General features: G+C 36.0%; 1 long non-coding RNA gene across 1 annotated transcript; it reads left to right on the forward strand.

The window, feature by feature from the left end:
- The first annotated feature begins 1,709 nt into the window (after positions 1-1,709).
- Positions 1,710-58,569, forward strand: LOC145694444 (uncharacterized). Its single transcript, XR_014133010.1, has 10 exons — positions 1,710-1,917; positions 9,063-10,005; positions 12,958-13,090; positions 15,420-15,556; positions 18,626-18,716; positions 22,222-22,346; positions 30,276-30,526; positions 33,014-33,120; positions 45,324-45,452; positions 50,996-58,569. It is a non-coding gene; the product is annotated as an uncharacterized LOC145694444 (long non-coding RNA).
- Positions 58,570-72,089: the final 13,520 nt, after the last annotated feature.

The raw sequence follows: 72,089 nt of genomic DNA on the forward strand, positions 1-72,089 counted from the left end.
TTCGGTTCCGTTCCAATTGTCAGGATTCATTTTTCGATTCTAAGTTGACACCTCTGTCACTCGTACACGACGCGGAATTCGAAAACACGCAACATGACTTTTTGTCTTCTTTTCATGTCACGAATCACTTCCCAACGTTTGTACACATCTATCTGCTCCGTTCGAATGATCAAGATTCGATTTTCGATTCCAAGTTGGCACCACTGTCAATCATACACAACGCGGAATTCGACAAAATACAAGAGGACTTTTTGTCTTCTTTTGATATCATTAATCACATCCCGAAGTATGTGCACATCTTTGAAGTTCACCCTGTATATGTATAACGTGTACTGGAGAGTTTTGAGAAAGGCCTTCGGGTCTCATCCTAAAGGAAGGGAAAATCCCAACCTACACCTCCTCGCGGGAGAAAGCGGGCAACGTCTTTGCGGCTAACGTAGGTGGGGACCGACTGACTCCCAGAATAAGGAGTCAGCTTCTACCAAGTGCCAACGGCCTTCTCGGAGGGCGGACGAGCGAGTGGTCAGGGCACCTTCTTAGGAGGGGAAACTGTCCTAAAAGGCGAATGAACCTCTAGGTGGTCATGGAGATGTGGAAAGGAAATGGGAATACTACCACATTATATTTTTCCCGGAAGGGACTGAGGAGAATAAATAAATAAATAAATATGAGGTTCTTCCTGAGGGGGAAAAAAAACCGGAGGTAAAATAGTTCGGATCTCCGGGTGGGGACTACTCCGGGAAGAGTCATCAGAGGAGAAAATAACTTTCATTTCAACATGGGAACCTGGAACGTAGAACTCTGCGACGTGAGGGAAAATTTGAAAGTGGAAATGGACAAATGTAAACTGAACATTGAAGTGAGATGACGAGGGAAAGATGAGATAATATCGGGAAATTACAGAATATACTATACGGGTGGCGATAAGGCCGAGAATGGTGTCGCGATAGCAATGAAGAACGAAGTAGCAAGAAGTGTAACCACAGTGGAATGCTGCAGTGAGCACTTGATGTTTGTAAAACTAAATTCAAAACCAGTGGATATTGTGATAATGCAAGTGTATATGCCAACATCCGACCATGATGATAATGAAGTAGAAGTAATGTATGATCAGATTAGTGACATATTGCATCAGGAAGGAAGAGGTAAGGTCAACGCCGTAGTAATGGGAGACTTCAACAGCGTAGTAGAAGGAGGAGGTGCGAATGAGGTAGTGGGACTGTTTGGAGTAGGTACAAGAAACGAACGAGGTCAAATACTTATCGATTTCTGTAGGCAACATGATCTGGTTTCACTACATTATTCATATTTTAAAATGTGATATAGTTGTGCGAAATAGTGAAAATCAAACTTTCGTGGCATGCTGTGGAACATTGCGAATTGAACCCTATAGAGTTGAAATGATCGTATATGCAGAACGAGGTTGCAATAATAATAATAAGGGCCGCTTTGGCTCAGTGGTAGAGTGTTCACCTTTGGTGCATGGAGTCCTTGGTTCGATCCCAGCTCGCGCCAAGTGAACTTTGTGGTGGACAAACACCGTGTGCGTGGGTTTCCTCGGTGTTCTTCCACTTTCATCGCTCCACCATTTCATTAATTTCTCATCATCACAGTCTCCTTTAGCCTAACCTGCATAACCATGTGACGTAAAACTTAAAAGATTTCATTTCATTTCAATAATAATAATAATAATAAATCGTTTCAGGTCGGTATACTTAGCAGAGATGCATTTAAAAATGTTTCCGTCAGTGTATGGAGAAATGCAGTACGTCATGTAAGAAAAATATAACATCACTACTACAGTACGCAAGAATATTTGGATGTTGTCTTGGAATCCTTCATAATCAACACAAGATTCGGATGAAGCTTCAAGCAGTAACAGTGATGGTGAAATCTTGGATTCGGCCGAATAAACAAGTAAGTATTTAAAGCAGTTATTTTAAAATGTATGCTTAATGAAATGTGTGCAATTGTCTTAAAAACAAAAATGTTTATAGAATTAGGCACAGCTTTTGTAAGTAGAATTAGTGACATACTTTTTCTTCCGTTAAATCACCCTGGCCTTCTCTCAAGACGCAGAATGTCCAGCAACACAGGTACTGCAACGTTGCCACAGCGAAGTCGGAGAGAACTTCTTTCCCATACTGGTGATGCGTTAGCCTTCTGCGTAGGCGAATTCTGTAACAACGTGGCACAAAGGGGATCGGTTGGCAGTGAACATTTTTTCCGCGAAAGAGCTCGGAACTTTCCGATTAAATATATAATTTATTATTTGCAATATTACAACATTACACTAAAGTCTGTTTTATAGATATAACATATTTTATCTAGATCGTTTTAATATGCCTGTGTAGCTTCATTAGATTCAGAAATAGCATGGTATCACAATATCGATATTTGCTTGAAGATGTAAGGAGTAAAGGTGACTAAACTTGCTCATTGCAATCAGTAACAATCACATATTGAACTGTGTGAATGGCGTTTTTAAGAGATTCGTCGTTTCTGAAATATATCATGTGAAACTGATTAGTTTATGAAGATGGCTAAAAAAATACACGGTTTTGAGTACATTTTTACTGATAACTTCTTCCTAGTTCCACGTAAAGTTCTTAAATGTATACCAACTTGTAGTAAATACTTCAACGATTAAAACAAGGTATAATGTATAGAATTGTTGACAGCATCTTAGTATAACAAGGCTTTAAACTCAGGGGTCTCTTACGCTGAAATCTAGAGTAAAGCAAGTTTTTTTTTTTTTTTTTCCTCAGAGTATTCATAGTAACCAATATATTTAATACAAGCTGCTTTCTTATTAACCAATACATTTAACTTCTGTTCTTAGTAGCCAATACATTTAGCACAAGGTGCTTTCTTAGCAATCAATACATCAACACAAGCAGCTTTCTTAGTAACCAATACAATTAATACTGCTTGTTACCATTACTTAAGGCCTTCCGTTTTGTTTTACCACATCACCTCCTGCACAATTACTTAATGATCTTCAGGTCAATGTGAGCCATCTTCAAGGCTTGAGAAAAAAGAAAACAGAAAAACACTAGAACTGGCGCCACTAAGAACTAACTTCGTGACCTTTTTACCACGCATGCTTAGATAGAATAGTTGTATTATTTCATTAACAAGTGAGTATCGTTTCACAGTGTGAAAGTAAGACTTTCAAACAATGTACATTCAGTACTCAAACTTGAAGTAGTTTATGTATAAATACTGGTTGCAATAGAATAACAATATCAAAGATAGAATCTTTCCTTCGGATGCTGAATCCATATTAAAACGTCATTACTTGCTACCCCTTACTCTTTCTGTTCTATGGCGATAAAGGTTGAAACTAAAAATCGATTTCTCAGCCACTTTCGGTTTGAATAGAGGGTTAAGGGAGGCGATAGAACCTATTCCTTGGACGCTGAATCGATTGAGAAAAGAAAAAAAATCTTATGGTTTTCGCTCTACGAACATTTGAAACCACAAGTACTAATAAATTCTGTCACTTTCGGTTTCCATATAGTGTAGCGGATTGTGTGATATACATTTGAGACGCTGTATCGATTGCAAGAACAGTTTGTCGGTAATTATTACCATTCCTGTTCTATTTTGAAACCAGAAGTGGTTGATTTAAACCAGGAGCGTCATTTCAGATTTTGCTTGGGGGGGAAACCCCTTGATATAGTAAAATTTCGCGTTTTTCACTCATTTACTACTACTCTATTGACAAAATCTATATAAAACTCAGAGGAGGGGGGGCAATTGCCCCTCCCTAAATGACGCCCCTGATTTAAACCACTTCCAGCTTGAACAGAAGTTTAATGGAAAAGATGAAACCTATTTATTCTTGGCAAGCTGAATGGATTAAAAAAAAAAAAGTTTTTTCTCCTAATAAATCAGCATTGAAAACCGGAAGTCATAATTTGATCCTTTTCCCGTCTTAGTAGCGATGTCGATAATCATGTTACATTGTCTTAAGAGGCGGAACTGTTTGTAAGAAACAGCTCTCGGTGCCTATTACCATTTTCGCTCTATGGCAATAAACGTTGAAACCGGAAATGGCTAATTTGAACTACTACCAGTTTGAATAGAAGATTAACGAAGGAGATGGAACCTATTCTTTGGACCGTGAATCGATTGCGAAAAACCGCTTCTCGGTCTCCTTTACCGTTTTTGTTCTGATACCTGTCGACAGACAGACGGACATAGCCTTCTATAAGACTTCCGACAGTTATGCATAGCATAGTTTGGAAGTCTAATAATATTTCATTGCAATACTCAAAATAAACCAGATACTACTGAACTAGTAGAGATGTAAACTCATTTAAAACTAATTATCCTGTGCACCGCAGGATTTGCTTAGGATGTTAGGAAGAGATTTCAGTCGTGAGAGCCATTCAAAAATTTCTCGTCTTTACATGATAGAAGCAAGGCGGCACAGTGGTCGAGTGGCACGTGGGGTCCCTAGTTCGATCCGCGCCTAAGTTGGTTTGTGGTGGACAACATCGTGTCCGTGGGTTTTCTCGGGGTACTCTCGTTTGCTTCAACATTTTGTCACTTCACCAATTCTTCCATCATTCAGTTGCCTTAATCATCGTCTCCCTTAGCCCAAATGACATAATCATGGGACATTAAAACGCAAAGATTTCATTTCATTTTACATGTTAGAAGAGTTGTTAAGTAATTATCTCTTCATAAAACAGAGTAAACAGGTTCTTTAAGAGGAAATTCGATTGACCTGTGTTAATTGGGCAGCTAAGAATATTTATACAGGGTGCTAGGTAACTCCACCGACAAACTTTGGGAGGTGATTCCTTATACGAAATGAAGGAAAAAAGTTCTAATAAACATGGGCCGAAGTTATGATCCATTGAAAATTCGAAAAATCATTTTTCAAAACTCCCTAACTTAGAAGCTCTAGGACCTATCCCAATCGGTTTAAGGAATTACACAGGAACTAGTGTGTGCTCTATCTAAATATCCATGTTTTACCATTTTCCGTTATCGGTGAAAGGAACTGTGAAAAGAAAGTTGAAGTATAGGGATACTCCTTTAAGTATTAATGATGCGTTCGTTTCACTGGTACCGGTGAATTCTGAAACATGGATATTTAAATAGAGCGTAGGACCAGTTCCTGTGTAATTCCTTAAACCGCTTGGGATAGGCCCTATAGTTTCTAAGCCAGGATGTTTTGAAACGTGATACTTGGAATTCTCGGTAGTTCATAACTGAAAGGAGACGTTTTTCGACCCATGTTTATTAGAACTTTTTTCTTTCATTTCGTATAAGGAATCGTCTCCCAAAGTTTGTCGGTGGAGTTACCTACCACCCTGTATAATACTTCTCACTTAGAACTTGCATTTCAATCAAATATTAAACACATGTTAATTTACCTCTAGTAGGTATTTTTCTCGGCTTAAATTCACGCTCCGACTTCATTGACTTGTGGGATGGTATATATTTTTTCTTTCTTAACAAACCTAACTAGGTTTGAGATTTCAAAATAGCCATTGTTATTCTTTGGTTCAATAGTTTCCTTACATTCAACGTTTCCTGAATACACAATGGGAAATTAAAGTAATATAGAAATTACTCATTTTCATAGCCTTAGAAGTTGAATTTTCGGCCCATTCCGATACTTGTTCATATATTTTCAGTTAATAGTATATGTTACGTAGAATTTCGTTTTCCTAACTTATAGGTCTTATGAAACATTCAATTTTTGGCACACCTTTAGAAACTCCTTCCCCTTATTGTATGTATTTTAATCAAAATTAACTGTTAAAGAGCTGGAGTGAGGAGATTGCAAACTAAGTTCAGAAATTCATTTCAAACGGGCTAACAGTTTTCTCAGTAAGTGGAGACGTTATACGTATTTTCCATTTATACATACACACAGTGTGTCTACTAATTTTTAAGACTGGCATTATCAGAAAATAATGCAGAAGAGAATTACTGTGATTGGCTGGCTATCTTCAATATATGACCCTCCTTGTATACAGACAATTGCACGGCTGTATAGTTCCTAGATTTCTTTCTGGAAGTCATGTACGACAGTGTTGAGTTCCTTCGCCACAGCCTTTTCAATGTCCGAAGTTGTCAGAATGTTTTCCTTACAACGTCATTTTGACCTTTGGAAACAAGAAAGTCTGCAGGGGCCAGGTCAGGTGAGTAGTGCGAATGGTTGAAACATGATTTCTTTTTTATTTTTGCCAAAAATGTCTGTACTTCAATGGCTCTGTGGCACAGTGCATTGTCGTGCATCAAGAGTCAGTCACCCGAATGAACAATTTCGGACAAACCCGTTGCATTCTGTGCATTAAGCGTGCTAAAATGTCTGTAAATCGTAGCATTCATAGTTTATTCTTCTGGAATAAATTCTTTATGCACAAAACCTTGCCAGTTGAAAAACATCACTAGTATTGTCTTCACACATGACGACGCCTGCCGGACCCTCATGAAAACGAAGAAACCACACAACAATGTTCGCTCGAGAAAGAGCATTATTGTAAGCTGTTTGAATCATGTCCACAGTCTTCGTGGCTGTTTTCCCAAGTTTTACAGAAAACTTGATGGCTATCTCTGCTCTACTTTACTATCCATGACCAACAAAGAAAACACAGTTCACTGAAATCACTGTAACTCTCAAAATTCGGAACATAAATTCGTAAATTCGTCACACAATGCACAACACTCGGCACGGTACTAAAAGTTACACACAATAAGCGCTTGATGGCTCTAGCGATTATTTTACAGTGTTGCCAGTCTTGAAATTTAGTAGACACACTATATAGGGATTAAAAAGTTTACAATTTGCAGTTATTGTTGAATATTTTTCATGTATTGCATTTGTTAATTTAGTGTCCGCAAGAAAAAATGTTGACTGTGACTAAAGTGTATTCAACGTAAGAACCACACCTGAGATAAACAAATCAGTTTGTATCAATCCGCGTCAAGCACGTGCTTCATGGCGAGATTTCTGCTTCGGTCAGCTGTTCTATTTCCGCCGCCATGTTTTCAAATTGCAAGGTGACTGTTGGGGGCGGGACTTAAAATGACTGTTGCAATCTCTGCGTTTCTTAAGGATAGCCATTACACTTTTTTAAAAACGGTTTTTCTTTATTATGGTTGTTACGAGCAATTCAAAATATATTAAATTTGTACCGAAAAATATTATATAAATGTTTATTCTCTACTACATTTACTATCTACCTCTCTCTCTCAAGTGTTTAACATTTGTTGTTATAGATACTTATCGGTTTGCATGTTAGCAACACTGTGACGATTGTTTTTTCTCGATAACAGAAAGTAAAGATCACAGAATATAGCATATATTTTGTCAGTAATTTGTAGTAGTATATTTTGCTCCGTGAATTGATATTTTTTCGTCTCGTCTAACAAATGGGTGAAGTTAATTATACGAAACAATGTGAAAAAATAGTTCATCTCTTTAACCAATTACAAATAAGCAATTACGTCAATCACGGAACTATATTTATAACTCCAGCCAATTACATTTCATTGTAGTACGTCATTTGTTTATCCCAGGTGTGTTTCTTACATTGAATACACTTTAGTTTATAGTTATTTAATAGAATTTATTTAAGTTCATCGAAAATTAACAGGTTTGACATTGAATGGATACGTATAGTTTGAAAATAAACTCTTCAATACTAGAATTATTATATAAGCATATAAGAGGATGATTCAATTTAACAATTAGTTGTTTACCAATATATCATCCCGTGGGGAAACTAAATATTCTCCAAGCGTATCGGAACAACAAGCTAGTTCCGTCTGTAAGGTAACAAGGATAAACACGGATGAGAAAATGAAAGTGTGGAAAAAGGAATACATACTGCGGAATAAATATAACGTAATTCCTTTCTTTGCACAATTATCGACAAAATTTCAACGAATTCTTGGAAAGCATAACATCTGCTTCCAGTATTCCTCCGAAAAGTTTAGAAAAACATCTTTCCGGATTTAAGTTATTTTGTTAATCCATTGAATAAGTCAGGTATGTATCGTGCTCAATGCGAATGTGACTCCTCATATATAGATCAAACGAAACGTAATATTAACACCCGAATTAAAGAACATATTAGACAATCAAAGAAGTCACAAAAAGAGGGCATGTCGGGATGGGCGCTTCACTTAGAACAACATACAGACAATATAAAGCAGGTTAATGTGATAGATTCAGCAAAAACAAAGAAACAACGGGATATTTAAAAAAAAATCATTATTTATTCATAAATATAAACCGGCTTTAAATCTGGAGTTTGGCAGCGTTGATAGAATCTGGTTACCTGCCTTCACTGTATATTTGGATCTGGCAATAGTGACGCAACATTGAATTCAGCGCATTCTTTCGCACTGTGCTCCGCTCGTGGTATTTTAGCATCCTTCACGTTATATTTATTCATTCTGTGGTATACATTCCTTTTTCACACCATTTTTCTCTCATCCAATGTTATTCTTGTTACCTTACCATTGAAAGTGGAACTAGCTTGTTCCGATACGTGTGGAGAGTGTGTATTTTTCTCACGGGAGGACTTATTGGTAAGGAACCATTTTTTTTTTTTTTTTTGTTTGTTTGTTAATATTCAGTACTGGAGTTCGATAAAAGAAAAAATTGTGTAATTTATATAAATGTTTTGTAACTTGATGCTGCCCTGTTCCTTCTACTGTTTTACATTTTTAAACTGCACTCTTTTACCTAGCATTGGGTAGAGGCAACCTATCGCAGTAGCCCACAAAAGTTTCTATGTATTCTTCGAAGATTTGCAAGTTGTTGGGACTCTTAGTTCAGAAGTTAGTCAAAATAAAGCTTGACTTTGAAGAGACTAAATATGCAAATTGAAAGATTTGAAAGCGCTTGAAATATATTATACGTAGAAGTTCGTCAGAAATTGTAATGATGAGAATCGTTTGAGCACTGGGTTATGATAAACCCGTGATTATTATTATTTGTCTATCTGAACTCTATTTATTGTTGAAAATTTACACATTCTCAATTGAATTAAATTTTATACTGATGATTTGATACTATTTGTTAGTTGCAGGGAACTAGTCCATTTATGGTCACAAGTTATGGTTGTATTCCTGTCTGCTGATACCAAGGATGTATGGAGAGGATTAATAGACAGCATACCAATTATACAGTGAATACAGCTCGTTATATGAACATTTTAATGAATTCGTCTAAAACTGATGTTGCGGCCCGGTAAAGAGCGTGACCAAAGGCAAGTTACAGTTGAAGGGGCGCTATCACGAACGTTTTGGTGTCCGCAGTGGGATAAAATAGAGTGCGAACTCTCTCGATGCACTATCAGAAACGTGATGCTTGGTTGGCATAAACTGTATATTCCGCTCCCGTCATACATTCAATGTCTCTACAGCCTGGAACCGTTGCAGCGACACCCTTAACACACGGTTTGAATCAGTAATCAGCTATTACAGAAATTCAAGCACAAGTATCACTCTAAAATGTATACACTGTATTCTGGAACATGCGTGAGAGGAGGAGGAAAGCAATCCTCATTAAAAACGACGAGACGACACCATTCCATCTGACAGTCTCTGGAAAACGCTGATGCAGGATTCGGTTTCGAAAACTATCTTGATGATGATGAAATTGTTAATTATCTTCTAACCAAATACGCCGCTGGTGGGAGAAGAAAAATAATGGCTAGCTGTTTGGACGTTAGGTCACTCTGTTATTCCACAACATCTCATAGGAGAAACACCAATCTTATTCACAGAGGCACAAACTGGATATCACGCACCAACTATTAAAGTAGAGTACGTGGATCCATCGCAACGCTAGCCATAAGAAATCCTGGACATCGCTCATAGACTCCATGGATACCAATACGACGAAAATGCTTTTGTAATTATTGGTAAGCTGTCATCAGATCCTGTTCCTTGTGGGGAATTTCCTGTGAGGGCCTCGTCATCTCTGAGCGTCGATTGGACCAGTACGTCACGATCTACAGTACTGTAAGTGTGAAACTTTTATTTATTTCAAATAACTTTGATTCTTAAGTGTAAATTGCACGACATTTTTTTTTAAGTGCTTGCAACATCTATAATAGTTGTTCTTGTAATTAATTTAATTTCTGATTAAAGGTTATTAAATTGTTTCTCATAATGTCTATAGCAGATGATGAAAGTGTGCATGATTACTGTAGTGTAAGTGAAGGCATGAATTTCATAATAGAGCCATTTTCGTGGGATAAGAAAAAACTTAGATAATTTTTAAATAATGTTGATATGCTTTGGAATTAGTAGACCCATAACAACATAGTAAGCTTTTAAAATTAATTGAGGCTAAGATAACAGGAGATGCTAAGGCAAAATTATTGGTACGCTCGTCGACAGAAACCTGGGCATAAGTTAAGGTTATTTTAGAAGAAAATTACGCCACTAGGCGAACGTTAGATTTTCATGCTTGTGAAGTCTTTAGTGCTAGACAGAGAAAATCAAATCAGAACTCTCAGCTACATGAGGATCGCGGATCATGCAGAGTTGAAGGAAATTGCATGTCGTGTTTGTCCTGATGAACAGCTTTGTGAAACTATGTCCCTTAGTGAATATCTGTCAAAGGCTTGAACGGACGTCATCACCCTATATCTTCGAACACAAAGAGTGGAAAATAAAACTAAAAAAGGAAAAGGAAACCGCTTTGAAGCAGGCGTATAGGTTCTGGGAAACTATAATAATTAATGTGTGTGCGTGATACAACGTTTATGTCAAAAAGGGTTAATAAAATCTTTCTTTCATCTCTGGCTCCTTACTTGAGATACTATCCTAATATTTGCTTACCCTGTTTTGGGGGAAGTTAAAGAAATCTTAGGATGGCTGGCTTTTGAATCCTCATTGTAATATCTTATTTCTATTCTATATTATATAGAATTACTCACCTCTTTGTTACACTAGAAAACTATCCACTTCTTGCTTTCTAGAAATCGAAATATAAGCGAGTGTCAAGTACAAAATGTGTCCCATGAAACGTGGATGGGTTTCACGGATTTCCGTTACGTGACAAGGGAATTCCATAGTTTCATTCTAAATATATACTTTAGAACATGAATGCTTAAATGGCATTTGAAGTAGGAATAAAGCTTTAAATATACGTACAAAATTTAATAAAACTCAATTTTACTCAATAAAATTCACTGGACTGCATTAAAAAAATTGTAACCCTGTTCTGAGAATATCAGAGTTCTATAGTTCATTCAAGGAACATTCAGTACCTCATGTAAACAAATACGCGTGGTGATCGTTTCATTTTATTGGTTAAAGAGCCTTGCCGCATCCATGCGGCAGAAGAAAATAGTCCATTGTCAAGTAAGCTGTTTTTCAATGTTTTTGTTGCTTATAAGGCTCATTACCAGAAATACAATTTACTTACAGTGAAATAACAGAAAAAAAACACTCTATCTAAGAACTAAATTGAATTAATGCAATAAAAGAGAATACGCATGCGTAGAAACTGGGTTTGGCCCACCTTATGCGCGAATCACAGTTTACAATATGGCTGCGTGCGGGGAATATGCAAAACGCCGACAGGATACAAACACGTGCTTCTCGAAGGAAGCGGTGACCGATAGCCAATCATCCGATGACTGGCGGAGTAATACCATTCTACAATGTTTACATCAGGATCAGAAGGTTCGTTGAATTAACTTTAGCTTGAACTTGCGTAACGTAACCCAATGTATTACAGACAACAAAATACGTTTTAACGGAAAATAGTTTTGACAATTAATGGCGAATTACTTCAAAGTATAAAAATGGCAAATTACTTGTGCTTAGATTTGAGATTTGCTTTCGTGTTTACCCACGGGACCTTTTTGTTTCTAAAAAGCCAACAGTGACTCATAGAGCTTCGAGACAACAGTCCGTATAACTAATTCTTTTGACAGTCTGTGCTAATTTTTTCCCATAAGCAAATATAAAATTAAAGTATTTGAAACGTGTACAGCACGGGATTTAAGGATAAACATTGACATTTAAAACAATTAATACGCTAATTAGAACAGGGTTCCTACTGGTCAGGGAAAGTCAGAGAAATTTTATAAAATATATTTTTTTTCTAACATTAATTGTATACCAATTTCAGCTTAATAATCACAATATGGGACATTGCTCAGACTTTTATAAGAAGTAAGTGGAATGTACACTCATGTCCAAAATTATTGTCGCATGTCTATAAATATGTTGTTGTAGGAATATAATTTGATAACGAATTCGCCCGGTAATTCTTATAATGTTAGTATGTATATAATCGACAAAGACATGTATGTGGCAAATTTCATGTCAAAAGAGCAGTAAATAAGCACAATAAAACGAAAATAAAATTGTTTTCTCCATTTAGCAACATTTTATTTTACTCATTATAATTTTCTTATCTATAATTCTTTTCCTATAAAATTTACCACAAAAATACATTTTCCGATTGTACACATGGTATCAGTATTAAAAGTACCCTGTAAAATCATTATCAAATTATATTCTTATAAGAAGACAGTTATAGATATGTGACAATTTTGGACATGAGTGTACGTATGACCAATTGATTACTATTTGTCTCTAGAGAATAAAAATGTTTTAATATATGAATATTCACCGTTATTTATTCCTTATATATACATTTCAACGTCATCCGACACCTGCGATGAAAGTCACGGAATTTCCTAGCAAAGGTCAGGGAAAATAGATTTCTCCAGATCAGTAGGAACCCTGTAATAGGCTTGAAAGCAAGTGACAGTATACTTGACTTATACATTGAAATTACAAATTGTAATGATGAAAATTTTTGAGCACTGGGTTATGATAAACCCGTGATTATAATTGTTTTTCAATCTGAACGCTGTTTGAAAATATAAATTTTCATAAATTATATTAAGAAATTTTATAGTGATGAAAGATAATATTTTTCATTTGCAGGAGCTAGTTCCATTTATGGTCACGATTGTACGATTGTATCCATGTAACAATATTGAGATATATATATGGAGAGGATTAGTACCAAAGAGGCCATTTATATTTCAGCAGCAACTTTCATTTCGAGGATTCTCAGGTACGTTATTCGTATTTTAGAACGTGGTATAGTAAGTGGTCATTGTATTTTTTAAAGATCAATTTTCTCTTTCGTTTTTCCTAAGTGACGTAATTCCCCCCTACTCCCCCCCAAAAGAAATCATCTCTTTCTGGTCTTCAAAAATTTGATTAGCTCGTGGCGAACACTTCCAGCCTTACACAGAAAAGAAGAAATTATATTTAGAGGAGCTTGAATCATGGAGGGAGCAAGTGAGTAAAGTTGTAATTAACTCAGAAGCAATGATTTTTCATTCGCAGTATATTCTTAACAATATTGAAAATATATCAAATATTATACTGAAGTATAGAATACAGAAAGAAATCTGTAATTGAGATGTGATTTTACTCAGCTCAAATCCTGTGCTCCGTAAAATTTGGTTGGAGCGTTTAGGATGTTTCAATCGTGCAAGCCAATCAGATTTTTCTCGTGTTTGTATGATAGAAGACCTGCCAAGTAATTACCTCTTTGTGAAATAGAATAAACTAAGATCTTTAGGTAAAAGTGTTCGAATAACCTTTCTTGGATGAACAGTTAAGAATATTTATATAGTACTTCCTAATTAATAAATTTCAATAAAATGTTAGTTTACTTCCTTCTTAATAAATTTCAATAAAATGTTAGTTTACTTCCTTCTTAATAAATTTCAATAAAATGTTAGTTATTCTTTGCCTACGTTACTAAAGAAAATTAATGTCCACTACGAAAAAAAGTATGTCGTCCTGGTCATATTTTAAGTTCCTAGGTACTATTTTTTTCTACTGGTCGCTGAAGACAGTTCATTTTAAATATCTAATTAGATACCGTATTTGCGCGAATATATGCAGCACCTAAACTTTTGACACGAGATTATAGAAGAAAGTAAATTTCGAATATAGGCCGCGGTATTAAATTTACGAGAAAGTTCAATTAGACAGAACTTTGAAATGTATCGAAATGTATCTATCTCCGTCTCCTTTAACTCTCGTATAACTAAGGGTGACTCATGAAGATGACCTTTGTGATAGTGACTCTGAGCAGCATTCTGGATCGTCTAGTGGGGGTGAAGAATCAAACGCTAGTGATGCTGAGATAAGTGATTGTGATGGTTACAAACTGACAGTTTTGCGAAACAGTTTTTTTTTCTTTCTTTCTTCAAGAACAGCTACTGTATATAAATATTTCGTGTATATTATATATAATGTATAACAAAGATACGTATTCCTGTTAATAAAACTATCAAGTGTACAAGTGCTTTTTTGTGCCAGTATAAGGTGTTACCGGTAGCAACGTTTTCGAACAACGTGTTTTTCTGGTATTTTCTTCTTACGTCTCAAACGTTAACTGCAGTAACTTGTAATGGCATTAATTTCAACCCACAAGATACGTGTAAATGTCATTTTGAAATTGACGATTTATGATCTGAGGGGAAAATCTCGATTATAGGCCGCACCGTGATTTTTCAAGCCAAACTTTAGGGAAAAAAGTGCGGCCTATATTCGCGCAAATACGGTTTGTTTTATACTAGTACTGCGTACATTGATTATATTAGAAATGAAGAAAGTCTGTATGTATTGATAATTATTTATCCAATGGTGTATTTGCAGATCATACGCTAACTTTTCCCAATAATAACGTACCCATTGTGACAAGATCAGAGCTACAGCCCTAACGTAGCCCATACATGCTACACTGAACTCTCCGGAATCTGTACATGATAAAAATCCAATAATCGTCCTGACATACCTGTAATTTGTGTTAAATTTTCATTAAAATCAATTCGATCTAGTTCGTGAGATTTTATTGATCCTAATTAATTTGTTTAGATTAGTGCAGAAAGACTATGATTATTGGCACACACACACACACACACACACACACAAAAAGCATTACTAAGATTTGATACAAACTTTGGTGTAATCAATATGATCTGTTACTGGATGCTACTCGATTCCTTGCCTTTAGTATGTTTGAACTGTTCTCCCGCTCATCTAGCAAGGAGCATAGGAAACTAAGTGTAGTAACTCATAAAGGTTTCCATGGATTGTTAGAAAATTTAAAGGTGTTTGAAGTCGTGTATACGATTAGTTCAGAAATTAATAAAGATAAACATTGACATTTAGGACAATCAATATTCTGATTAGGAGACTTGAAAGCAATTGGAAATATACTTGACTTATCAGAAATTGTAATGATGAAATTTTTTTGAGCACTGGGTTATGATAAACCCGTGATTATTCTTATTTTTCTATCTGAACACTGTTTGTTTGAAAATTATGTTTTCTTAGTTGTATTGAGAAATTTTATAGTAATGAAGGTATATATATTTCAGCTGCAGGAACTAATCCCATTTATGATCGCAAGTGATGCTCGTATCCATGTCTGCTGATATCGAGGATGTATGGAGAGGATTAATAGAAAATATTCCAAATATATTTCTACAGAAACTTTAATTTCTAGGATTATGAGGTACGCTATTCATAGTTTAAAACATGATATAATAAATCGTTATTGTAGTTTTTATTAAGAGATTAAGAATGAAAGAAAAGTTAAAAAAACCTGGCAAGAACAAATATATATGTTCTTCCGCTGTTCACAAGTGTATTTGGCTAGTAATGAAGACTGCTAGTGTTTTCAAGAAAAGAGGGTATTATATTAGTTATCAGAGAAACTTGGATCGTGCAGATAGCAAGAAAAAAAATTTGAATATCTCAAAAAACAATGATTTTCGTCAGCAGAAATGTCTTAGTAATTAATACATGTAACACAATCTGCTTTTCACTGCTATTTAAGGCAATCCGTTGGTGGTGGTTTATCCAAGGTTTATATCAGCAAACAAATGCTGTGGAGGCAAGTCCAGGATAATAGCGTGTAACATATATTGTGCAAAGATATATTTTTTTCAAACGAGGTATGTCAATATATATATAATATAGGGTGTCTCAAAAGTCCCTTACACAGGGTAACTGTTTATTATCAGGGTTACGACAAAATATAAGAAGAGAAATTGTCTCCCAATATGAAAGGAGATATAATATGTAAGGAGATATAATCTAAAGTGAAGGAATTTTTTAAATTTGGCGACGAGCTGTTTGGGCTGTACACTCCTTATGCGTCCAATCGTAAATGAAAACGCAACATTGCCATTTACCGGAAGGTGAATAAATTTTGTAAGAGTATGGTTAATGGGGGCTGTCCATCGACACGTAGCTTAAAAGACAGTAACTCCATTCACTTATGGGTCCAAGTAAATGGCATAGAAGCATAAAGAGTGTACAGCCCAAACGGCTCGTCCAATTTGAAAAATTCCTTCTCTTTAGATTCAAAACATCAAATTTGGAGACTGTTTCCCCTTTTACATTTTGTTGTAATTCTTAATAACAGTTACCCTATGTCGGGAGACTTTCGAGACACCCTTTATATATATAAGGGGAGCTTTTTTTTTTTTTTTTTTTTTTTTGTTACGTCGTTTGCTTACGACAGAAATTGCTGGAGGCTTTAAAATTCGCAATACGAGTGCTATAATCAAGTTTTAGTCAAATAAGTATAAAAATTATATATAATGGCGCAATATTCCTGCTAACGTAAACCGATTCAATTTTCCAATATGTACAGCAAGAGGGATTGATGAATTGTGAATAGTATTAATTTAAAATCTCCTACTTAAGCCAATATAGGTTGAAATATAAACACACTTCATTAAACCGGTCGTTTAAACAATTCATTAAATGTGAGAAAACTAGGTGGACATGTTTTCCAAATGTTCCGTAAATTTCAACTGACTTAGCAAACATTATGGATTAATTAATAATTATTACAAACCCAAATGTATTATTTTTTCATCTATTCATCACTCTTCATAGCCTTTTTACACAAATTACTTATTAATGCCAAAACTTCTTGTTGCACAAACTAGAGGAAACACATTTCCCTGTTAACTATAAGTTTCAATTTTACACAGTATTTTTCATGGCCATTCAACTCTACAAACAGGCGTCTAGTATGAGGAGAAAACTCGACCCTCGCTGTCGTAACTTACGAAAATCACCTGATTCTGCACTGCTGCGCTGTATTGCCTAACAGGAACTTTTCAAGCGGAGCAAGAGATTGTGCTGCCAACTATCGGCGGGGGGAACGAAAAGCTCCCACGAGGATTTCTCAAATATTGGCTAAGCTTATAATTAATTAATTACAAATTCTTTTTGTTTTCTTTAATTCAATTTAGTTCCGTCACAGCTTCTCGTTCAACACTGAGGCCATATAAGACGTGGACCTATAGCTCAGCGTCGGGTCGGAATCACATCAGCTCCCACCGGGAATCGAATCCATACCTTCCCTTAGAATACGTATTTCAATAAAAGAAAAATGATAAAAGCCCACCTTCAGTCAAATGCTAACTACGTTCAACACACTTCAAATGGTTCAGCAGTTTCCTCACATTGGACATCTTAAGAATACAGTTAAAATCGGTGATTAAAATACTGTCAAAGTCTACTTTTTTTTTTTTCTTCTTTCTTAAAAGCTGAATTTTCGACTCGTTGTGACACATTCTCATTAGAAGTCTATATGCCGAATTTCATGTCTCTGTCTTAGAGGGTGAGGTGAGATACTTTTTTTTTTTTTTGCTATAAATTAAAAACTCCTTTTCTTGTTCATCAAAAATTAAAAGGATTAACGCATTCCTTACTAAAGATAAATTTTGTATTCTCAGGGTGTCTATCGGTCACGAAAGGCACGAAATCAGATAATGGTCATGAAAGTCACGAAAATGTCAAGAAATTTAGCTTTTGGGTCACGATTTTTTCTTAACTATTCAAATGTAAGTACAGATTGCAAAAATTTTGTTCTATAAAACGTCAAAGTTCACCACCAAAAATGTCTATGATCAGCTTTAGACGCTACCAAATCACAAGCAAAGTACGTTTCTATCGCATGAAAATTTGGCCTAATTCGCACTCAAATTCGCTCTTGAAAATTTTAGGAAATTTTATAATTTGGTAAAGAAAAGGTCACGAAATTTCACTTTGGGATTTTAGTAGACACCCTGATTCTATATTTTGGACTCTATTGACACTTTTGATAAACTTTTCAGTACTGAGGTTTGATAGAAATTTTGTGTAATTAATATTAAATGTTTTGTGACTTGGTTCTACTGGATTCCTTCTACTATTTAACATGTTTGAGCTGGTTTCATTCAGGAATGAATAGAGGCTACTTATCGCAATAATCTACAAAATTTTCTGTATTGTTAGATGATTGGAAGTTATTTGAAGTGTAATGATTGGTAGTTCATAAGGCTAAACATTGACGTTTGAGACACTGAATATGCTAATTAGAACACTTAAAAACGTATTGAAAGTATACTTGGCTTAGGCATTGAAATTTGAATTTGTGATGATGAAAATTTTTCGAGCACCGAGATATGATGATCTATGATTATTTTTTTGTCGTATCTGAACATTGTTTGTTTGAAAATTTACGTTTTATTAATTGTATTGATAAATTTTATTCTGATAAAAGTGCATATTTGGATTGCAGGATACTAAATCTCATTTGTGGATCGTGTATCTGAAATATTGAAGATTTTTCTAGAAGATCAATAGAAAAACTCTGTTTTGCTGATTATTAGGTACGTTATTGAGCTTTTAATAAATGAGGTAGTTGGGCGTCATTGTATTTTTAAGAGATTTAGGCTAGTTTTAGACGGAAGCATTTATCATAGCATTTCTCGTAGCAAAAATCGTATCATCGATATCTTACCGTGTAAAGTAGCAAATGCTATAGCATTTCCTATGCCATGGCATATCCTATGACATTTCTTGTCGATAAAACCTGCTCTACTTCGTAGCATTTTCCCAGCATTTCTGGTCCGATTGCAGCGCCGTGGTGTTAAAAGGATGCGAAAGATTTTGTGCCAAATATCCATGAACTTTGTTTTGTGTGGGGAAATTGAATTGTAGTAAAGAAAAATGAGTTGGAGTAGGAATGCTCTTTGCGCACATACTTTTTTGTGGTTTTCGTTCTTTAATATAATCGGCGAGAACTGTTGTTACAACCACTATAGCTTTAGCTACGTCACGACAAGATGCTTATCAAAATGCTACCATGTAAAAGCACCATATATTTTGATGCCTTAGAATATTATTCGAGATTTTTGGCAGCACATCTGCTACAATAAATGCTTCCGTCTAAAACTAGCCTAAGAATGAAGAAAGTGTTAACGGAACCATTGTGTTTTCCTGTCATTTTTGTAAACTGCGACAACTACAAATAAATTGACTAGAGATTAATCGCTCTTACTCTTACAGAAGGGTGGCACAACTTAAGTTTTGAAGAAATTCGTGCCACGCAGAGAACAAGAAAGAAAGATAAGTAACCTTTAAAGCCGATGAAATAGTGATATAAGACAGAAAATAAAAACCTCTTGCTCCGAGAGATGTAACAAATACCTCGACGTGTGTTTCTCTGAAGTCGTCATCAAACGTAGAACTTAGCATGCTGACACCGTAGGCATGTGATTTTTTATGAATAATTTTCCACATATTACCATAACAGTCGACTTTGTTGGATGATTTTATATAGATGATTATTTGTTGATCTTCCAGGATCAGCTCTTCGATTTTTCTCACTGTGGCAGTGGCTTTCAGGTCTTGTCTTGTCTCATCTGTAAGAGACATGACCTGTCAGAAAATCCTTCTTCACGACACTGTCATAGGCTGGACAACCAGCATCATACAAAAGCATAATTTCATCGTGAATTTACCGGGCGCTATAACCCTTCAAATGCAGAAATTTAGATTTTACATTACGAGCTTCTATCTTCCCTTCTTGCACCTTACTGACAACTAGCGCCACCCGTAAAGAAAGTAAATGACATTCATGAATAAATTTCACTAAATCATACATGGAAGTTCCAATGTTTACTCGGGCAAAGTTAAATCAAAATCATCCAATAACTTTGGGGGACAATTAAAATTTTCTGTTGCTCCTGTTACCCTTTTTATTTTGGCCTTATTGGTCTGGTTTGGAAGCATGTTTTGCGTGAAAGGGCATCTTGGTTTACTTGGGGAAAGCTGTTCATCAATATCCCAGACGGTTCATTCCTGTAAAAGGAAATACAGTTCTCAATGAACTTGTACCAGATAGCAAAAAGAGGGCAGTTTTGTTAGTTTTCAACCTCCGAAAGCGGTTCGACTTGTTTAAAATACAGATACTTGAGAATTCTTCAAAACTTCGGTACAATGCACTTTTGAACAACAGTGCACTCCAAAGATTAGTCTACAGGCTATGTGCTGCAGCATCACTTTTACTGGAAACTCCACGTGCATAGATAATACTAATGAATAACGGAGTAGAGATGTTCAACTTTTTCATCGATATTCTGTTTTAATTTCATTTATATTACTCTACTAACTGAAATGCACGTACTTCGCATGTGAAGAATAAGATTTATGAAAATCTTCGAAACATATATTTGAATCCCCTTTATATCATGATGATCGGATTTTTATAAAAGTAAAAATTACAAAAATACGGCCCCCAGGTGACAACTACATTCAGAAATTACTTTGAAATTGCTGAGCCCTTTCATCACACACAACGAGAAATTAAAATTAGAAATTGACCTCTCCCCCCATTAACAGCAGAAATTTTAAAAACTTAACCTGGTGATTTGTTTATAATGACTAGTTTACCGGCCGAATTTCATTTCGTGAGCTTCAAGTGGATCATGAGATACTCTTTATTATTACCAAAACCTTTAACTCCTGTTACCATCTTAATAAGAATGAAATGATGAAAAAGGCACGCTAACTCATATGCCAACTACGTTCAATTCACTTCAAGTGGGTCATCAGTTTTCTCACATTGCACATCTTATGAATGCAAAATTGAAAATTAAAATACTATGTAAATTCACCTTCTCTGCCTTAAAAGTTGCATTTTCGACTCGTTATGACCATTCTCGGCGGGAGCTCATGTGGTTCGGATTCCACGTTAATCAGTAGGTCCACGTCTCGTATAGCCTCGCTGCTGAATGGACGTTAAACTCAAAATCAACTCAATCAACTCGTTGTGACCAGTGCCGGATTTACGTATAAGCTAAACAAGCTATAGTTTAGGGTCCTACTCTCTTGGGGGCCCCAAAAACCTCAAGGAAGAAAACCGTGTACATTTCCAAAGTATAAGAAAAACAAAAATACAATAAAATCTGCATACAGCAACAGTGCTTCGTGTTGTGTACTCTCCCCCGATCTAAGTAATGGGGGACCTTTTGCTAGTCTGCTTCCTAAAATATCACTAATTTCTTCATTTCTGTATATAGGGTGCCTACGGTCACCTGGACATATAAAGGACCCCATTACCTTCAACAGCTTAGGGCCCCACCAAACCTAAATCCGGCTCTGGTTGTGACGCACGTCCACTTTTTTTTTTTCTCTCTCAAGTAGTAGTTTGTGTCGAATTTCATGTCCCTGACTTAAAGGACTAGTGAGAAACACTATTTTTGGCGTACATTTAAAACTTCTTCCTATTAGAATAAGCAGAATTTAAGTTCATCAAAAATTAAAAGGATTATCATTACAAGGGTACTGACGCATTCCTTACTAAAGCTAAATTTTGCGTTCTATATTTTGGGTGCTCTCTATTTTCGACACTTTTGACAAACTATTCAGTACTAGGGTTTGATAGAAATTTTGTGTAATTAATATTATAGGTTTTGTGACTTCGTGCTACTCTATTCTTTTTAGTATTGAACATGTTTGAGCCACTCCTTTATTCAGGAACAAATAGAGGCAACTTATCGCAGTAACCCTCTGAAGTTTCTGTGTATTGTTAGATGATTGGAAGTTATGTGAAGTCAAATGATTAGTAGTTCATAGGATAAACATTGACATTTAAGACACTGAATATACTAATTAGAAGACTTAAAACGCCTTGAAAGTATACTTGGCTTAGGTAGACTTAGTGAATTAGAATTAGACTTGGTGGTGATGAAACTTTTTTTGAGCACTGGGTTATGATAAACCCGTGATTATTTTTTTGTTGTATCTGAACATTGTTTATGTTTGAAAATTTACGTTTTATTAATTGTACTGATAAATTTTATTTTGATAAAGTGCATGTTTGCATTGCAGGGTACTAAATCTCATTCTGTGGCTGCAAGTAACGATCACATTTTGTCTGGAATGTTGATGTTTCTGGAAGATCAGTGGAAGAGTGGAAGATTAGTACAGGAACTCTTTATTTTGAGGGTTATTAGGTAGGTTATTGAGCTTTTTAAGACATGACATACTTATAGTAGTCATCGTATTTTTGAGAGATTAAAAACGAAGGAACCTTTGAAGGATCTGCTGTATTTTCCTTGTCATTTTTCTAAACTGCGATAACTAAAACTAATTGACTAGAGATTAATCACTCTGCTTTTACAAAAGGATGAAAATGTACGTAAAATGTTCTCAAAAATCGATAGATTAGCATGAGCTGCCTTTCACCACTACTTAAAAGAGTTGAAGACTTGTTCTCCGTAAGGTTTGATTGGCTCTTTAGGAGACAGTTCAGTCATGAATCAAATGAGAAGTTTCTTGTCTGTACATGATAGAAAAACTGTTACGTAATAGTTTCTTTCTGAAACAGAGTAAACAGGAGCATCATTTTTCGAGAAAATGTTCGATTGAGTTCTTTTGGGTGGACATTTAAGAATATTGATAATACTTCCCTCTTAGTACGTAAATGCTTAGTACTTAAAACAGACATAGCACTAGTATTAGTAAAACAGACACAGTAGTAGTAGTTTACTTCTAATATATATTTTATTCGGTTCAGGTCCCAGCGTCAGTGACTTGTGAGATGAGGTCTTCTCTCTCTCTCGTCGTCCCTCAAGCAAACCTAAAGATCCATTGTCTGTGTTACAAAAGAAATATGGTGTCCTGAAAACATTTTAACTATAAAAAACTACATCTAGCAACTTCCACAGACTTATTATCAAAATAAGATGGCAAAAATACCTCCCCAAGTGCCAACTACATTCAAAAATTCATTTGAAACTGCTGAACCCTTTCGTTACACGCACTACGAAATTAAAATACAAAAATTGTCCTCTTCCCCCATTAACATCAGGATTTTGAAAACTCTTCAGAACGTGGTCATTGCTTATAATGATTAATTGAGCTGAGCGAAGCGAAGCTCTTATACTCGGGTTAGCCGTTTGGTTGTCCGCGAACTCCTCCTAGACCGTTTGGCCGATCTCAACCAAACTTAGCACGCTGATAGAGTATGTCGTGCTGAGTGACAACATAGGTCGAAATCAAAAATCCGATGTACCATCGAGGAATAATCACCGAAAAACGCTTCCTCCTAGACCGTTTGGCCGATCTCAACCAAACTTAGCACGCTGATAGAGTATGTCGTGCTGAGTGACAACATAGGTCGAAATCAAAAATCCGATGTACCATCGAGGAATAATCACCGAAAAACGCTTCCTCCTAGACCGTTTGGCCGATCTCAACCAAACTTAGCACGCTGATAGAGTATGTCGTGCTGAGTGACAACATAGGTCGAAATCAAAAATCCGATGTACCATCGAGGAATAATCACCGAAAAACGCTTCCTCCTAGACCGTTTGGCCGATCTCAACCAAACTTAGCACGCTGATAGAGTATGTCGTGCTGAGTGACAACATAGGTCGAAATCAAAAATCCGATGTACCATCGAGGAATAATCACCGAAAAACGCTTCCTCCTAGACCGTTTGGCCGATCTCAACCAAACTTAGCACGCTGATAGAGTATGTCGTGCTGAGTGACAACATAGGTCGAAATCAAAAATCCGATGTACCATCGAGGAATAATCACCGAAAAACGCTTCCTCCTAGACCGTTTGGCCGATCTCAACCAAACTTAGCACGCTGATAGAGTATGTCGTGCTGAGTGACAACATAGGTCGAAATCAAAAATCCGATGTACCATCGAGGAATAATCACCGAAAAACGCTTCCTCCTAGACCGTTTGGCCGATCTCAACCAAACTTAGCACGCTGATAGAGTATGTCGTGCTGAGTGACAACATAGGTCGAAATCAAAAATCCGATGTACCATCGAGGAATAATCACCGAAAAACGCTTCCTCCTAGACCGTTTGGCCGATCTCAACCAAACTTAGCACGCTGATAGAGTATGTCGTGCTGAGTGACAACATAGGTCGAAATCAAAAATCCGATGTACCATCGAGGAATAATCACCCAAAAAAGCTTCCTGATTACGTAGTTTAACAGGGTGTCTACTGGTCATGAAAGTCATGAAAGTCATGAAAAAGTCATATATTTTACTTAGTGGTCATGAAAGCCATGAAAAAGTCCTTTATTTACCCAACTGGTCATGAAAATCTGAAATCTCAGAGTATATTTTTATACTTCATACTTTGTATCAGGTCAGTAACAGTTGTATCAGGTCAGTAATTGTGAGAATTTCCCCCACCAGTTAGTGCTGGCTAACTGGTACTTTACTGTCTTCCTAGCTGCTCCCCATTTCATCTTCTAGTCTCTGTAATATAGTAACAAATTTTTACTGTCCAACTTTCTGATCTGCTATTTCTTTACTTCTAAGAAATGTAAATTGTGTATTTTTGGGCCTTTAGACTTATGCAAATAATATTATTCGTTTGAGTTTGCAGATTTTAAATTTGATGATCTATTTTTTTTAAACTAATTTCTTTTGTAATTTGTTTTGTCTTTGGGCAGTTCTTTGAGTGCTTAATTTCAGACAAATTTCTGGTAGATGGATAATTATACTCAGAATTAAAACTTCAAATACAGTTGATTCACTGGTAAGAGTAGGCCAGTATTTAGGTAAGTGCTATTCTGTGCTCGAGCACAAGGCGGCAGAATTTTAGATTCTTTCTTTTAGATTCAGAATAAGTAATATTTAAGACTAGCAACCTGCATAGTTCCGATGCACCACTGATGGTAGGGGTTTATTATTACTAATGGTAAATTTTTATCGCCATGGTCATGAAAATTTGAACAAAAAGGTCATGAAAAGTCATGAAAAAGTCATGAATTTACTTTCTGGTATTCCAGTAGACACCCTGTTTAAGCTCGCTCAGCTCATTTCATTGCAATCGGGTATATCCATTGCATTCCTAGTTTATCTCCAGAGTTTTATTTCGCTAACTTCAGTGGATCATGAAATAACTAACTACCTAACTCTATGGTCTATGAAAACGGGAGGTTTAATGCCGCATTCAAAAAAGCTCTCCATTGACTTCTATCCTTAGCCTTTGTATTCCTATTTCTGCGAGATCAATCTTAATGGTGTCCTCTCATCTGCCCCTAGATCTTTCTAATGGTCGTTTTCCGATTGGAATTCCAGTTAGAACTTTGAAAGCGTTCCTACTTTCTTCCATTCTGGCTACATGACCTTCCGAGCTGAGCTCCTAGATTTGATGACCCTAACAATGTTCGGTAAACGGTATAAATTATGTAGTTCGTCGTTATGAATTTTCCGCCATTCCCCATTCCCGTTCCTCTTGGGTCCGAATATTCGTCTCTGGCTCTTATTCTCAAATACTTTCTGTCTTTCTTCCCTTAGAGTAAGCGGCGACCATGTTACACAACCATGCAGAATAATAGGCATGATTATCGTTCATATATATTTTAAGCTTCAAATTCCTCGATAGAATTCGCGATGACAAAAGACCATGAAGTACTCTCTATTATTACCGAAAATTTGGACTATTCCCTTTACCTCTACCTCGTCTTACTGTTTCAATAAAAGTGAAATTACAAAAGCTCACTTTTACGCCAGTGCTAACTACGTTCAATAAACTTAAATTGTTCAGCAGTTTCCTCACATTGGAAATCTTACGAAAACGAAATAAGTAATTAAAATACTATAAAAATGGTACGTCTCTGCCTTAAAAGCTGAATTTTCGGCTCGTGACATGGGCTCATTTATTTTTAGTTACATCCCTTTTCAAATGATGAGTTACATGGCCTTGAATGGGTGTCTACTTTCTCCAATCGCAGTTAAACGGTGTTGTCAATTTATGGCAGGCGATAAAACATACCGACTTTTCGCAGCACTGCGAATGTTCTCAATACCAGACGCGGTACTCAGAAATATTTTATTACTATATTAATTGCTCTCTTAGCAAGTAGAAAAATGAATTATGAAGTCATACGTGCAAACCACATGTTTCTATTGTCACAAACCCGCCAGAAAGAAAGAAGAAAAGTAGTTGTTAAAGTGAAATAAAAACAATTTTCTGAGAACAAGCAACTCTACGGATTAAAATAAGTTTATGAGTTTACACACCGGAGAAAACACTAAATTGTAATATATGAAAACTGGAACTAAGCTGAACTGAACTAAAAATGGCGAGCCAAATCATGACCCCGCATGCTAGTACCCAATCTTTCGTAATTGACCCTTGAAACAAAATTTGAAACTAAATAAGGTAAAGTGGAAGGTAAAATTTCGTAAATAAAAAAGGTGGGTGGAAGCAGTGGGGAACATTCAACCATTCGTTCCTTCATCCGGCCATCAACCGCTAACATCTTGCTAAACGAACAACAGAACCGCATTTCTAACAGCAGCAGCTCTCTTGGAAGAAGAAAGGCCATGGGATTGGATGTGGCGTTTATATAGTAAATTGTCTCCCAATTCTGTCCTTTCACGGTATTCGCTGAGCTGTGAATCGGGTAATAGTACCACTATACATTTTGATTTTGTAATCTGTAGCTGTTAAGAAATCTTTCAGTTAAGTGAATCAAAAGGTGTAATGTTAAAATTCAATAGCAGACCTCTTCAGGCTTTAAATATCAAAATCATTTTACATTAAAAGATTAAACCATTAAAAACGTTGAAAGATTAAAACATTTTCAAAAGATTAAAACACTATACCAACAGGTTGTCATGATAGATTTTTAAATTTTTTTCCATGTAAAACAATTCTGAAACTCTTCATAATACGTCATTTCGCATAACTGCGAATAGATTTTGATTCAAGTTTTTGTTCAATATTTCCCTCTTAAATGGAATCGAACCCGTGACCTATCACAGTATAATATACAAGGTAACTTAACAGTACTAGGGCTCTTTGCTTGGATGCATTTGTAAAGTAGAAGATTCTATTTCTTTCGACAAACTATTTTAAAACGAACTTTTTCGGTGTAAGTAATGTGTGGCGTTTCACTATTTCATCACCCTTTATCTTCTCTTCTACTCAACATACGAGCTCATGATTGTTGAACAAACGCACAGGCATCTAAATGGTACCATAAATTATTGCACCCAAAACATACTTGACTGTTTCGAGACGCGGAGAACTGATAAAAATAGTCGGAAACAAGGCTTCTTATCTTTACTTGCTTAACTGTTGCTCCAATTCTTTCTTAGTAAATAAAATTCGCATTGAGTTTTCGTGAGCTATAGAAAATGTATTTTAAAAACGGTTGTCAGTCTTCTAAGTAGTTTCAAGAATTATTTTTAGATTTTTTTTAAAGGTAAGAAAAAATTTGCACCAGACGATGAAAAGTAAAAATTTAATTTCGAAAACTCTAAACATAGCGACTTTTGAATTCATTTTGTTTGCGTGATTCATCTGTGCTAAAGCAAGGAAATCTATAGGAAAAAAGGCCTCTGTATAGCAGTGAGGAGACTAACCTCTTAACAGGAAGATTGAGGATGATCCTTTGCACAACATGTAGAAAACGTACACGAGAAGATTTTATGAAACAGTGATTAACAAAATTTGTAACCTGTTGTAATAAATTTCAGGCGACAAAATGCAGGATGTCCCACTCGTAAGAGGCCTCGGGAAAAGTGTTATAAAAATCTTAATAAAAGTGGGTATGAAACCAAATTTTCATATGAGCGAGACCACCTAGATTTCACGGTGGATGTTCTCACGTAACTCGTCGACGTGGCAGCATTGCAAATTGTGAAATGTGGCAACAATGAGATTCCGCGAGCTCTGTGTGGGTGGGTGTTTCGTATTTCAGTGTAGCCTGGCTTACTGTTCGTGTATTGATATTCTATGGAAAAGAGCGTGTTTCTTGTGAAACAGTATTGGATAAGTGGTTCCTTTAAGGTTAGTTTAAAGGGACAAGTTTTGCCGATAGATGTCACTACAGTCTTCGTATCTCTTCCATGTATTTTTCATCTTTCTTTTTTCATTTACAATTTCTTTTACAAATTTCAACCTAAAGACTTCAAATTTTTAGAGAAGGAACTTCATAACCCATTAAAGGGAACAATCCGTGCCGATTTTTTATTTAGAATTTTCTTCATTGTTGAAACAATTCCATTGTTAAAGATTTGGATATCCATTTCAACAATGAAGAAAATTCTAAATAAGAAATCGGCACGGATTATTGCCTTTGATAGATTATGAAGTTCCTTTTCTAAAAATTTGAAGTCTGTAGGTTGAAATTTGTAAGAGAAATCGTGAATTTTCATGAAAGATAAAAAATACATGAGAGAGATACGAAAACAGTAGTGCCATCTATCGGCAAAACTTGTTCCTTTAAACCAACCTTAAAACATGTCAGGAAATGTAAACTCACAAAACATACGTTTATGGAGTAGTGACAACTAGTATGCAGTCGTTGAGGAACTCTTCATTTGCACAAGGTAGGCGTGTTCTGTGCATTATCACAGCAGTGCATCATCAGGCTTTTTTGACGCTACTGTCACTGGTGAAGTATTGTTCCATGAATTTGTGAACCAGTTGGATGACGAGGAACTGACACTTGGCTGGTACCAGCAAGATGGGGGCAATATGCCACACGTCTAAAGCAAGTATGGCTGCAGTGCAATCATTTTTCCCTGACAGATTGATTTCCAAAGGATTATGATCCCCAAGGTCACATAACTTTATGCCTGACTAATTTCTGTAGTCACCTTAAAGGTAATATGTACAAGAACAAACCACGCACCATCGACGAGTTACGTGAGAACAATCACCGTAAAATCCAGGCAGTCACGCCAAATACTCTGGCAGCAGCATTCACGAACGTGCAGCGCTGTGTTGAACTGTGTATATAGGTGGAAAGAAGTTACTCCCAGCAGCTGTAATGTATCTTCATTTCTCAACCATAAAGGTATGTCACATTCTAATTTGGTTTCATATTCACTTTTATTAAAATTTTTATAACACTTTTCCCGGGGCCTCTTACGAGTGGGACACCCTGTATAAACTATCTTAGACGATGATGATAACAGGATGAAATAGGCGACGAGGTTTTGACAGTTTTAATGGAATAAATTAAAACACAATTAGTTCACTTCATATATATAGTATATTTCCAGCATGAACATATATATAGTATATTTCCAGCATGAACGATGAATATTTTAAATTTTATTGAATGACATTTTTGACATTATGAGCAATGCTATGGATTCACTTGCTATAACGCTAGGCGGAGAAAGAGCAAGAAGGGGAGTCCGCAATTCGGCAATGCTGCGTAAATATCGCGCGCCATTGGCCACTGCTTACGTTGCTTCTCATCTGAAAAGAGCTGTAGTAGTTAATATGTCGAATTTCATATCCCTAACTTAAAGGGCTTATGAGATGCACTATTTTTGACAATACATTTAGAACTCGGCTTCCTGTTGAGAATAAGCGAAGTAGAAGTTCATAGAAAGTTAAAAGGATTAACATTATATGGCTACTGCACATTCCTTACTAAAGATAAATTTTGCATTCTATATTTTGGACTTTTTATTTCCGACACTTTTGACAAACTATTTAGTACTACGGTTTTATTGAAATTTTGTGTAATTAAGTATTTTGTGACTTGTGCTACTCGATTCTTTGTACTATTTAAACTTGTTGTGAGTCACTCTTTCATCCAGGATCGAATAAAGGCAACTTATCGCAATAATCCACAAAAGTTTTGATGTATTGAAGAAGATCGGAAGTTGTTTGAAGTCAAAAGATTGGTAGTTCGTATTACGTTGAATATGGAACTCGATCAGTTTTTTTTTTTTTTTTTTTTTTTTTTTTTTATTAGTGAAATTAACATTACAATTTATTTTCAAACATTTTATCATATTCACGGAAGCAATATCGGTAGTTTAGATTTTCATAGTGGCAGTATTCACAACTCATGATAAAACTCTATTGATAAAATAACATTTAAATGATCTAATGAATATCCAATATGCTAAGCTTATGTTTGTTATTTTAGAGAAATGGACGGCAGAAGAAGCAAAGTGGGAAAAACATATAAGATACAAAGTAAGCTTGCCTTAGCTTATGAGCATGCTGCTAGAAAATTATTGATCTTGGATGAAGAAAGTGGGATACTCATAAAGGAAATTAAATAAAGTGAAGAGAAAAGAAAATGATACCCTTTTAAATTCCTTTTCGATAAATTTCAACCTTTTTAAATTTTCGACCTAACTTGTGGAAAATCCACTGCAGTATGGATCCTGAATGGTAAGTTGGTCTTTTTTATTGTTTTCTATTTCTATTGTACTAAATGATAAGCAGCAGCAGTAGTAGTAGTAGTAGTAGTAGTAGTAGTACACGTCTAGTAAAACATTCCTCAGAACCTTAGGCCCATGTGCCAGGATATAAAATTCACCTAATATGAGAAATTTCATATTGTAACGCTGGTATTTATATTCCAAGTTCATAAAGCCCGAGATAAAGAACTTATGTACCTAGTTATATCATAAATACTGTCACAAAGTTTCGAGTGGCGCTGTAGGCATCCGGAGTGGCACAGTGCTGCCATCTGGGTATAAAGCGGAAGATGCATATAGTGTGTGTTTGACTGTTCATGACACGTTGATATTGTACTGAGTTCTGATGGAGTGGGGCGATTACGAAAATCGTGTAGCAGTAATTGCACTATACAAGGTCGGGAAGACAGCAGGTGAGATTTTCAACCTCCTGAAACCCCTACAAATCACGAAGAGATTCGTGTATCGCGCCATACAGCGATACACCGAGATTGGAACGGCAGCTGACCGCGCAAGGAGTGGCAGATCACGAACGGTACGAACCCCCAGGTCCAGAAGGCAGTCGCAGCTAGAATTCGAAGAAATCCTGTTCGAACACAAAGTGTGATGGCTGCTGAGATGAACATCAGCAGAAATTCCATGTCTCGTGTGCTCAGGAGTGACCTACATCTACGGGCGTATAAGAGGCGGACTGGTCATTTTCTGACCCAAATATTAATGTCGCAGAGGGTCCTTAAATCAAAGAGACTTGCGGCGTTACGCCAACAATCTGCACAGAAATATTATGTTCACAATTGAAGGGTAAGGGGAAAAAACAAGGAATGTCCATGTATGTGCTTTTTCGGGTGCTTTGTCCTATCTGTTGGTGACTCTTGGTACTATTTGACTGTATATGCCATGCATACGTAGATGTAAAAATGTCCATGTAAAAAGGGGCAAAAGATGTAACTAACCCTATTCTTCTTACCCGGTTTTCAATATTAAATCGCAGTTTTCTCGACAATGCAGTTTTGTGACATTCCTTCTTTTTTCCGCTTACCCTTCAATTGAGGCGGCCTACAACGCCCAAAATGACCGTGTGTATGTCACGTCATCTACTGCAGCTGCTGAGGCAGCTCCAAGGGTTCAGAGGGCACATCATCCTGCCTCAGTGATGATTTGGTGGGGAGTGAGCTACTCAGGCACAACCCAGCTGCATTTTTGCAAACAAGGTGTTAAAACATCTGCCAAGGTGTACCAGAACACAGTGCTAACGCCTATAGTGAAACCACTGTCTGCGACGATGTTCCCTGGAGAAAGGTGGACTTTCCAGCAGGATTCCGCTCCAGACCACAAAGCGAAAACAACCCAGGACTGGCTGGTACGGAACGTCCCCGACTTCATTTCTACCGCTGATTGGCCTTCTAGCAGACCGGATCTTAACCCGTTGGACTAGAAACTTTGGGCAGTCCTTCAGATCTGCCATAAACGGCCTCCATCTGTCGACAGTCTGAAACAATCCTTGACCCGAACAGTGAATAATTTTCCCATGGACGTGGTGCGTAATGCCATTGACCACTGGCCAGACAGACTTCGTGCCTGCATCAAGGTCGAGGGGAGACATTTCGAAAAAATATTCGTGCGTCAGGTGTACAACACATCAATGTAAAACATGACCGAAATAAATTGCCTTGGTGTTAATACTCTTTGTGTTATTCACATTCAAACTTGTAACAGTATTTGATATAACTAGGTAGTTACAGTTGGAATAATGCTTATATGTTCTTGTAAACTTTGAGACTGGTTGGTACAGTAAATATTCACACACTCATGTCTGGTTTTGTTGTATCCAAATTAGATTGTTGTAAGGACCAATCCAATCTTCTTCACTAGTCAGTTCTTAATAAAATGATGCACTAGGATATAGAGATTAATTATTCAGCTATAATAGCATTCACTTTAACCCCGTTCATCCCGAAACAAAGTGACAGATATGAATAATAGAGGTTATTGTGTACTTCATTATCTTAATTAAGTAAATCTTGTGATTGATTTTAAGTGTTAATGTTATTTGACCTCTCACTATACCACCATGCATATATAAACTCATTAGATGCAAGGTAACGGTCAGTACAGTACTTAAACACGTCAATGAAGTAAGTATTAATATTATAAATATAATAAAAAGATATAATAATGCCTGGTTTTATGGTTTATTCAGAACTTCATAAGGCTAAACATTGACATTTAAGATACCGAAAATCCTAATTAACAGGCTTAAACGTATTGAAGGTAACTGTACTTGGCTTAGGCATTGAAATTCGAGTTTGTGATGATGAAAATTTTTCGAGCACCGAGATATGATAAACCTGTGATTGTTTTTGTCGTATCTGAACACTGTTTATGTTTGAAAATTTTTAAGTTTTATTAATTGTGCTGATACATTTTATATTGATAAAAGTGCATATTTGGATTGCAGGGTAATAAATTCCATTTGTGTCTGGAATGTTGGAGCTGTTTCCAGAAGATGTATAGAAAACATTCCATTTTATTTGTACAGGAACTGTCCATTTTGATGATTCTTAGGTACGTTATTCAGCTTTTATATTTGTAATTATATTAAGAGAATAAGAATGAAAGAAGTGTTAACGCGTCTATTGTGTTTTCTGTCATTTTTCTAAACAGCGATAACTGAAAATATAATTGACTAGAAATTAATCCCTGTCATTCTTATAGAAGAATGAAAAAAAAAGCACGTTTTGAAGAAATTTCTGCCGGACAGAGAACAAGAGAGGAAAGAAAACTTTAAATATCGCTGAAACAGTTATCAGAAATTGATAGATTAGCGTGGAATCGTGGTATTTCGTTGTGGACGTAATTTCCTGTAAACACAAATGTGCCATTCACTTTTTAGTTGTCTCTGTATATCTTTTTTTTTTTTCTCTCTCTTTCCCAACTATTCCACAACTATACCCGAACCAACCATACTTATATTCTACAACAATCGAAGCTGGAAGACGGCGGATAAGAATATAAGTACCGTAAAAGACACAAAGAAGTAATCACTTAATCGGACGCGAACAGTAAGCTGAAATTGATTTTGTAAACAAATGAAATGCTGTTTATAATGTGTAACGCACATAATAAAACTCAATGCGAACTAGACTACATGCAAATAACATCAAACTTACAAATGTGCAAGATTTCTATTTTTTTTATTTCTTCGGACGTTTAGCAAATTCAACCATTGTGTACTAGGTAGCGTGAATTGTCAGTTGAAATATGTTTATTATACTCACTATAATCTTCGACCGGTCAGTTTACTTTGAGGTCATTTGAGTCCCAGCGCTGAGGCTCAATTGATCACAGGGGTTCACAGTAGACTCCATAAGCGATGGTCCAAACTCGTTCACGCTAATGCACTCACACTTCCACGATTACTGCTCTGGATTTTTACTTGTGGTTGTCCCAAATAACGCACAGTTACTCAGCACATGGAAACGCGGACGAGTATCGGGATATATGTGAATATTATACACAATCCACTATTTATGATATTTAACAAATTACAACACTAATGATAGGCGGGGAAGTCCGCTTCAATAGTCAAGTATACATATTCGACTTTCGGATAAATATCTTGACTTTGAATGTTCGACCCAGGCAGGGGAGCTCACTTCATACGATGATACGACGCAACTCAGAACAGCACACCCGAACTATGCTTATGGGTGGTTTAACGCAAAAAGACAAGAGTCCTGCGTCCAAACAAACAAGCGCGCAACTGATTTGTTTCTCCAACCATCTCTATCATATAGCAAAGCGTGAGTGGAAGGAAAATGCCCCGAAAACCCAAACTCAAGGGAACAAGTCCAGAGAAACAGTCACAAAAAATGCAGACACTGCGTGAGCGACTTCCCTGTCTTCTGACCATAGAAGGTCTTAAGATTGGAGCTAAACGCACAAGCGAGGCAAACGTACCAAGCTTATGAGAGAAGCAGTTCTTTTATATATGAGGCTTGTTTAATAAGTTAGAAGTAAATACTGTCTTTTCCACTTTGGTTAAAAGTAATAAATGAGCCTAGAATGACGGTGACAGCTACTTTCCAGTACTACTTATAGCCTTGTGTTGGTGGTGGTTTATCATAGCACCTCTTGCGGAACCGTAATTCGTATGAGACATCTTCACCACTTGAAAGTACTACAAAAACTGTTATACTGCCGCCACGAGAAACTGATAACATGGCTTTATTACTGCGCATGCTTAGATGGAATACTTGTATTATTTCATTAATAGTACGTACTTTAATTACAATATTCAAACTACATCAAATACTACTGAACTTATTAAAATATTTTATTTAGCTTTCATGACGAGAGTTCAACATTACTTTCTAAGATTTTTCATTTAGTACATCATGTTTTAATTTTAACCGTTAATAATCGTGTCGCTGATCTTATTGCCAGCCTCCTAAGGGTCAGTTCAAATTAAAGCGCACGACGTAATATCAAAGGACTATAGATAGAAATAATTGAAATATGATCTCATCTAGGAGTCGAAGTCCTATGCTCCCTAAGATTTGGTTCGAATGTTATGGGAAAGTTTCAACCATAAGAGTCAATCAGCTGTTTTTTTTTTTTTTTTTTTTTTTTTTTTTTTTAAATATACATATTAGAAAAATTGTTACGTAATTATCTCTTTATGAAACAGAGTAAACAGGACCATCATTTTTACAAAAAGTGTTCGATTGAGCTCTCTTGAGTGGATATTAAAGAATATTGATAGTACTTCCCTCTTCGTACGTAAATTCTTAGTACTTAAATCGTTAGACACATGTTAGTTTAGAGCTCCTTGTAGCTAAGCCGTTAGCGTACGCGCCTTCTGCGTGGGAGTTCCGGGTTCGATTCCCGGCGGTAGCTCATGTGGTTCGAATTTCACGTTAATCAGTAGGTCCACGTCTCATATAGCCTCGCTACTGAAAGAAACGTTAAACTCAATATCAACTAATAAGTATTTTATCTTCTTAAGTTCAGATCCCAGATTCAGTGATTTGTGAGATGGGATCTTTTCTCTCTTTCTCTCTCAAGAAAACCTAAAGATCCATTTATTCTTTGTGTACGTTACAAAAGAAATATAGTGTCCAATACGAAAGAAATATTGTGTCCTGGGAACATTGTAAATATTAAAGCTACATCTAGCAACTTCCGTAGAGGCTGCTTGGGATGTGTGGGCGGGTACATTGTCCGCAAGGAGATTGATATCCCTTTGATGAGCATATCGTGACATTTTTGCTTAGCATTATCTCGTAAATTCCTCAGAAGTGAGCAGTAATATGTGTTGGTGATAGTTCCACCTTTCTGAAGATAGGCTGAAGGATAACCTCACTTGAGTCCTAAAAACCGAGAGCATGGCCTTACTGGCAGACGTTTGCACCTTTGCCTTTCCAGGTGAGGGAGTGGAGGTAAGGAAGAGTGCTTTCTTTCTTTTCTTGCTCAATTCTTTGGTTCAGGATCACATAAATAGATTAAATAAGTACCTCGACAAGTCACGCTGTGTTTGTCTTTGAAGAGGAGCCAGCAAACGGAGAACCCAACATACTGACACCATAAACTTGTGGTTCTTCATGAATAATCGTCCACATACTACCATAACTGAGTCTGCTCTGCTGATTGATCTTATGGATAGTTATTCCTGGTCTTACAAGATAAGTTCTTCGATTTTCTCACGGGTGGCAGCGCTCAGGTCTTGGCTGATCTGTAATAGATATATTACCTCTTCGAAAATCCCTTTTCTACCTAATGGCACTGTAATTGGATGGGCAATCATCATACGAGAACGTCATTGCATCGTGAATTTGCTGGGCGTTGTAATCCTTCAAATATGGAAACGTAGCATCACATGAGCGTCTGTCTTTCCCATTTTGCATCTTAGTGACAACTAGCGCCATCTCTAAAGAAAATTAATGGCGTACATGGATAAATTTCACTAAATCATACACGTAAAATCTAATGTTTACTTGCACCAACTTAAATCAAAATCATCCAATAACTTTAGGGCGATAATTGTTTTTCTTATATCCTTCCAACGTATTTTTTTGCACGGATATATCAGGCTTGGAAGCATGTATTACGCGAAAATGCATCTTTGCTTACTCCGGAAAAGCTGTTCATCAACAGCCAATGGCGGTTTATTCCTGTAACATGAGGTACAATTTTCGGTTAACCTGTTCCAGACAGCTGAAAATAGAGCAACTTTGTTAGTTTTTAACCTCTCAGACCAGTTCGACTTCTTTAGGTACCTGAGAATTTTAGAGAACAAGTTTGGGACATTGCAATTTTGAACAATGGTATACCTCAAAGATCAGTCTGCAGGCTATATACTGGAGCATCATTATTACTGGAAACTTCATGCAAACATAATACAAATGAATATGTAAAGCCCTTTTAAAGTTAGGTTGAAACTGCTGTTTTCCATTTATCTGTGGGTTTCAATCACTGTGGAATTCCGAATATGTTCCAGTATATGATGGTCGATGAACAAATGCTATGCACTAATAGCACTGCCAGGTACAGCATTTCTCCTCGCGTGCGCGGTAGGTCCATGTGTTTCGAACATAATGACAAGCATTTCTCCTTGTAGTATTGTCCAGTAGCAGCCAATGATATACAGTCCTATCAAGAGTAACTAAACTTTCAATGTTAACCTTGGAACAAGTGTACACTGGCTTACGAAGTTACAGTGACAATTGCTATTATTCTAGTGCACCTGAACTTCTTCACCTGTGTCACTGCAATGATGCTTCCCTTTTGATGTATCCACTGTATTCTCAACAGCAGTATGACAAGTTTTCTGCGTTCGCACTTTCAATGGCTTCATGTTCATAACTAAACTCATTTCCGATAACATAGACCGGTGTGGAAGGTGAAAGGTATGACGCGAAGTTTACCTGTTATAAGAAATTGTCGCGTTATCATCATTATTAATATTTTATCCCAGTTACTGTGTGTCATATGCTGCTGAAGATTTTATTTTCTGCCGTATTGTATCCTCTATGCAATATTTTCATCGGTTGTTGGAACAATATGAGTCAACAAACACCGTTTATGGGTGCTGCAGTACGTGTTTCGGAAAATGATAGAAGGACAGTCGAACTTACGTATAGGCCAAGGAACCACACGCAAGAGCTCAAATGTCGTTAATGCGTACTTGTAAAGAAATGGTGAAAATAAAAGCTACATGTGAAATTTAAAGAATTTTCTCTCTGTCTGTTCGTTGTCGATTTAGTTCATTTCCAAGTAGAGTAAAACCTGTCTTCAACGGACCCTTTATTAAACGGAAAACTTTCTTAAACGGAAATATTTCACGGTCCCATGAATTTTGGAGAACAAAACGTGTAAAAGTCCCTTCATTAAGCGGAAACTGTGTTACGCGGACAACGGAAAGAAAAATAAACATTTAACGGAAAATTATGAGTTCCGGACTACAGCGTTTAGATGTTTAGACATTCTGTGAGACATATACATTACACTGTTTACGATAAAATGTTCGTTCTTTTGTTAAATATTTCTGGACAGTGTTGACCTTCCCCAACCACTACTCACATTTACCCCCCACAAATTTTCCTTAATCCCCGCAACTTAATCAGGAATCATAAGGAATGTCGGAAAGTAGAAAACGAGATAGAGGAAGAAGAGGAATACGATACCGAGTTCCAAGAAGAGTGTAGAATAAATACATATCAAAATGCTCTCAGAAGTTTAAAGGAGCTGCAAAAATTTGCCTTACGGAAAAATGATTCTGATTCACTTAGTATAATTTCTCAGTCTAAAGTGTATGCGGAAAGTCAAGCAACCAAGCAGCAATGTACACAGAAAACCCTGCTTGGCTATCAGAAAAATAAAGAAAACGTGTGCATAGTATATTTTATATTCATTTTATTTTTTTGTGTATTTATTCGTAGAAGAAAGAAGTACTGTAATCGAACAACGTACGTACAGCAATGTATTTTCTCAGTATGCCCCTTTATAAGCATGTATTTAAAAAAAAAAAAAAAAAAAAAAGTAGAAAGGAAAGGTCTACCTCCACTAAGCGGAAACCTGACTTTAACGGAAATTTTTGCAAGTCCCGCTCGATTCCGCTAAAGACAGGTTTTACTGTATATACTTGTGTGTACTGGGCTTATTCGAGGTTGACTGAAATTAGAAACATCTCAAATCCCTCAATCAGATTTTCATTCTCATATAGATCCTATATAGATCAGCCACCTGTGTGCAGTCAAATAGGCACAACTACCGCATTGAAAATACAGTAGAACTCCCTCTAATCCGTCACCTTTGGAACTGAGGCTATGGTCGGAACGCAAAAAAGGTTGGATTATCAGAAAATATTTTTTTAAAAAATACGGATTTACAATAAAATAAACAATCTCTGAACTCAAAAATGACTGTATTGTTTTCTACAATAGAAACAAACTAGCAGTAAGCACTAAAAATTGTATAATACAGTACAGAAAACACGCATAATGAAAGAAACAATACAAGAGATGACGGAGCACCAAAGCAGATATGCGGTAACAGTAAGTAAACAACAATGCCGCGACTGCAGTAAACGACAATGGGTCTCGTAGGTCACCGACGAGTCGGGACAAGTTCGTCTCGAGCACGGTCGGATTAACTGGAGTGTTGGACCAGCCGAGGGCGAACGAGAGAGGTTCTACTGTATGTGTACAATTATTTACTTTAATAGTAACAGAACATTATTTTTTTTTTACAGTAGGGTAAGTTTATATTATATGAACCTACAATCCATTGCACTTATTTGCCACCATAAATTTTAATTTATGTTCGTAAATTATTAATAAATTCACGACTGGATTTCTGTTTAATAACAATATTATAATAGTAAAAATAGTAACAATAATAGATTGATATGTACTTATAATGATAGTGTTGGTATAATACATTTTTGAGCAGAATAACGTTTTGGTGTGCCGTTTGAGTCATGGATAATCTATACTGTGTCCGAGTAGAAATAGGTTGCGGAACTCTGACATGGATTATCCGGCAAAACAAACTGTTCATCTGATTTTTCGATTTCTGCATTGTCCAAATCCAATAAATCGTATGGTCTGATTTTAGTATTTTTTAAATGATTTATATATTTTCCACATTTTTGCGTATTACTTATTCGAAATTTGGTGGTTTCTTAATTTTGTTGAGAAAGTTTAATATAGTGATTATATATATATAAATAGTATAAATAATATAAATAGTTTATGTACAGCCTGGGGACCAGACGGGTAGACCGAGAATTACCAAATTTGGGTAAGGGGTACCTTGGTCCAGGCCCCAGACCAAGAGAAGCGTTTTTTTCTTCTTCAAATTTCGAACCAGGGGGGTGTCAGGAGGGACGTTTACCGGGACATGTAAAAGTAGTAGAAAATGACCGATATTAGTCTCGAAATCAGTTTTCGCGGTCGCTGAGATAAATGGTGAAACTCCGATCGCATTAACTTTCAAATAGACTGGAATAGTGATGTCATAATTTCCTTCCTGTTACCATGGTGATCGCCATGTTTTTTTTTTTCTATACAAACGCGTGAAGCTAATGGAGCTAAAGAGCTTATTTCTAAAAGCTCCACATCCCTAAGTAATAAGGTAGAAATAGAATAGTTAATGTAAGCACAATTATCATGTAATCCACCATAAGAAGCAATTATACGCAATAGAAACTCCCTAACGTGTAGATTGTTGACAAACTGTCGGCGCAGAGAAAGCTGTAAAAATATATGATTTTTAAAAAGAAAAAAGACTTTTTAGAATAATGTTAATTCTATTGGGGTATTTACACTTCTAATGTCTACTGTTTATAATGGGAGTGCGCAATATTATTTCTAAGTATACATTACAAAAGAAAGAAAAGGCTAGCCTTTAGAAATATTCAATCCAGATCATTAGTGGATATAGATAACATCTTTTCTTATATTCTCTATCAACCTTTTTTAAAAAAAAAAAAAATATTTAGAAAACGTACAATAATTACACATCCAATTATGAATGGTTCAGTATATATTTTAAACAACTGTTAAACAATAATCTTGTTCAAATTTGCAATAGTATATCATACTCATATTACCGAATCAAAAATTTTCCGAAATTATCTAAAGTTAGTATCTGATTAGAACAGGGTGAATATGGTTTAATTTAATCTGAAAATATAGAAATTCTCAAAATATACATCAGAGGGAAAATTTCACAAGATATGTGAACTCGAATGCTTGTCATGTACGTAACAGTATTTAACATATTTATTTTCTAATTACCTTTTCTACCCTTTTCAGTTTCAGTCATTAGAAACATTTAAAAAGAAACGTAAGTATTTGTTCCACTGTAATGTTTGCAGTTCCGAAATATTTCATCATTGTTTTCGTTATGCACATAGGTTCTTTAGGTATTTAGGCTACTTGTTGTTTAGAAAATAAAATGGCGATCACCATGGCAACGAAAAGGATGTGACGTCAAACTATTTCAGTCTATTCACCCCATTCGGCTGCGGGGGGGGGGGTATACTGAAACAAATAAAAATACTCCAAAATGGCCGATATTAATGTCAAATCCATAGTTTTCGCGGTCGCTGAGATGAATGGTGATACTCCCACAGGTGTTAACTTCCAAATACAGCTCCCATGCGAAGAGTGGGTATTTCAGCTAGTACATTCTGTTGTGAGAAACTGAATCCGATTGTAGTTGCATATCACCGGACATATCCGCGTCCAACTATCAAGGATTTTGCTAAATGTAAACGAAAATATTAAAGTTCAGTTTCCACACAACTTTTTCATTTGGAGACTCGTGGTAACGTTATTCATGTTTTAAAGTGTGATATAGTTGATGTTATTTTATGAGAGATTAAAAATCAAGGAAGTATCAAAGAAAAGATCCATTGCATTCTCCCAGGTTTTTTTTTCTCCCTAAACTTCTATATAAGAAAGGTACACCTTCTCTTCTATTTGGTTAAGTCAATGGGAGACCTCTTTAAAGTATTGTCATAAAATTGAATTACAAAAATACGGCCCCCAGGTAACAACTACAATCAAAAATTACTAGCCCTTTCTTTACACACAGTGGGGAATTAAAATGTAGAAATTGCCCTCTTCGCCAACAACAGCGGAAATTTTAAAATAGATACTAAATTTAGTTTTATGGCGATCAATGTTAAAAACGAAACCGGTTGATTTCTACCACTTCTGGTTTTGAATATAGGGTTAATGGAAGAAAGGGTACCTGTTCTTGAGACGCTGTATGAATTCCCGAAAACTTCTCGATATCTCTGACAGTTTTTGCTCTATGAAAATTAATATTAAAACCGGAAATAGTAAATTTGTACCACTTCCGGTTTTAATAGTGAGATAGGGGTATATGTGGTAAATTTTCTTGACATTAAATTGATTCCCGAAATCCTCTCGTCGCTACCTGTTTCCGTCTGATTTATGGCCGTTAATGTTGAAACCGGTTGTGGTTGATTTCCACCACTTACAGTTTAAGTAAAAGGTTGTTGGAGTAGACGGAACCTATTCTTGGAGTGCTGAGTGGGTTCCGTTCCAGAAAACTACTTTTCAATATATCTGATCGCTTTTGCTGGTTTCAACAGAGAGATCGGGTGGAGACGGTATATTTTCTAGAGACGTTTAATCAATTCCCTAAAACCGCTTGTCGCTAGCTATTATAGTTTTTGATTTATGGCCCGTAAGTGGTCGATCTCTATACTGCTGATTTATATAGAAGATTGACGGAGGAAATGCAACCTATTCTTAGGACGCTAAATGGATTGCGGAAAGCTCTTCTCGATATCTCTTACCGCTTTTGGTATGATACCTGTTAACAAACACATGGACATAACCGTTCTATTAGACTTCCGATACTTATTCATAACATAGTTTGGAAGTATAATAAACCCAGAGAGAAGACATTTTATTCATCAAATCTATTTTCGTGCAGATTAAGAGTATGGGAATTTAAAAAATCTATCAATTATTATGACCTAAAGAATAACGGGAACCGCGGTGACAGTGGTAGAGCGTTTGGTGTGTGGGGTAACGGGTTCGATCCCAGCTCGCGCCAACTAGGCTTTGCAGTAGATAAACACCATATGGATGGGTTTTCACGGGGTTCTCCCGTTTCCTCCCACTTGCTTCATTACCCACCATTTCATTCATTCTAATCACCGTCTCCTTTAGCCTAGTCGGCATAACGGTGCAATGTGAAACTGAAAGATTTTATTTCATTTCTAAATAATAATGTAATGCATTCTATAGTGTTCTATTATTGGCTAATGCCCTAATAATAGAGTACAAATTGATATGCTTGTAGATTGATATGCCATAAAATCGATTATTCATGCAAAAAAATGCTCCATCTGCCAGGCACTACAAGCAAAAATGATATCTATTGTTGGGATAGTGCTCTCCATGAGACGAGACGAGAGTTTTTTCGTCTCGTCTTCTAAATTTAATAGATCATCTCTCGTCTCGTCTTCTAAATTTAATAGATCATCTCTCGTCTCAATCCTCGAAGACTTATTTCGCTCTTGTCTCGAAATGTTATTGTTCCGTTTTGTTAATTTATGTAAAAAAAAAAATATATGTATGGCCTAATTTGTTTCTGAATTTCATTTGAAAGTTACTACAACCGTTCCGCATCACAATTGGTCCAGAAATAGTAAGACATATTAACATTTAAACCATACTTCTTATTGGAGTGAATTGTGTATTTTAAACTTAGATAAATGCTGTTCATTGCTTTGGTACCATCATTTTATTAATATGAATCATGTAATATTAAAACAATGCTTTAGATTCAAGACTAGGGTGAATCAGTATTGCACACGGGACTCGAGAAATTCCTCGTCTCGAAAACGAGATGATAATTATTGTGTTTCTTGCCTCCTCTCAAATTTGAAAAGGTACTTTTCGTGTGGTTTTCGAGATTGTAACTAAGACGAGACGAGAAATGTCTGGTCTCATGGAAAACACTACATTCAGAATAGGGTGATCTAGTGGACTTGCGCGGGGGTGCGTCTGTAGGGAGCAGGTGCGTTAGCAGCCGTGAGTATGCGCGTAAACTAGAAATTTATCTAATCATTATGTGAACTAGAAATCTAAAAAAAAAAAAAAAAAAAAAAAAAAAAAAAAAAAAACGTTTCGAATTACTAAATTAAATACATCACGAATATCGAACAATATCCAGTTTTCGCTTTTCTTACGCCACAGTGAGATATTTTCCAGTATAAACTGCCAAGGCGCTTGTACAGATGTTAGTTTCAGTGTACAGATGAAGTGTTATGAACCACGTACGAAAACTAGGATAACCGTCTCTTTGTTCAGAAGTGACTCAATTTTGGATTCGTATATATAATGTATGTATTCAGTCAAAATCAAGCGAAAAATATTTCACTCACTTACCTTTGAAATACCAATATAGGATCCAAATGATCTAGACCCTCAGAAATATTTTAATATTTATTTATTTCTTTTGTATAGTACTGTCACCCACACGCCTGAAATGCCATGATTTGTTCTTTCATCTTTGCAGATACTTCTATTAAAGTTATAAGTTTTACTTTTTAAAGTTACATTCCTTATTTTGGAAAGCAAAATAATGATAATGCTTTTACTTTTGCGTTTCCTCTGTTGTATCTCCCTTTTCACCGCGCAATAATCAAGATTTAGCATCAAAAATCGTTGAAAAATGAAAATAGGAAAATAGCATTGTTTTTGACAAGGCTTGTTATAAAATACAAGTAAGAAAGATGTGTAGGTAGATAAGGCTGTCTTATTTCTGACAGCAGCCAGTCTTGCCTCCCGCAACCCTTTCTTCTTCCAAACCATATGATCAGTTCGTGAACATAACTTCGAAGATATGCATTATTAGATGAATAATCTTTTCTCATTTTGTAACTTGTTTCCCTCCCTTACCGACTTTTTGAAGATGAGTGAGGAACAATAGTGTGATTTGGTTCTGCACCTCGACGAGCAAGAACAGAAACTCTGTTGATTCTCCAATACCTGAATTTGTGTATACATTCATGTTCTCTCCAGCGTTGTCATATTTCCTTGTAAAAAGTAATATTAATGAACTATAAGAGTTAGTTTAAAAATAAAAAAAAAGTTAACATGTAGTATTGTGGTAGGTTAACATCTGTAGAAATTTTGAACTACCTAAGACAAATAGTTTTCATAATACTTAGAAAAGAAGTTCACCATGTTATTATATAGGAATTGATGACTTCAGCTGAAAACGTTAGACACGGCCTTTAACCATTCAGTATTAGGTTTTGATAGAATGTTTTTGTGTAATCAATATTAAATGTGTTGTAACTTGGTGCTACTCGATTCCATCTACTGCTTAACAATTTTCAGCTACTTCATCATCCAGAAATAAATAGAGACAACCTATCGCAGTAGTCCCGAAAAGTTTTTGTGTATTGTTAGAAAATTAGAAGTTTTTTTAAAGTCAAGTGATTGGTAATTGAGAAGTTAATAAGGCTAAAACATTGACATTTGAGACACTGAATATGCTAATTAGAATACTTAAAACTATTGAAAATATACTTGGCTTAGGCACTGAAATTTGAGTTTGTGATGATGAAAATTTTTTGAGCACTGGGTTATGATAAACCCGTGATTATTTTTTTGTTGTATCTGAACATTGTGTGTTTGAAATTTTTTTTTAAGTTTTATTAATTGTGCTGATACATTTTATATTGATAAAAGTGTATATTTGGGTTTCAGGGTACTGAATCTCATTTGTGGGTGCAAGTAACGATCGCATTTGTCTGGAATGTTGAGATGTTTTCAGAAGATCTATAGAAAATATTCCATTTTATTTGTACAGAAACTCTCCATTTTGATGATTCTTAGGTACGTTATTAAAGTTTTAAGACTTCACATACTTAGTCGGTATTGTATTTTAGAGATTAAGAATAGTCGTTATTGTATTTTAAGAGATTAAGAATAGTCGTTATTGTATTTTAAGAGATTAAGAATAGTGTTATTGTATTTTAAGAGATTAAGAATGAAAACAGTTTTGAAGAATCTTGTGTTTTTCCTGTAATTTTTCTGAACGGCGATAGCTAAAAAATACAATTGACGAGATTAATCACTCTTACAGAAGAATTTTTTTTTTTTTTTTTTATGTACGCAAGGTTTGAAAAAACTTGCGCCACGCAGAAAAGAAAAATATAAATGGCCAAAACAGTTAATAATCGCTGAAACAGTTACATTCTATGTAGAATGGTCTCAGAAATCGATATATTAGCATTAGCTACTTGTCACCACTACTTAAGGCCTGATGTTGATGTTGTTTTTGTCACAGTGCCTCTTGCAGAATTATGATCAATGTGAGACATCTTCATTTCTTGAAAGTAGAAGAAGCACTAATGCGATGACTTTATTACCGCGCATGCTTAGATGAAATAATTGTATTTCAATAATAATGCTTAGTTGTAATGCCCGAAATATGTTTGATTTCTGGAGCACAATCACGACTATGACTGTCACCAATTACATTTACCTTGGGACGATCTGCTGTTTCACTTATAATCGTTCTTTTTACAGAAACACTGCTTGCAGTCTCTTTCAAGAATTGATTACTGTTCTTAGCACTAGACAAATTTGAAGATATTTTACTTCTGTACTCTTTTACTCGTTCATTTATATGGGCAGGATGTTTTTTCCGCGATATTTGAGAGGGGTCTAGGAAAATTCGGTGTGGAGAAATTTAGGTGTAAGGTAGATTCGGTGTAATACATATTGAATACTACCACTTACGATAATTTACGACACTTCATATTGTGAAAACGAAAACCATAAAATGTAACGAATAAAATGTTATTACCTATTTCAAGAAAAGCAAATTTATTTTTTTTGCCTTGAGTCCAATAACTCTTTCATGTCTTTTGTGGGATATTACTATAAACTACTTTTCATCACACAATAAAGCTGACACTTTTTGTCAGAAATAAAACAATTACAACTATAAGTTCAGAGAATAGTTATAGGAACAACTAAAAACACCTTTCCTAGAGTACATCATAGAACATATACAAGGTGATTCTTTTAAAACTCACGTATTTCATTTGGGTCTAGAATTTCTAACTGAAGTCCGATTTTCATGCGGTTTGTGGCAAATGATCAAGGAACGTCGGGAGATTTATGGAACTATGTTTACTGGTTTAAATTCATTTGGGGTAATATCGGCCACGACTCTAGAAAAACAGCAAATATTCGCCATTGTACCGAATTCGAATTAGTTGAGATGCGGTGTGGAGATTTGAGTTTCTTCGTCAGATGGCAACTTAGTGACGGTCAATAAGAAACAGGAAATTGGGCCGTTGTATTGAGAATTATGCTGTACTACTGTATCAATATGATCAGGACACAGTTACAATAATGTCAGGGATGTAGCCAAGGAAGGGGCCCATCGGGGCCAGGGCCCCCAAATGGTTTCCTGCCCCCCCCCCCCCAAATGACCAGCTTTTAAAACATCATAGTAAAATTATCTCGCTTTATTCATTTAAAGGTAACAAAGTTTATTGACAATTAATAATTTACGGTAAAATAGTATGGAGAAATATTGTTTTTCCATACCGATCGAAAAATAGTATAGTATCTCTTCCTTATACCGATCGAAAAATAGAATACTTTTTTTTTTTTTTTTTTTTTTTTTTTTTTTGTGACAGCAGATTACACAATGTACTGCGATTTATAGTTGACAGTTTAAAGACAAACGTTTTAACAAGGTACTACAAATACAGCCATAAAACAAAGGTACTAAACTGATTTGTAAGTACAGTATATTTTTATATGCTTTAACAAGTGTTTTAACATAGAGGATGGAAAATTTGGCGAGAAACAATGTTTTTATTCAATTTGGATTTCATTCGCTCTTTCTTTTATTTCTACTCAGTAATAAAATATTTTTTTTTTTAACTCACGAATAATAAATAAATATTTTTGTCAGGAAACCGTAAAGAAATTAATTGAAATTTCAAAGGAAATCAATCTTGTGTAGATAAGTTCTGTATACAAGGTCTTAAATTTAAATATAAAGGTAACCAAGAAATGTTTTGTTGCATTTTCACCCACCACCTTCGAACATCGATATGTCACTTAACCTGGAAGATCAAAAAAAGTCCCCATCAGCATCGACGACCTTCTGAAAACGTTCTGGAAGGCCATGGAATCCATCGCGGTAGAACTTGGTGGGCCGTGAAACGAAGAAGGTATCAGGTGCATTTCGGACTTTTACTAGGGATTTGAACTGACGTCCTCTAAGGTGATTGTCCAAAGAATGGAACAGGTGATAATCGGACGGTGCAATACCCGGGGAATATAGTGGTTGCAATATTGTTTCCCATCCAAGGCGGAAAATGGTGTCCTGAGTCATCCTAGCCTCGTGGGACTTAGCGTTGTCCCGCAAACGAGGACCCATTTGCAATTCAGAAGTGATGGCTCCAGAGTTTTGAGTTTTTGTTGAGCACAGCTCAACTGCTAACACTACACAGTTGCATTGATACTCTGACCAGCTGGTAGCAGTTCCCGATGCACGATGCACCAAACACAGAGAAGGACCTTCTTCTGGGACAGTGCTGGTTTCGGCTGTTTTGAAATCGGTTTATGGGATGCTAACCAATGATGACGGCGCCGTGGAGCTTCGTATAGGACCCACTTTTTATCACATGTCAACGCCCTGTCCAGAAATGGCTCCGAAACAGTAAATAAACACAGGCGACTGCCGCGTTGCCTTCTGGCCCGGAGTCAAAACATGTGAGACCCCATCGACCCAACTTGTAGTGCTGCACAAGTTGATGGATGTGCTGCCGAATGGTTTCTGCACACACTGAATTGTAGTCCCAGTTCCTGTTTGTACATGTGTTGGTCTTCTGGCACGTGGTGTTTTCGGGTGTTTCGTCATCGTCCTTAAACTTGTTAAACCATCGCTGCACTGTCCGCGTCGTCACGACACCCTCCCCAAAGACCTGGCATATCTTCTGTCCCGCTACAGCGGCGTTTGACCTCCATTTGAACTCGTTCAGCATACATGCTCTTATGACGCTCTGTGGATGTCCCATGTTCCCTCTGTCTTTACGCAAGTTCACGGTGTATCTGAATTGCCACAATCAGGTAGTATGTTGGATATACCCACACCAACAACTGACGTTCGCCTTATCTCCACTCGCATTCAACTTACGGTGTGAGATCCAATTGAGCACAGACTTGCACGAAAAGGACAGAACTTTCTTGGTCACCTTTATAGTTATGCACAAAAGTATAGCGTTTGGTTCATGGCAGTAGTTCTTGATTAAGCATAATAAAAACTATCTTGAATATAATTTATGGATAATAATAATAATAATAATAATAAGCTAAAATAGTGTTTTTAGTTTTCCAGAAGGAAACCAAAATTTTCCTTTCTTTCAGGCCTCAAAAACACTACCAGCAACACTTTTTTTTTTTTTTTTTTTTGCTTTCTACTATGTAGTTGGCCCCCCCTCAAAAACGACAGCCCCCCTACACAAACCTGCTGGCTACACCCCTGAATAATGTACTCTTTGGAGCAACGTGATTTTATCGTTAAAAAGTTTTGGAGAACGGGATCTGTTGTTGCTACGCAAAGGGCATTTACACGCAACTTCACCTCACGTTCTGCCCCAGACAGGAACATAATATGATCGTTATTGAATAAATTGCAGGAAACAGGATCTCTTCTGATTAAGACAGGGAAGCATCGAACCCCGCTGGCGGATGTTGTAGAAGATGACAGTTACCGACCCTGAGTAACCCAAGAAATCTCTATTCAACATGTGATTTATGTGTGTTAGCTTAGCACTAATACTTAATTTGTATTTTTCAATTTCGCTTTAAATATCCAATGTCTCATTCGAACTGTAACGTACAATGGCGAATATTTGCTGTTTTTCTTGCGGCCTGCTCGATATTGCCCCGGATGAATTTAAACCAGTAAACATAGTCCCATAAATCTCTCATCCTTCCTTGATGATTTGCAACAAACCGCATGAAAATCGGACTTCAGTTAGAAATTCTAGAGCCAAATGAAATCCGTGAGTTTTGAAAGAATCACTCTGTATATACATATGTAAGGTGCAAAAATATATTAATAAAAAAAGTCTTAGTGGAAAGGGCAATATAAAGCAGGATGGTTTTATCAGATAATAGTTGTACAAATAGTTGACTTCTCCTCCAAACAGTTACTTTAATTTGTTTGCCTTAAGTTAAGGTAAACAAGTACTACAACCCTATTGACTCCTTATTGACTTCTTCTCCCATCAGATGTAGATACTTTAGTTGAGGCATTTATTTTTACACCTTTGAGTAACATAAATAATATGTCATTTTTGAAGAATTTAGATTTAAATATTTATTTATAAAATAGACATAAAATCGTCAGAACATTTTTGAAAAATCTACAGTTTTCAACTTTGCCCGTCCAGTAACCTACATTTATTTTTGGAAGTAGAAAATTCTAGGAGACAATCTCTAAAACAGCATAAAAACTTAAGTTTTAAATTAAATGTCGATTGGTAGCGATGGTTGCTTCGCTAAATCTCACGAACGGACGTCGAAAAAACAAATTTCTCGTCATGTAAGGACGATGAAATGTTAAAATCCGTCGAAATCTAGAATTCAAATAATTTCAGGAACACAATTCAATATAAAGCAATATAAAGTGAGATTGTTTTATTAGATAATAGTTGTAGAAATATCATTTAGATAATAATAGGAACAAAGGATAAAATAGTAAATAAAAATAATAAGTTCAGTAAAATATTTACTACGACCTAAGAGCAACAACAACATACACTATAGATAATATATACATAACAAACGTGCTATTAAGAATGACTTATCAAAATGACAAATTGTAGGCCACTCCTCCCAAATATTCAACAACGTTAACATTTTCAAAACTGTTATCGACAAATGGGCGTCGATATCTGGAATTTAAATTATTTCACGATCACAACTTTTTAAACACCAAGAAAGTACGAATAAACTGAGGCCAGGTGATGGGTGAACACACACACAAAAGGAAAAAAAATCGCAACATGCGACAACTATCCATTTCAAAAAAAGTTGCCTTAACACTGCTGTTCATATAATTTCCTCTACCCACTGCACAATCTCAAACATAATCTTTTGTCCTTAGAACTTTTCCCTACTGCTATTACACACCCATGTTGTTTGTCTGATTATATTTTGCAGTGTTTGACATTTATTAGGATGTTCCCATTCTTTTGACCACCCTGTAATCTTTCCGCTTTTTAAAACATTTCTAACAATGATACACTGACATGTGATGATGAATTTCAAATGTATCAACTGTTCCTTTTAACTCAACACAAAAGAGAAGCTATAGATTTTTGTGTTTTTATTATTTTCAGAAGATGATCCTGGCACCAGCTACTCAGTAGCACTTCTTTTCTTGCCATATGTGTTGAATGTTCCTCCAGCTAGAAAATGTCATGGGAAGATGCTGTGGAAAGCTTCAAGAAGTGAAATAAAAGAAGCATTTATTCTTCACGTGTTTGCAGAATCACAAGTACAAACAGCTATGCTAGCAAGAAAGAAGTTAAAGCAGTTGGAAGGACATTTCACCCGCAAGTCATCGTAGTTGGAGAATCACTTGTATCACCACTGTATGTGCATTTTGCTGCGTAAACAGTATATGTTACAAGGTAGGAACATTACTAGAGGCCGTGAATATTATGTTCAAGATTTTCCAAGCATCAGGAGCATGTTACAGCTATGAGGCAAATCACGTATGCTTAGTTGTGCAGAGGACTCTACCAAATCGAGAGAAATTTGATCATCCGAATCAGTTCGTAAAAAACTTACTTGCTGATATCGGGGTTTTAAGTTAATTCCTCGAATGAAGTTTTCTTCTTTCATGTATCTTATTATTTCTTTTCCAATATGATTGCCCAGTGTGTTAAGTAATATTTGAAGGTTATAAATGTTACATATATATATGTTATACATTGTGATAAACCATTTAGATTAAAATATTTCATGTTTCATTTATACAAGGCAAAATGTACAGGTGCTACGGTTGTTCACTGACATTTGCAACAGTTTCCATGCTGATAAAACATATTCGAAATTCTTGCCCGAAATTAGCTACTTCCAGTGAATTTCACTGTCACTGTGAGGTGAAGGGACATGATGTCGACATTTTTCAACGATAGCTGCTCTCAGAAAACATGTAAATAGAATGCATTCAGCCGAGGCTTCCACTTCTCAATCTAACGTGTATTCCTCTTCGAACCCAAATCACACCGCTTGCAGTTCAGTTGAAAAGTCGGTGGACCGAGGTTCTATTTGTGCCGAGAGTAAACTTCAACACCATGTAGCAACTTTTGTATCTTCACTGTATACTAATCCGACTATATTATGTAACACGGTGCAGTTTGTGATAGAACAACTTGATAAATTTTTGGTTATTTCAAAAAAAAAAAAAAAAAAAAAAAAGTTGCAATCCAATTTGCATGAAGTAATTCGTAGAGATCATAATTCACCTAATGTAGAGGATAACGTAAATAAAGTTTTATCTGACTATGCTAACAGTTTATCAGCAGTAAAATCTGAATATAAACGAATGAAGTTTTTGTGAAAATAATGGGACATACATATCTCCAGTGGAAGTCACTATTGGTCAACATAATATTTAATATGTTGTTTCGCTTCTTTTATATATAAGAAGTTGTGTGAAATTTTATATTTCCATAAAGTTTGGTATGTTTTGTGTGTTACAAATTCCACAATAAGTTCTAGCTAAAGCTCTGAATTTTCGAATGGTAAATTTGGTATGTCATGGGAAATTAACGGTTCTTTGGTATTTGACATTCTGTACTTCTCACACGTCGTACATTTAAGTACCATATTTTCTATATCCGTTGCTAACCCTGGCCAATACGTTATCTGTCTTGCTCTTGCTTTAGTTTTTTGCGCTCCAAAATGACTTTCATGCAACTGGTTTAACACTTGTTTCCTTAAACTAACCGGTACAATTACTTTTTTACCCAAAAACACTAGGTCATTTTCTACAGTAATATCCTTTCTCAATTTATGATAAAATTTTACACTGTCATTTAATTCCTTCTTATCATGTGGCCAACCCTTGTAATACAGATCCAAAATTCTACTTAACACAGGGTCTAATTTAGTTGCTTCAATGAACTGCTCTCTACGTGCATCACTAACTTGTAAGTGAGAAGTTAGACTATGGATTACTTCAGTAAGTGACCTGTCGTCGTCTTCAACCTCATTAAGATATGACCTTGACAACAGATCTGCAATGTGCATGTTTTTGCCTTGTACATAAACAAGTTTAAGATTATAATTCAGTAATTTGAGCTTCATTCTTTGTAATCTACTAGAAGGCACATCTGCTACATATTTATTCATTATCGAAACTAGAGGCTTGTGATCTGTTTCTACCTCTACTTCCCTACCATAGATGTACAAATGAAATTTTTTCACCGCATATACAATACTAAGTAACTCCTTTTCGACCTGTGCATATGATTTCTCAGTTTCTGTAAGGATACGAGAACTGTAAGCTACAGGATGCCCATCTTGTTTGAGACAGCAACCCAGCCCTTCACTTGAAGAATCATATTGTAATGTAATTTACTTATTTACATCAAAATTAGCTAACACAGGAGCACTAGAAAGTTTTTGTTTTAATGTTGCAAAAGCCTCCCTATGTTTCGGTAACCACTGCCATTCAATATTTGATTTTAACAATTCCCTTAACGGTGCAGTGATTGTAGAGTAATTTGGAATGAACCTATTTACGTAATTTACCATGCCAATTACTCTTTGTAGTTCTTTTTTATTTTTGGGTTCTTTTAACTCAAGTACAGCTTTCACCATGTCCCTATTAGGTCTAATTCCCTCTTTACTGTGCACATGCCCCAGGTATTTAACTTCGTGTACCTTGTATTGTAGTTTTTCAGTTGATCGTGTTCGTTTTCAGATTCTGCCCCTATTAAAAGATCATCAAAATAGACGACTACACCAGGAATATCTCCAAAACACTTTTCATTTAATTTCTGAAACACTTCTGGAGCTATGCTTAGACCAAAAGGTAGCCTTAAAAACCTCCAACACCCATACGGTGAGCTAAACGTACACAATCTACTTGACTCTTCATCAAGCTCAATGTGATAGAAGCCATCTTTCCAATCTAGAACACTGTACACAGATTTTTTTTATTTAACCTTGCACTAATCTCTTCCACAGTAGGGATGATTCCATAATTTCGTTTAAGAGCTTTATTTAAATCTTTAGGATCCAAACACAATCTCAGGGACCCATTAGGTTTTTCAACTATAACTAGATTGCTTACCCAACCCGTTGGATTTTCTTCTTTACAAATAATTCCATCTTTTTCTAGTTTTTCAATTGCTTGCTTAAGTTTAGGCTGTATACTTAGCGGTACCCTTCTTGGTGGCTTTGCAACAGGTTTTGCGTTTTTGTCAACTTCTACGTGTAGTTTCCCCTTGTACTTACCAATACCTTCAAATACATCTTTATTTTGAGTTATAAAACTACTCTTGGCCATTGTTGCTACAATATCAACAGGTACTCTTTGTATTAAATGTAACTTTGTGCATGCACTTAGGCCTAATAACGGCTTATCTGCGTTACTTACACCTTCAACTATTACAAAATCTAAGTATTCATTCGCGTTTTTTGACACACAATGTAAGTTTACAATACCTACGGGTTTAATTTTATGACCACCATAGACTTCTAACAACATTTTGGTAGGCCTAACCTTAAATTGTTGATTTACACGTTTAAATTCTCTTATTGGAAGCACGTTGACTTCTGTACTTGTGTCCAACTTAAATGTGATCCGTTTATCTTCCACCTGAATGGTTTCTTCCCATTCTTGCCTTGCTGACATTACAGCATTAATGTGAGATATTGACACTTCTGATACAGTACATCACTTGTATCCATCGTTTCCGCTACTTCTTCCTGTATGCACTGGACTTGTTTAGCCTTGCACCCCACTGCAAAATGATTAAACTGTTGACACTTTCTGCACTGTTTACCGAACGCTGGGCACTGCGCTTTCTTATATACTGCGTTGCACTTCTTACACTTGTACTCCTTATTGTGAAAACGCGGGTTCCTTGCACTTTGTTCTTTACACTTATTTTTGTCCTCTCCTGGTGTTCATGCTTTTCCTGGCGGAGCTGATGACTTTTTCCCACTTGCAATTTTTCTTCGCACTTCACTAACTTGTTTGTTCTGTATGGTATCTGCTTGTAGTCTGCTCAATTCCGCTACACGTCCCTTATCTAGTGACAGTTCACCTGCACGCAACATTCTTTCCTGTAATACCTTATCACGTATTCCTAACATAATACGATCTCTTATTACACTGTCTGTTTGGTCACCAAATTCACACGTCTTAACAAGTTTCTTTAAATCGGTAACGAATGAGTCAAACGATTCTCCTTCATCTTGCACACGGGAGTTAAAAACAACGTTCTACGACCACGTTTTTCTGGGGATTGAAGTAAGTTTCAAAAGTTTGAACAACTACCTCGTACTTCTTTTTGTCTTCATCACTTATCTCAAAAGTGTAAATTTCTACAGCTTCTTCACCAACTACATTCAATAATATAGCAACTTTGGTGGCACTGGGCTTTAAATCTTGGCCGCTTGCAGTCATATAAAAATCAAAATTTTGTTTGAATTTTCTCCAATTCTCACACAAATTACCGGTAAGACAGTTCCTTCGGATGCATTTTTGGCTAGATGAGTTTTCAGTCTTACTGCTAAACGATAACCGACTGCGCCATGTATCGTTTGCTATGATAATTAATTAATACACTTAAGTGTATTACACTAGAACATATGTATTATTAATTTATAATTCACTTTACAGCGAATACACATTACATCACATGCGCTGTGCTGTCACAGAATATATCGTAATGCACACTGTCAATGTGGCCAGAACCACTTGACAACTATTGCATCCATTACACACACTTTAGTATTTCATAAATACAAAACGTTGAATTAAGATATTATAGTAATTACCCTCTTCCCACCCTCGATCTGGAATTTTCCAAACCACTGAACTACATGTCAACTTATTTTAATAATAGGTTCATACCGATTGTAAGGTTTATTAGAAGTCCGGAGCCATAGGCCAAGTGTGTTGTGAGTAAAGACCGGGAAAAAATGGAAAATTGTTGAAAACAGGCGGTTTTCAATCTATGAATAAAATGGTGGAATTTTTCTAATCGCACCAACTGTTGGTCTCCACGCTGGTAACGCCCTCTATGTCAATGTTTCCAGTTCAGCAGGCTACCCGAACGTAGCGTAAAGATAACCAAAAACTTAATATGGGCAATGTGCACATTGTTACATGAAGAACCTGTTTCCCAACAATGCTGAATTTTTGGTATGGTGTGAACAGAAGGGAAAAGCCTATTCAACTGACAACGTTGCAATTTTTTAAAAACATAAGGCGCCGTGCCAGTGCGGAGTCCAAACGACTAGTGCGATTCAGAAAATTCCATCACTTCAGATTTTTTATTTTACTTATTTAATTATTTTATGTTCATTAGTATGAAAAAAAAATCTTCGGGATGTGGCTCCCGAGCCTCCACTGGTGTGTTTTTCTTCAAAACAACATGATAATAATTTGGATTCGAAATAAGTGTAAGGTCATTAGCTGGGACTTTTAATGGCATTGCGTCTAAAGCTAGGTTACCATGCTGCAATAATCTTAAGTGTCATTAAAGAATCTTGCAACCTCATCTTTCTATTTACTGTTTACATATTACAGCTTTCTGAAAGCAAGAAAGATATCCCCACCCATATAGCAGTGCACTCTACTGGACAAATAGTGAACTTCTTCATTAAAAACGTGTAGCTATTTTGGCGCTTTTCCCCTCGTCCAAAAGAAATCGTTGTTTCTTTTTTGCACTGGCCATGAGTGAAGTAAAGCCAAATGGTCAATTAAAAAAATCAAGGTCCTCACTAATATATACTCTATCCAGAGTATTTAGTTAACATTGAATGTTAAGAAGTTATCTATGTAGAACATTGTTCAGCCATTTTTTAAAATACAGTCCGTAAAAATGTTTTTCCCTTACTTTTTTTTGTGTGTGTGGCACGAAAGTGGTAACAGTAAGGAAGCTACAGTATCACAAACATTGAGAAACAGCCAAATTTTGAAATATTCTACAGCAGTAATTACACTAGCAAGGCAGATGGGGCAATGTATATACATTCAAAGTACCTTGATATCGTATAACTAAAGCATGTAGTCTACTTCGGTCACCATACAACGTGTTTCAAACAAGTAGGAACAACGTTACAAAGAATTCAAAATTCGCTTTATTGCATCAAATAACATTATAACGCCGTTTTTCAACCATTTGATATGTGAAACCATTCAAAAACATTGGAAATAATACCATCAATTTTTCTTGAGTTTCGTTAATGATGACTGCAAGTATGTTGGCAATGGTGTTGGCATTGATGCTGGTGACAAGCTTGATCACAATGATGACTGTGATTACAGTGACAATGATAAATCTTCGAATGGTAACAGTGTGGCACGTGGTGATAGCATCGAAGAGGAGTACCATCGGATTTGACAGGAAAATACAAATGATGTTTGAGTATTATCTCACCGTGATCAACAAGAAATTGAAGGGCTTCTTCCAATTCTTTGGAATCCAGATTTGGAATTTGCTTTCTTAAGGAGCATTTGATCTTATTAAAGCAAATTCCATATTTTCGATACGATCTAATTAGATTAATTACTGCATTCAGGAGATCTAAAAAAGCATCTAGAAAATCTGGAGTATCATGTTTCTTCTTATTATTGACTTCCTTGTCTACATCAGTGTCTTGTACATCATCTTTGTTTAAATTAAGTTTATCAGAAGCAGTTATATTAATTAAGCTGGTCGAACAATCAGAATTATTTAAATCACCATCTCTCAGACCGACTTTCTGTTTGGCCTCCTTGTCGTTTCTCTGCTTTACTTCCAACATCTATGTAGTTTGAATCAAAGGGTGTGAAGGTTCTTGCAGTTATAATATCGTCTTTTCTTTCCAAAATACCATCGACGATCAAAACATTGATTCTTGCCTTAATTTGATCTTCTGAATGTTTCATTCAGTTTGAGATCTTTCGAAGAAGACTTTTCTCAGCAATTTCGGAATTTTCTGATAACATTACCTGTTTGTAAATTTCTTCAAATTCCTTAGTATATTTAGGCATAGAATCCATAGCTTGAACTTCAATTGCAGTCGTACTACACAGAACACCACTCGTTGCCTCAATGTTCAGAAATTCGACTGAAAGAGATACAAATTGTCCAATTGTTATTCAAACAATTAAAAATATTATTAATCTTCCACATCTATTTATTCAATTTAATTATTAGTTTTTACACGTGAAAATCATTGCGTTGTAGTCTACTTTGGATCCGTAGTCCGTGATTTGATCCTACACCATGTGACTGTCGTAGACAACATTGTGTCCGTGGGTTTTCTTCGAGTTCTTTCCTCCCACATTCTCATTCTTCTCATTCTTGCATTTAGTAATCGTGTCTGTTTAGGCGAAACGAAGCAGAATTTTCATGATGAGATAGTCCTACTAGGCGAGACAGGGGTATTCCAATATGAAAAAAAGTCACTTGTCGGAACAAAAAAGCACCTTGCAGACACCTTATTCGAGACGAGTTACTCCCAAATTTCGTCCCGTCAACAACCAATCGTTAATATACTTTTGGAAAAAGATAGAGCTTTAAATTCCATTTTGTATCTTGTAATTTTGTATATATTTTCTTTTTGTGTGTATATATTTCCTTTTCTGTGTATATATTATTTTCTATACTTGTATGTTTGTTTGTATAAATATTTTGTATTTTGTATATTAGTGAAATAAATATATTCATAAAATTTATTTTTTGATTTTTATTTCTTTTATGCTCCGAACAACATAGTTGCGAGTATATTTTTAAAAAATTCCTATCTTTTATGGTTTACTTAATGTATAATTTTGATATTGGATGAGTGTTTTTACTATAAATTATTTTAAGAAGTTTATGATTTTTAACATTGAAATTTATATATTATTTTATAATTAAAAAAAGCATTTTTGAAATTATTTGTAGGATCACAATCTATTTTAACCATGAGTGTTATTCTAAATAACACAAAACAATCCAAAAGCTGAGTATGTATAATATACGATTCGTCAAAATAAGTTGCACAGCAAACGATTCAATAAATAAGCTGAGCTTATGAAACACAGAAAGTTTTTAAGATACGCGAATGAAAACTGCAGAAAGTTATTTTCACATACACAAATTGTAAAATGCAATTCTTCATTTTATTACATGAAACTGTTTGATTGTAAAATGCAATTCATCATATCATTACATGAAACTTTTATTGTAAAAACGCAATTCTTCATATGTTTACATGAAACTCTTTGATTGAAAATGCAGAAATTTGTTTTTAACATACACGAATCAAAGATTGTTCGAAAATGTTATTTTAACAAGGAGCTTCTAATGAAGCGAATTATTTATAAGTTCACAGCGTAGCTGCTCAAAGTTTCCATATGAAACGAAACGTGGAAAGATACGACATATACGTTATACTTTTAAATGCATGAAATAGTTTTTCTGAAAATCTTTTAAGTATGATCATATTTTAGTAGTAAACTATTTTCGAAATTTTTGTACGTTCTTACGACTTTTCATAGAAAAGAATTATTTACAAGTTCACAAGCTACGCTTGTTCCGAGCTTCCATAGGAAGCAAATTATTTAAAAGTTCACAACCTATTTTAACAACGAGTTTGCACAGCAAACGATCCAATAAATAAGCAGAGTATGTATATCATACGATCCGTAAAAATAAAAAACGTTCACACGAATAATTAACACCGAGCTTCTGATGAAGCGAATTATTTGATAGTTCACAGCGTAGCTGTTCAGTTTTCCTACGGTAACGAATTATTTAATGGATCACAATCTACGATTATTCTGTTAAGAAAGAAAAAAGGTATGAAAGGAAACAAGAAATATAAATAATAATAAAATTATTACTACTATTATCTTATCACAGCGCGGCAATTCTTTTGGTCATAAAACTATACATTCCTACTCAGTGGAATCCTAGGATAAATGACTGCGGAAAACGTTCGAAACACATATACAGTGACAACAAACAGAAAATTAAGTGAAATCTTTAGGTTTTACGTCCCATGGTTATGCCGGTTAGGCTAAAGGAGACAGTGATGATGAGAGATGAGTGAAATGGTGGAATGAAGAAAGTGGGAGGAAACGGGAAAACTTACGAGCACGGTATTTGTCCACCACAAAGTCCACACGGCGCGAGCTGGTATCGAACCAGGGACCCGAAGCACCGGAGTTGAACGCTCTACCACTTAGCCACCGCGCAGACAACAAAGAGTAGACACAATAGTTACTCATACTAGCGAACGTATGACACAGTGTAGTGCACTACATCATCTATGTTCGTGACACAAGTGTCAAGCTACAAGCATTCCAAACCACGGATAATCGAGGCTGGTTAATAAGCCTACTACCGGGCATGGAAGAACCACAAATATGATTGCAGTATCAGATATGGGCAACAAAGAAACCGTGTCATGGTGGAAGATATTCCCCATGAACAAACATTCCACAGTTCAATCCAAAACTACGTACACACTATTAATGTCTTGGGTACGTACGCACCTTAAAGACGTTAGAGAGAGATCATACTGCCGAAGTAAGGAGTTTATGACACGCACAAGCACATCTGGTCAGTCACCGATTGTCCCTGCTGCTGTAATTATATGAGAAAATAAGGTCTCGTGAGTTGGCACCGGCGTCTGTAAGAAAAAAATATATTATCTTTTTATTTATATATTATAAATTTCGCTCTTTATCTTATTTTTCTTCCAAGTATGAATATTAATTTCGTATAATTCGTGATAACTATCAGCTCTATAAATATTTATATATCTTTCTATATACGTCCTTTCATAAGCACCTGCTCGTTACGTCTAGGATTTTTGGCTCATATCAAAGAATATTAAATGAAAGATCGAGAAATCAAATAGGAGATTTAGTTTATTTACAAAAGAAAATACTCTAATTAATAGGTAGGGTAATAACTTTAACTCAGGACGCCACTCCGCCCTATATGCACTTAAGCTTCCTTCTTACCCTTCCGCAATAACCAATGGAGAAAGGAAGTATTTCGAATTGTTTCTCACATCGTTGTATGCCATCGCTAAGCAATTTAAACTGAAAAACATACAAATAGTCCAATTATTATTATAAGAATTAAAAATATTATTAACCTTCCACATCTATTTATTCAATTTAATTAGTTTTTACACGTAAAAATCATTGCGTTGTAGCCTACTTTGGATCCGTAGTCCTTGATTTGATCCTACAACATGTGACTTTGTCATAGACAACATTGTGTCCGTGGGTTTTTTCCGAGTTCTTTCCTCCCACATTCTCATTCTTGCATTTAGTAATCGTGTCTGTTTAGGCGAAACGAAGCAGAATTTTCATGATGAGATAGTCCTACTAGGCGAGACAGGGTTATTCCAATATGAAAGAAAGTCACTTGTCGGAACGAAAAAGCACTTTGCAGACACCTTATTCGAGAACAGTTACTCCCAAATCTCATCCCGTCAACAACCAATCGTTGGACGTTAAATTAAATATTCAATTTTACTTTTCGTTAATGGCCAGAGAGGTGCTATCATGCTTTGCTAATGTCCCTTCCTTTACGTTTAACACTCTTTCTTTGGGTCTTCATCACTGTCCAAACAAATAGAAAAAGCCGGCAGTTTAGAAATGTCCCATATAGTTATTCCTGAAACTCTAGTCGTAAATAAAATAATTGCCCCCTTTTTTCTGTTGTTTTCCTCAATAAAGTAAAAGCACGTAAAATCTACAACATTATTAGCACCTAATGAAAAAATGCCCAAAGATGGGACCTGTTCCGATCAACTGATACCACTGATCTGGCAAAAATTATACGAATTAGTGCAAATGCTCATGACTAATTTTCGAGCAAATAGAAAAAATAACATTTTATAAATCTAAAATTTGATACTTTATGATAACCATGTCAATTGTTAAGGTGAAAATTTTATACTGGAAAATACCCTGATCAAATGTTTTTCTTTGACGCTAGAAATATGATAACATCCAATATTAATGAGATCTTGCTCCAATTTATGGTTTACTTTTAAACTTTCATATTTGTTTTATTAAAATTCTAGCTGCAATGTCCGTTCTTCGCACGGGAAGAATACGTTTATGGAACATATTTGAATTCTCTTTTACCTTATAATAGATGTATAAAGTGTAATGATAAAAATGCAAGTCTCTATTTCCGACATAAATTTTGGAACATTCTACCATAAAAGAATATCCCGCTTAACCAAACTGATGTGATTAAATAATCCAGCTTGAGGTGGACACTATCTTACAAAGGTTATTTCAAATAGGTCAGCCGTTTTCCCGATTACGAAAACCATGAATTTGACACTAATCTAAGTCATCTTTGACATTATATTTTTTGACTCCTTCTCCTACAACCCTCTGTTCATCGGACTGAACTTGGACTTGATTCATTTCAGCGACCACAAAAGCTACCGTTTAGACACTCCAGTGTCTATGTGTGTATATAAGAGCAACGCCTTGGATATTGCATTTTCCTGTAAATTTCTAATCCAACTGAAATGTAAGTTTTTGCCTAAACTTGGGCTTAAATGTCATCGGTATTATAACCTGGCGTCTTAGCGACTAGGAAAAGTATGCATTCGACATTATAAGAGTCATTGCAGATCATTTTCGGGACTCCCGCGGTGGCTCAGTGGTAGAGCGTTCACCTCCGGTGCTTGGTGTCCCTGGTTTGATCCCAGCTCTGCTTTGTGGTGAACACCGTGTGTGTGGGTTTTCTCGAGGGTCTCCCGTTTCCTCCAAATTTCTTCATTCTACCATTTCATTCATTACTAATCATCATTGTCTCCTTTAGCCTAACCGGCATAACCGTGAAACGTAAAACTTAAAAATTTCATTTCATTTTCGTCACTCTTCTAGTTCCTCTACGTGCGCTAGGGGTCTTATGCCGACAGTATTATTATCAGTGTATACCAAGTTTGATTATAATTGCTCCAGGCGTCTCAGAGTTACCTTGGATCATACACGCACACACAAATTTATTTGTTTCTAAAGGTCCTTTACGATGCTTGGGAGATGAAGCTACGCATGGAAACAAACATAAAAGTTTATGTGACATTTTGTTAAATTCAGTGTCATTTCCGAGTTACAATCTGTCTCAAAGGGCGGCCAAATGACATATGACATCTCATTGCGGACAAAGGAAATGTACAACAGCAAACGATCCCAAATAGTTTGAAGGAAATAATACCTGAATGACACAATGATGTCAGAATCAGGGCGGTAGAGACGCGGCGCAAGGAATTTCCCAAAACGGAACAGACTGACATGCGGAAAATTGATGCAGAAGACTAGAAACGGTGAACCACGCATGCACGATACATAAATGGAAGCGCCTGGAATGATCAGTGACGCTGCGAAACGGGAGAACACCGAGAAAACTCACGGGCACGGTATTTGTCCACCACAAAGTCCACACGGCGCGAGCTGGTATCGAACCAGGGAGCCCAAGCACCGGAGTTGAACGCTCTACCACTTAGCCACCGCGCAGACAACAAACACAGTAGGCACAATAGTTACTCATAATAGCGAACGTATGACCCAGTGTAGTGCACTACAAGATCTATGTTCGTGACACAAGTGTCAAGCCACAAGCATTCCAAACCACGGATAATCGAGGCTGGTTAATAAGCCTACTACCGGGCATGGAAGAATCACAAATGTGATTGGAGTATCAGACATGGGCAACAAAGAAACAGTGTCATGGTGGAAAATATTCCCCATGAACAAACATTGCACAGTTCAATCCAAAACTACGTACACACTACTACTGTCTTGAGTACGTACGCACCTTACAGACGTTCTTATAGAGAGATCATCCTGCCAAAGTAAGGAGTTTAGGATATGACCAAGCACATCTGTTCAATCACGTATTGTCACTACTGCTATAATTATACGAGAAAGTAGGTTCTCCTCAGTTTGTTCCGGTGTCTGTAAGAAAAAAATATATTATCTTTTTTATTTATATATTATAAATTTCGCTCTTTATCTTATTTTTCTTCTAAGTATGAATATTAATTTCGTATAATTCGTGATAACTATCAGCTCTATAAATAATTATATATCTTCCTATATACGTCCTTTCATAAGCACCTGCTCGTTACGTCTAGGATTTTTGGCTCATATCAAAAAATATTAAATGAAAGATCGAGAAATCAAATAGGAGATTGATAGTTTATTTACAAAAGAAAATACTCTAATTAATAGGTAGGCTAATAACTTTAAACCCAGGACGCTACTCCGCCCTATATGCATTTAAGCTTTCTTCTCACCCTTCACCAATAACCAATGGAGAAAGGAATTATTTCGATCTGACCTCTAGACATCCTAATTCATTAATTATCAAATTTCTCTCTAATTTAGTAGAAACCTGTGGAAATACGGGTTACAGTATTCAGTTACTCCTGGACCGTTCTCCTTGCTTTTTAAAGACTGGACCTTGACTCACAGGTCACTGCCTGGAATAACCCTGTTTCCGGGACTCCAAGTTAAGTCCACAAAAAGGAATCTATCTCGTTTAAGTATATATATATAGTTTATGTTTGTATTAGAGATAGGTTGTCAACCTTTACTCAATGGCTCTGATTAAATTTCCTTACACTCAAGGAAATAAGGAATTTGGTAAATTACTCACTCCTACACTTTCTTAAATGAAAGTTGCAGTGAAAAAATCTCGAATTATTTACAGCACCTAAATATGTTATAATTACATATACAAGGAATCGAACCCAATTGCATTTGGATTTAAATTAAATGTTCCTCAACCACTAGTACGGAACCAATACCTCGAGTCTGTACGAGCGTCACTCACCTCCGCCATAGACCCTTAGGAAGCTTAAATATTTCCATTCTAATCAATCAATAGTGACCCAACTAACCTCTGTTATAGGCGTAGGATCAAACATCTAAAATAACATCTTATTCCTAACTCCCTATCATTTGTTTAACCTATCTCTCGGCCAAAGCCCATTTGCTTTAGCGGATAGCTGTATGGTAGTAGAATCTCTAGTCTGACTACATACAGTAACTATCTAGAGGGGACTCTCTCCAAACTGCACTATTCGCTTCCAGTGCAGCGGACTGGCTGGCCAAGATCCTACACTCAGGACTCCTTAAAGCGCACAGCAGCGAAGATAGGGGTGGCAGCCCTTTTATATGTTTTGGCATGCTAAAAAAAAATAGCAGGAAAAGTTCTTTTGAAGGTTTTTAAGCGCCAACTACTCGAATGGAAAATACACAGTAAGGGATACTGAAATACAAAGGATTTCACTGCTAGCCTCCTCGACAGGCTTCTAAAAAAAAAAAAAAAAAAATAAATAATAATAATAATAATAAAGTCAGCATGGAAATCGACGTTAGCTCTAGCTAAACTGTAAATAATAATATGATTAATTCTTAAGTAATGGGAGAATACTGCTCTAATGTATATACATAAATATACAACATACATTGAATAAATATTACCTTACACTATTGATAATAAAATATATGAATAGATAAATACCTATAAATTAATATACTCCAGGCCTGGATATCTACCTTATAAATAAACACAATTTATTAAAGTTTAGCAATATTTAATTTTATCACTAATATTTAAATCTTATAGTAGCAAGGTCGCAAGACGTACCTTGCAGGTCTCATCCACCAATTGTTTAATTTCTCTCGACAGAAATAAATCCAGCCGTGTGAGGTCGGGCGATCGAGATGGCCACGGTACAGACCCACCTCTGTTAATTCAGCGATCGGTAAACACATCGGCAAGAAGGCCCTAGCTCCTTGGTCAAGATGTGGTCATGTTGAAACCACATGTTACGTCAAGTTTCCAGCGGTACCTTCTCTAAGAGCTCCGGTAGCACATCACGTAGAAACACATGATACATCGGACCACACAAACGATGGGGCAACATGTAAGGTCCTAGCAAATCTTCACCTACTATGCTACACGACATGCTCACGACGAACCTCTGTTGATGATGTTGAACAACAACGACGTGCTGATTTTCTACATCTTAGACGTGGCTATTGTGCGGATTGAACACGCCATCCCTGGTGAACATTGCCTCATCGGTCCTCAAAACTAATGTTGGGAACTGCGGGTTGGCATGCGTTTATTGTACATACCATTGGCAAAATGCCACACGCAAGGGAAAGTCCGTAGGCAATATGTTGTTCACATTCTGCAATTTTAATGGGTGCATTTCTTCCTCATGCACAACGCGAAGTACATTTGTATGGTGGGTGTTTCGTGAGAGAACAATGGCACGTGGCCAGTCGTTTATTGCAACCAATACTCTCTCTTCAAATTGCAGAGTGCGGATAGTTCGGTGTCTTCCACGATCATCACTACTGGGTAATAGAGATCTTGTTGCACCCAGGCGAATATCAAGTCTTTGAAAGAAGACATGTTATTGGAGCCGCCTATTTAGAAACTGTGCGTGATATAGATAGACGACGAGCTGCACGGCTATTTAAATGGGCTCGCCATATATGAGATGCATATCAGCAAGCTCCTGGGTGGAGTAGTCCGCCATTGTTTTGTTTCACATTTGCTAACAAGAACGGGGATCTTCATTTCCTCTTGCAGATTCACTACTCTATTACTACTCCAGTATGTCACACACGGAAATTTATACAGATGTTTCAACACGACCAACAAACTGAAACACTACAATACTGCACTTGTACTCCTTGGCGCAATTCAATCAAATATTCTGGACTATTATTCCAAGCTGGAACACGAAACACTGGCAGGCAAATCAACAGTGGGCTACGCTCTCTCATATCAATAAGCTCTCATACTTAAGAGCCTGCCTTACTAAAAAAAAAAAAAAAAAAAAAAAAAAAAAAAAAAAAAAAATTTCTTGTGCTTGATTATTCATCAGTAAAAGGAGATTAATGAAATGCAAGTTACCACAATCATAGATAATGCTATTCTACAACAGAAAATATGAACCTGAAGAATGTTCAGTATTGCCATCCATAGAAATTACAGTGTTGCCAGAAAAACATTTTCCCTAAAATCTAAGTTAAGGCAGCGAGTAGAGGAATGAATTCAATTGCATTTGATTACGTATCATGTTGTTTTGGTTTCTTGTGAACTACTTTTTAATTAACTTATTATTTAGTTTTAATAACTGTATATTAAAACTATTTTGTTTATTACAAACTAAATACAACTATTATTTAAAAAGTAGTTCACATGAAATCAAAACAATATGATATGTAACTACCCACTATTGAGCATTTGGGTTAAGTTTAGAGTTACCCCTCCGTTTTTTATAAAAATTAGGAAAATTTTCTCCTGATATCGAATCCTGATATCCTAATCCAATCATTAATTAATCATTGCTTACTATTTTCTGGGAAACTACACATCGTAGAAAAAATGACAATTACGACAGCTCGATCTAATCTTAATTATTTACTTGATATGCACATTACGTTTGCCTAACAGAAACAGCTTGAAATCCCTTACCTGATATTTTGAATTTTCATCTAATTAGTCATGTTAAAATATAAATACAAATAAGACTTGTGTTTCGGCATTAGACATGCGATCCGAAATTTTACTTAATTACTGATTCATATTTTCTGCTCTATATTAGGCCTATTAATCGAAATCACAAAACAAATTTATGCTATTCCATTGCGTCGTTCAATTGTTTGTTTCCTTTCATTCGAAACAGTTTTAATTTCCTTTAGATTTTAATTTTAAGATCATCTGGTGCAGACCGGTATGCCTCTCACCATCTTGCAAATATCATGTAATCCGTCGGTTCAGCTAGCGGCGCATTACAGACATTACGCGCATTAACGAATTAATTGCCATTACTTTATTAGAAGAGCAGTTAATCTACGTAGAAATTACTCATATTGTAATACTTGAGATTGAACATAATATTTCAGATATAATATTTAAATCATATTTGAGAAGCATTCTATATGGAACAATATTTTGTATTTTTGGTTCTTTTTAAAAATTATATTGTTAAGTGCAGACAGCTTTGCAATCAACAGAAGAGCTTGTTAAATCTTAATGTTCTGTCCGTTGACTGTTCTTCAACTCTATCAGTCATTTAATATACAGGATGAGTCAAAAGTCCCTTACCACCCCTTAAACGAAAGCGACTGTAGAAAATCGGAAATGGTAATTGTAGGGACATGTTAGACCAAGGCGGAAATTTATTATATGTGTCAGGTGAACAACCGCCATCTTGCTGCATTTTTAATCTCGCTCAAAATTTTAAACCGAAAGAGGGTCAGTGATAGACCCTATATATAGTAGAAGTGATATATAAAGTAGAACTAGATATTTAAGGGAAACTTAATGGTATAATTAGAATTAACTTAACTTGAATGACCATGAAGTTAGAATCACATGAAACCCAAATTACCTCATACAAAATAAAATGTATTGAATGCGCTGCCACTTTTGCACTATGTATATTTGTAGACGTGTCTCTTAAAATGTATGAACACGCGATGTCTCAGGTGTGATTTGTGCGCATGCATGCTTCATCTATTGCTCCAAATGATTCAGATCCCTAATCCTTTCGCCATATTCTATTATCTGTAGGTGGCCCCAGGGGCGGATCCAGGACGGACTTTTGGGGAGGGGGTTGTAACACTGCTATTTAGAGCTACATTTAAGAGCTTCAAACTCTGGGATGGGTTTTATTTATATATAAAATAAGAAAGTTTCCTCTTCTGGGGGCGATCGCCTCGATCGCGCCCCTGGATCCGCCACTGGGTGACCCTACAGGTTTTCGAATGGTGATAAATCAGATGATCTGCAAGCCATTCTACAGGCCCTCGTCGACCAATCCATCGATCAGGAAAATCCTAATTTTACTGTACTTCGGCTCAAGGTGCTTAAAAGTCAAGAAAGCAAATTTTATTTTAAAATAATTGCAACATTGCAATTGAAAAACAATTCTAAAATAATTTACAAGGATATATTCCGTACGAGTTGTTTATGGATTTCACGCGAGTCAAAGTGTTTGCAACTAGCATTATAAATACTTCCGAAAAAAGTGACAGTGGAGAGAAAATGGATCAGAAACAGAAGTCTATCTCAGACCTTAAAGAACTCACATCGAGGAAAACTACCTTGATATCAGTTTGAAATTTTGAAATATGAGAGTGTCACCGCTTCTTTTGACTCACGTAAGTTTTACCTTGCTTAAACTATTGAAATTGTCTTAAACTAATAATGTGTTTTGTACAATTCTCATGGCGGTTTCTCGATAGGCTTAATTCTAATAACTTCATTTTGTTTAATGTTCTTTTATAAAGTTTTCAGAAATTATGAATATTCAGAATAGCAGACTTCTAAAGTGTACTTACTTAATATTCAGTTATAAATATGTGTACAAAGATTTTATCGTGGAGTTTTGTTATACGCATCCATATTACAAGTAGTAGTTGTAGTAAAAGTAGGAGTATGAGTAGTAGTAGTATTAGATATGGGAACGCAGGGGCTGGTTGGGTTCTATTCTCAACATAAAATGGGGTATTAAAGCGTGCAAGTATAGTTTTGGCGCACCACTAGAAATAATTGTTGAAAAATTGTAATTTCACTAATTTACTTATTTTCTCCTAAAAGATTTGCGCTGGGTGACATGAAAATATCTCACTTGGCACAGATAAAATTCAAGGGGGCCACCAAAAATTTTTTTATTGAAAAATTACAATTCTTTTTCGATTTGCGTATAAAAACGGTTTCCGGATGTACGGCATAAGAACTACAGTGCAAAAGCACAAACCAACCTGTGCTAGGTGGCTAGTAAAAAGCACGAATGGTATCTAACCGTGTCAGGGTAGAGCGAAGTTGCGTCTGAATGGAGCAGGCGCATTAGTGATAGTGGGTATACGCGTACGCGAGGACAGTGAAAAAGAAGTGAATTTGGCATATATGCGAGTTTCAATAGCACTTGTCATGGCTTTACAATAGTAACATACCACTTGTAAACATAAAATACAGCTTCTGCATACTGTGCAGAAATACATCGCCGGCGAAAAAAAAAACACCTAATAGTCTTCTTTTATATGCACTCACTTATTTTATCGCGTGTAAAGCACTTGTAATGATTTTACACTAGTAAACCTACACTTGTAAACCTGAAATACAGCTGTATTATTTTGTATAAAATGTTGTCGCCTGTAGAAATATGTTCCTTATGAATATCTTTTCATACAAAGTATTCAATTTCACCTGTAAATTTTCCAAAATGTGGTGCGCCAAATCCATATAGTAAATATACACCGTATGAATCGATATAGTAAAACTGCACCGATTTTATAATTAATGGTTTTAACAAGCAAGATTTTATATTGTAATAAATGCATATTAATTGAATTCTGGTCTTAGGCAATTCACCTTAATTTAAAATTCATGTATAAATAAGTTAAATAAAAGGATAATACACCGTGTACTACTATTACTACTGCTCATATTAAATTCGAGATTTCACTTTTTATTAAAATTAACTTTTATTCTTCCTAAAAGACATAAAACATGCCGTTTCATTAGAGATAAAACACTAGTAACATAAATGACGCTAACCTAGTAAGTAGGTGAGGTTAAATTAGGTTGTAAGTTTCATCGGGTTATAAGATACCTGTCAACAGTTCTCAAAGGAAAATACCGGTACATAACATTAAAATTTATACGAGGGTACTTTGTGTTTTCACAAGGTTAATGTACAGAAAAAAAGTTTGCATATACTAACTTCAACGTTTTCATTAATAACTCAGTTTTCTTCACATATTATTGCTTCTTTTTCCTTTGTTTAACAAAGCAGTGAAGTAATGAAAAATTGTTTGTGATTTTTGAGAAAAATGAAGCAAAATATCGAAATTATAAACAAAATATTGTCCGTTTACTGTAGCTTGGTGCTGTGTTTTGACACAAAACCTGGCTAGCGAATCTTAGCAGTCCTTCCCCTTATCGAAGTGGTAACAGTGGCACTAACTCATCAAATTTAGCACTAGTAGGGTTTGGTATTTGCAAGTTGCGTAAATTTCGAAACAGTTTACTTCTTCTCTAATCAGGGCCCGTAACTTGTGTGGGCCAAGGAGGGGCAACTGCTCCCCAGGGAGGTTCCCCGCCATTCGAAGGGACCCATTTTGAGGCAAAATTTTCTGAATCCATACACGATACGAACATAAAATTATAAATGAAGCATCAAACAGTTTCACTCCATTACATAAAGCAGCGCACAAAAGGTAAATAAAACAAAAGTGAGTCGTGGGCCCACTTTAGTAAAAAAAACGTTACTATTAGGGGCCCTAGAAATAACCTTTATTCGTATGGTTTTCAGATTTGTCAATATTGTTCCCTGAATTAATTTGTAATGTAAGTAACCGCCCCGCAGACCTTGCCGTGAGGGAGGGCCACAGGCTCCGGGGGGACGTAAATAGAAAGAGGAGGGCCCTAGAATGAGAAAAAACTTTTTCTAGGAGGCCCAAATACACGTATTAATGCTTGTCCCCCAGAAAAATCTAAGTTACATCGCTGTCTCTAATGTGAATTTATTGGTACAGTTCTGCTAATAGTTAACTATATCAGGTTGGTCTCTTTAAACCTTGGGTCGTGGAGAGAAACAATCTTACAGGAGGATAGTATTCAGATTTTAAGAAGGTGGGGAAAAGAGAGCGAGGATAAGAAAGATGAGAAGAAAGAAAGAAAGAGAATGAAAGAAACACTTCTACATTTACTTCATAATGAATTTAAACACATATAAAAGAAAAAGGGATATCGGAATCCACCACCATAATATTTGTGGAAGTTTTGGCAACATTCTGGCGTAATATATTTCCCGCCAATTCTGGGGCCTCAGTGTTTGGCCCAATTTTGGCCTTACAGTAGTGGCGGATCCAGGGGACGATCGGGGCCCCCAGGAGAGAAAACTTTCTTATTTTATATATTTAAATAAAACCCATCCTAGAGTTTGGAGCTCTTAAAAGTAGCTCTAAGTAGCAGTACTAAAACCCACTGCGCCTCCCACAAGTCCGTCCTGAATCCGCCCCTGCGTTACAGAAGCTAATACAATGCTTATTTCCTAATACTTTAAGTCAATGGTTGTTAGTATTTATAATTATTGCATCATACTAATCCTTCTAAAAGCTCGTTCAATTAGTATGAAATTCTAGATTTGGCAGTTTGCAACATTGCAAACCTACACCAACAGGCAATA

This window comes from Thermobia domestica, chromosome 9 (genome assembly GCF_964235325.1).
Source record: "Thermobia domestica chromosome 9, izTheDome1.hap1.1, whole genome shotgun sequence".
Taxonomy (NCBI): Eukaryota; Metazoa; Arthropoda; class Insecta; order Zygentoma; family Lepismatidae; genus Thermobia; species Thermobia domestica.